Raw genomic sequence first — 64,722 nt, forward strand, 5'->3', positions numbered from 1 at the left:
TACTACATGGGAGCCGAACCGTTGTGCACATGGCATATGGCCCCCAGCATGCAGAATCGTTTATATAAACAAATATATGCAACTTTGATGGAACTGTCATGGCAGGGATGCTCATGCAAACCGGTGTTTACTCGAAAACCCCACGCTCCATGCCAGCTTACAATAAATATACAGATGGCCGTGGCCACATGGGAACATGAGGGTAGTCGCCAGTCAGGATATGCCCCGAAGTCAGGATATGTCCCGGACTCTGGATATGCCCAGGGGTCGAGATATGCCCCGGACTCTGGATATGTCCAGGGGTCGAGATATGCCTCGGACTCGGGATATGCTCCAGGTCCGGAATATGCCCCGGGAAGGGCATTAAACCTAAAAAGCTTAATTATCCCAATCGATATATACATAGATATTATAAATAGGTAACAAATCATCTTATAATTATAATTTTGTAATTGTTTTTTCGTCTAAGCTAATCATCGTACATAAATAGCACAAGTCACACAACATCTGCATTAAGAACAGATATAACAGTCTGATTGAACGGGAAATTGAAGTTAATAGGCATTCCACATGGATTGTGCACTGTCCAGAGTTCTGCATTTTTTTTTAGTATTTTGAGATTTGATTTCCAATAGCACATATATCCAATAGTGATTATTTGATTGAAAGTTAACATTATCACCTAAAATATAGTAATAATTAAACTGCCATTAAAAAGTGTGGATAAGTAGGTACCGCTACAGTAATAATTGGCGAGCAAGTCATTATAATGGGTTTGGTACATTTGAATTAAATGGTAAGTCATTGAATGCGAAAAACGATTCTGAGCGGATGCGTCGTGCCATACTCATTCTAGCATACTTGTATAAATAATCAAATTTAAAAATTAAAAAAAAAATAATAAACATCGAAAATATTTCATGTCTGTAAAATAGAGTAGCTGTCTGATGAACTTTATTTTTGATTAAGGTAGAACAACTTGTTTGGAATCTTCTACTAAAAATTTTAATGTTAGTTATGAAAATTTTTTTTGATGAATTTATAATGGCAGATAAATAATTTACAAAGTTTTGGGATTTCGATGACTTTTGTTAATATTTTAACTTTAATGCATATAAAAATAAACGTGCCTATGTATCATGAACAGTTTTTAACTGTTTTTAAAACACTTTGCTAGGACTCTTGCATTCAATTTTCAAGCTTTTTTAATAGGTGAAAAAAATTTAATGGACACTAATTCAAAAAAAATGTACGAAATTTGAAACATTTTTTAAGGCTATCTCAAAAAGAGTCAACATATTTTGAAAATGTTACCATATATTACAGAAAATGCTAATATAAATATTTGGTGAACATTTCAAGTGTCTGTGGTTATTATTATTATAGTTTTTGAGTTACATAAAAAAAGTACATATTTTCAAAGTTGATAATCAAAGAACCTGGTCTAAGAGGTCATGAACATGAAGGACACGAAAAAAATACACTCCTTTGTAAAATCGCTCAGATTAAAATCTAAAATTATGTTAGTAATTACTAATTATAATACAAGAATAATAAACTCCACTACAAAAACACGGCTTTTCGTATGGTTATTTTAAGTTCAAATTTAGTCGAAACTACATATTAACACAAAGAAAAACGATTTTAGTCATTTTGTTGTAATTCTGTTCCAAAACAGCAACATTTTACATAAGTATATATAATATTTTCCAGAATCACCGATAATTTAAGAGTAATATTTATAATATTAATTCAACTTACCAGTGTATTTATAATAAGTAATAACAGTATAAAATATCCTAGACTGACTTATCTTCTCCGCTCAGAATTGTTTTTCGTAGGTGTACAATGATATCAAATCATTGAATTCCAATTTAATACCATCCGTTACAGCCTTCTAATAGACACCTGATGTACAGCAGAGCGATATCCATCTATCTTTTTTTTTTTTTTTTTAATTTTGTTGGTATTTTTTTCTAAGGTTGGGGTCTAGCAGATCACGGTGTAGCTTTTGGTCTAAAATGAGTCAGTATTTGTTTACTTTTTAACTATATTAAATATACTTTAGGTGCCTAGCGAGGTATAAATACTTAATTATTTTTTTTCGCTCCAAATTTGATTAAAAATAAACCAACCTTAAGTATTTCGGTTTTATCGACAATGTCGTAGGTTTCGTCGAAATATGACACAAAGTGGTACTTGAAAAGTTCGACTTCGTTCAGTACTGTTCTTACTTCCTACAAATATTACGTAATTTTTGTTACGATTTCACATGCTTATAATTGGTAAATTATCTTCTACAAGTATTGCATTACAATCATGAATTTTTTTTTTTACTTTTTTAGAATTATGACATTTTTCGTTTAATGCTTTGTTTTTCGCAGCCAACTTTTTTGCTTTTGAGGCATAAGTTTTATTAGATAATAAATCGTCTATCATCAAAGTCTTGCAAAATAACTTGTAGTATTCTTCTTCCTTTTCTCTTTCTAATCTCTGCAAATTAACTTAACTTATTATTTATTATTTGAATAGTATATTTTATTTATTTATCAAGCAGCTTAAGTTGCAATGTAATTATTGATTTATAATGATTCATGTATACAGTGCAGTGGCGTAGCCAGGATTTTTTTCGGGGGTGGGGGGGCTGATCAGTTTTTTACACAGTGGTGGTTTAGTTTTTGATCGAATACCCTAGACCATTAAAATAATTTTTAAATTTTATTAACATTTCGGAGGGGGCTGCAGCCCCCTCAGCTTCCACCCTGGCTACGCCACTGATACAGTGGATAATGAATAATGATATGATACTTTTGAAAACAGTGTTGTTTTTTTGTGGATATCTTTTTCTTTTATGATTTTCATTTGTTGTTCAATGAACTCAGTTTTGTCATATTGTTCAGCTATTAATAAAAACCAAATATATATAAATCATTTTCTTCTTAGTATCAGGAGGAGGGATACAATGAGGTAATCCAAAGTGGTGGTTTTAAGTTAGAGTTTTAAGTTATCATATAGGTACACACATTTTAATCTAAGTACTTTTTCAAATTTTAGCTCACCCTCCAGTCTTTGAATTTCTTCAAATTGAATATTAATTTTCGATATCATTTGTCTGTTACAGTTAAGCTTATATTCGAATTCGTCTTCGTATTCTTTTATGGTTTTATTAGTATTATTAATTTCACTTAATAATTTTTTTTTAGCCAAATCTAAAAAAAATAATAAATATCAGTTTTCTCCAATTTTTTTTTATAAGTAATGCTTTGGTCAACTTAGTATTTGTATTTTTATGTTTAGTCTATTACGACTAGTTTTTAATTCCATAATTCTTATTTTCTTTTTTTCAATTATTTTTGAAATTGTAAGTGTTTTTTGGTCCAAACTTTTTATTGACTTCATGATCTCGGATGATGACATTTCATCTATAATAATGACAATTTTTTTAAATAATTTTAGAAAAATGAATATTTTATATAATATAATATAACATACAGTGTTATAATAGACGCCCCAAAACTAAAAATCATTTGCTGATATGCTTTTCTTGTTCATAAATTGTCAATATGATACCTAATAATTCACAACATAAAATTCTAAAATGTATAACAAATAACTGAAGAAATAATTATTATTAAAAATTGAAAAACAAATAGTGGTATCAGAAAATGTTTATAGGAAAATGTGACAAAATTGAAGGATGACATATATGAATATAAACATATGCTTAGCAACAAGAAATAATATGACAAGCTTCAGGGTCTCCATGAAATAAGGTTATGTTTATCAACTATGCTAGGAGATATTGACTTCACTATAGGCGGTACACTAACGGCATTAAAAATTCAAACTATTTACAAAACTAAATAAATAATAAACTTATTTTTAAAAGTTTAATAATGAAAAGTCTAACTTTTTACAAAAAACATTACAATTTCCATTAATTTCTATTATTGTTTTTTTTATTACACACTATAGGGGTGTATCAGACCTATAGCACTCTATAAAGTGGTTTAAAAATGAAGCTATAATCACTACCCAAGTACCCAAGTCTCAAGGAACATGTGTGCGAAATAAGGTTCTAATTGGTTCAGTGGTACCAATTCTATAATCATAATCCAAACTTCCATTAATTTATATTTATATATAGAATATATAGATGGGTAAATAAATAAATAGATTTAATATTTTGTATATATTGTATTATTTTAATATAATATACTATTTTCATTTTCGTTAAACAATAAGTATTTTACTTATTAATTTTATTTCATTAATTGGTTTTAATTATTTTAAAGATATTAGTATGCTAATATTAATTTCGCGGCCGAGTTCCGTATTCAATTATTGTAAAGTTCACATATAGAAAAGAAAATATGTTACTATTAGATATTCCAAACAGGTAGATTTACAAAATCAATAAGTGAACAATAGTGGTAAATGTAAAACCGAAAGGTTTACCGATTAATATCAAATTTAGTTTATTTTTCTTTCAAAGAAATATTTTTTTTGTACATTCAACAAAAAAAGGATGGGCAGAAAATTTTACATTGATTATATGTTGTTATCGTTCATCAGTATTAAACATAAAATAAAGTAATAAAGATTGGTAAAATAGTTTACTGAATGAATGTACAATTGTTGAAAATCGTTATCTGTTTTTGCCTTTAAAAGAAAAAGTTACTGTTGTTTATTTTTTTTGTTAGGCTGTACATTCATCGGCACACCTTATATTATATTATTATACGGATCGATTATATTCGTATTATATTATCGTAGTGCCATACTAGGGGTGCCTACCCGTCAAAAAAACTGTCAATTTTCTTTTCATACTCATAATAATATGTATCATGCACTTTTCCAAAACTCGAAAAGAATCACTTTTATAGATAGAATTACTGCAGTTTACACTTAGGGATACTTTATCGGAAATACGTGCAACCTTATATATTAATGAAGACCTATATATAAATCTGACAACATCTCACAGAGTTGGTTTGCTGCGGCCTGTGTGTATATTCGCTATAACAACAAATACATATTATAATATTATTCGTTTTAAATTCAATAGATATCTTTTATCATGTTATGGAGAAGATAACTTGGTTTTACGTATTAAGAATAGTTTCTAGAAGCAAAACATTTATTTATGTAGAAGTGCCTTTTAAATAATTGCAAAAAACGAACAAGAAACAGCGGAGAACCTGGAATATTCTATCACCATTAGTTTACATGTTTAATAAATTTAGTTTTTGTTAAATATTGATATGGACATTAAATATTTTCGTTTTTTTGTTTCTCGGCAAAAAAACTTGAAATAATAACACAAATAGTTTCTTATAAATCATAACTTATTCTTATAGAAATTCAAATCATCAAAAATACAGGCACCATACAATTTTAAAAATATGGTCAAAAATTCATAAGTTTAAAATGCCTACCCGAAGAAGCTTGAAAATGTAATATAACTTTCCTAGTATAAGTTACTTTTATATTAATTTAAAAATATTCAAAATACATGAACGTATTTTTTTTTACAATTTTAGTTTTATTTCAAATGTTACGGATATAATTAAATAAAACATTATGATATTAATTTACAATATTGATTGTTTTATAGTTATTTTTTCGTAGTAGAGATTTGAATTTTCTTATTCCATATACACTACACATACGACATATACTATTATTATTATCTAAACACAAAGTAATTTCAAAAATATTTATATAAGCTATTGACATTATAAACCTTATATAACTTTTATGTTATGTTTTTTGCAAAAATTAGTTCAACCTGTATCGAAGTACAAAACTATACTCCTATTAATAAAATAAAATATAACATAAGCTTTGATGTAGAAATAGATACCGGAAAATGAACCCGTCTTCTTTACCCCTCTGAGGATGGTTTTTTTTGTATTTTACATAAACTTATCATTAAGTACGAATTTAAGTTTAACACATATATCTGATGCAACTACCTATATTTTGACCTGCTCAACGATGAAGTGCACTCAAAACCAATACTACATAACGAATTTCCCGATCTGTGCTCATAATGTTCATTTACATCTTTCCGAAAAATACATAAGCATTGCAGAAATGCACACAATAATCAACTAATTTTTGATCCATTGTTTGACGATTGTAAAAAATTGTTTAACAGTTTATATAGGCACCTACAACGGTTTTATCTGGTATGCTGTTGTCACGTGGCAATATTATTTACGTTTAATGAGTACCTACAATGCATAGTTTTCTTCATATTTTACATCCTATATAAATACTGAGTAGTACAATATTATATAACAGTTAACGCAAACATAGTACACTTATAATATTCTTATCTCCCTCCACGTTTCACACTATAACGTCGAATCTCACCAAATCGTACATCTTGTGCTTATAAACGTAATCACGCTCTGCATACACTACTAAATACAGAAATACACTGACAATCCGTAGTTACGCAAATACACGACGTATGCGTCGACCATCATAACCCGTAGAAAATATTGTATTTAGAATGTATTGCGTATTTTAAGTCTTGACGAAAAATGCACAACACTTAACGTTGTGAATTGTATAAAAATTGTCTTTCCGCAGGTATACGCCGCTGCGGTCAGTAAAAAACTAAAAAACGAATCGCCGTCTCGTGCGCAATAAACGCGTAGGCATTGAGGCTCGACGGACATGTAGCCCGCACTTCCTGAAAGCTGAAACACCATCAGTATTATATTATAATAATATTATCCACCCGCCGTGTGTACAGCCTATAATTTTACGATGCCCAAGAGTCGAACGCTGAATATCTGTATGAGGACCAAGGACGGATCGAGAATCTTTGTACGATTCCATTGCCTTCCACCTGTGACCCCCTTGGATCCGCCCTTGATGGGAACGATAATAAAGTAATTGGTCAAAAACGATATTATGTTATGCAGACTACGCCCATTTTTCTTTTAATATAATACATTTATTCAAATTCTGATTTTTGGAATTTTTATGTATACTCTAATGCCATACTTAAAAATATTAAAATTTTTATACCAGTTAAAGTGGTTTCTGTGGTTAAGCAGATGATTTTTTCTGAAATGTATCTAAATCGAAATTCCAAAGAGAAGCACTTGAGTTATTTAACTTTGTGTAGGTAACTACTATTTACTTAGGTTAATAGTTCCATGATAATGGATTTTGGAGTTTTGGGGTAAGGGTGATTTGAACACTTAAATAATTAATATTAATCTATCAACATTTTGTAAAAATTGTCGGGAGTATAATAATAATTAATACATGGTACATCTGATATCACATCTGTTTTATATTTTTGTAAAACCATTTTAAGGACTATTTTCATTTTAATAGTTGACCCAGAAATAACTCGTTAGAATTCTAATCTATAGAGTATAGATACTTCAACATTTTCAAAAAAAATTATCTTTTTGACAATTGTCAGTAAAAATGTGGAAACAATGAGTTTGTATCATCACAGAATATTTTTAAATTTAAAAATATGGCCAATGAATAGTTGAAATTCCAAAAATTAGAGTTTGTAGAAAACAACAACGCATTATTACGTAAAAGTTAAGTATAGTAAATATTCTCGGAATTTATTTTATAATACATACATATAATTTAATCGTATACTTGTGTTGTTTCATAATTTGTAATTTAACAAATTAATATCTATGCTTGCATATTTACACCATAATATTATTAATTACAAAATAGTTGACTAAACAAACCAAAACAAATGTCGTCTTAAAAAGCTCCGCCCAAAGGCAAGGGAAATGGTTCACCAACTACCCCTAAATAAGGGCTTGTGATTTTTTAAAACTTCAAAGATATGTAGGTGGCTATGGTTGGTACATGACAATATAATAAATTATTATTTAAAAGCCTTTGCTTATATATATTATATAAAAACGACGGTAATTCTATACGTCCGAGATCACCTGCAGCAGAACACCACAAACGACATTTTCTTGTTCAGTCTCCCGATTTCTCAGTCACGGTCAACTGGTCAGTTCTTTTAAACCCTCATTAGTCATTACACATTTCAATTTCGATTCGGTAAACCAGTTTCTTCACGATCCTTCGGAATCCATAAAAGTGCTAGGGAAAATAATTTGGTTTGCATATGTAAAATGTGGACGAATTGAGTTACCTTTAATCAGACTTGAGTAAAATACTTTTAAAATATATTTGGAATAAATACTCTAGTACTTATGTCTTATGGTAAAGACGTACAGTATTCGAAATACTTTAATAGTTTTAAATATAATAAAATTTAAGTTGTTGATACTTGATTTAAAAAGTGTATAATACTGTAAACATTTCCAGAAAAACAAGGAAAGCAATAATTGTAAATAGAAAGTATTTTTTGATACGAATAAAATATTAAAAATATTCTAAAATTCTAAATAGTTGTGCAGAAACGCAAAACATTTTTAAAGTATTCTTAATACTGTATTGCATTCGGAATACTACCGAAGACTGCATTTAAAGTAATTTGTAAATTTATTTATAAGATAAATTCATTGTATACTATTGTACTGTCCTATAATGTATTGAACGAAGTGTGACAAACTAACAAATAGTAACATTCGGGGTACCAAGAGTAACAAGGTAAATATAATTTGTGTGTTTAATAAATATCTGCTAATATGTCATTATTTAATGTACCTATATCTCAATTTATAACCATTATATCAATTATCAACATACCTTCTATTGTATGAATTCCTAACAATCTTTCTAATTGAAGTATGTTAAGTATTTGAACAAGTAAAAAGTATCCAAATTTTAACCAAAATTCTGTTAATTATTATGTCCTTATATGTTAGGTATACGGTATAATGCGCATTCCTAATTTTTCACGGGTTATTAGTTTCCTAATAAGTGTAGCTAATGATCAACACTAATGGAATTTGAAAAAAAAAACTAGTGGCCCATTATTTATCATTCTGCTTCAATAACATCGATGAGTAATAGGAAGTACTTGGAAATAAAATAGGTATGTGGTAGGGTAAAACAAATCTAAAAAAATAATCAATTTTACTATTTATCTGCTTACAGCTTACTCATAAAAATACTCGACTAATTGTATTTTATTGTACTTGATTTTCAAACGAAAAAATTTAATCAAATTGTAATTATAGTACCTTATGATTGTATTATATTCGTGTTCAAAGAAAAAATAAATTACTGTAGAAATCATAATCTAAAAAGTAAAAATATTTTATTATTAAAGTAATAAATTAATATACGAGTTAATAGTATCTAGTAAAATTATAAATGCAATATTTTATATTACTCATATCAATAGGTTTTTTCTTTATGGTTAGAAAATGTTATATATAAGTTATAAACTTAAAATATCTTTGAAACAAATTCCAGGAAACATAATAGGTTTTTATAACGTACTAAATTTGCAGCACTCATCTATATAGCAATTTGGACACGGGTTAGTTTATCTATATTACATTGTAATTATATACAATATTATGTTATATAAAACGGCCAACTAGTCAAGTGTACGACTTATGAATATGCTAATTTTTTTGAAATATTTATAAGATACTGTATGATACAATACACATATTACTTATCAAATATTATCTCGTACCGGATTTGTTAAATACACTTGAAATTTTTATAAGAACTAAAAGTAACGTTTTAAAAATTGTTTTCAGCCGCAGTATAAATATTTTTTTTAAATTTATATACAACGAGTTGTCTTCCTAAAGGTAGTGAAAATATAATCAAATATTATATATTTCAACAATTATTTATATTTTAATAATTTTGCACAAATCGATTAAATTCAAACGCAGTAATTTTAATTAGAGCTGAATAAAATAACAGTTATATGTATAATAACATTTCATGTAGGTATTTACAAAGATATAAATTTGATAGCGATTTACATAGGTAAGATTAATATAAGCGATAGAGATTTTGTAGATCAAAATTAAGTTACATTTTCCACAGAAGTTAATCGTAAAATAAGCAAATAATTTATTATTACTACTTTCATTAATATATCTTTATTTATTTGTGTCTTACAAAAATATTCAAGCATAAAATATTTATGAGTAGAAAATAGAAATCTAAATCTAATTTTCACTAAATTACATACTACGACCTTTTAATAAATATATACACTCACTATAATATTGATACCCGAATCACATAATCTTTGAGAGTTTGATTGTAACCTGCACTATACTATTAAGACATTATTAGGTGTTATTACATAAATTAAATTGGTGTTATTTCTATAAGTCAGTAAGATATTCAAGACAATTTTAATATCAAGTACAGTTAGTTGACTATAATCCACTTTTTTCATAATCCACTAGTTGTATAATTTAACAGTCCGTCATCTTATTAACGTTAGCTAATCACTATGATTAAGTATAATAGTTTCAGTAATTCAAAATAAAAAAACACGCTATTTCAATGAGATCTTTTCCAGTTGTTCTTGTTATTTGTAAGTGTAATATATTATGTATTATAATTTATAGTTCAGAATAACAAAATAATTGAAAATCTAAACACACTCGTGAATAAATTATTATAATTAATATTTAATATTATATCGATTGGTTATTAATTATTATACATTTATAAGGTTGTCAGGAATATATTTATTATTTATCTTTATATGCTTCTATAGAAAAAAAATCATTTACGATTTACCTATATACTTATGCATATTATATTATATGGTATATAGGATTACACCTAATATAAACATGTTGAAATAATTTTTGAATACATAATACCGTCGTTGTCCGTTGAAGTAAATTTAAATACGTATATAATGTTATTAAAATATACCAATTTTAACAACTTCATATTTCATGATATTTGTATAAGTGTATTTCAGTTGGTTTAAAATATTTTACCATACCATACAATAAAATATATTAAATATAATTTTATATTTTGAAATTCTAAACAAAAATCGGGAATCGACAAGATCGTCAGTCTAACAGTGATATACATCTGTAGTGTCGAGTATACATTTATGTATTTCTTGTCAGTAAATAAATCAACATTTTATTCTTTCGAAATCACCATATATTATATCATAAACAAGTCATTGGACATTTTTCAAGTTAGATTTTATAACGTTTTTTCGAATATAAATGTTTAACGTCCATGAATATAATTCAAAGCTGACAAGTAGTATTCAATAAAAGGGATGTATTATAATAAAACTTCAATATTATATAGAAGTCACTACAGATGCATTATATAGGTACAATTTTAGTGGGTCATATTTATGGTTTATTTTTTCTACTGTGTCTCAGAGAAATAGGCCCATCAGCAGTGGACTGAGGAATTTTGAGGGAACATGTATTTGACAAATAAATAATACTCACCCACCCCTTTTTTAGATATATATAATTTTTTTTATTCATTGTCATGTTTACAACTCTATATCTTATTCATATAACATATTTTACTGTTGTGTATTTTTGTTATTATTGTAATTTTTTTTATCGTTTTAGAATGGCATATAACGCAAACTAAATCGTGTCCGACAGATTGAACCAAAACACAGCACTGAACAGCGTCTGAGGTTGCCATTGAAATCCTTGACAGAGACATTTGGCCACAGCTTGACCATATACGTCAAATACGTGTTTAAATCCACCATGCTGCAGAAATCACCCTAAGCAAAACCACCCCGGCTACAAAAACATCTCCTGAATTACCACATGGTTATTTCATCCCCTATACCACGAATACATGGATTACTCCTACAGATAAAATGTGAATGAATAATTGGTCAGGCGTTATTCTTATATAATATATATTACATTAATACGTTTATGTATATTACATTACCTGTTGCACGTAACATAATGCTTAAAGCACTGATGACAATTATTTTTAATTATCGTCGTCATTCATCACCATTGTGGTGTTGCATACACCTATGTGAAGATAATACTTACTAACTGTTTTCCGATAACCACTATCGGGTAAACACACTTATATCATATTAGGTAAACTGTTAGTTATAGTTTGGTATTGGTTTTTATCAGCACGATAGTTTTGTTTTAGAAAACTATTTTAACACTCAGTACGCAGCGTTCTCAATATTCAGCATATTAATTTATATACTACCCGAATTTTGTTTAAAAACTAACATATACATATAAATATATGACTATAAAAAAAATTAAAATAAAATAATTCTGTATTAAAATTTAAAAAGAAGTAGGTAAATAAATAAAAATAATTATAATTTCACTGTCATCTTCAACACACAAAAAAAAAAATGTGTTATTAAGGTTTGATTTACAGATCCAAAGTAAACATTTTTATTAAGTTAACAGTCGACTGTACCTCATAACTTCGTGGGCCATCAGTATCAAATGTTTTTGGAATTAATCCATAAATTACCGATCGCTGCGTGGTGGCACGCCGCACGCGCTATACGTGGGTCGTAGTTTTCGGAGACTGTTTTGCTCGTACATTTATTAATCATTATCCAATGCTCGCGGCCCAAGACGTTGGACATCGTACATATAATATTTTAAATAAATTACTTTATAATTTATAACTTTCGTACAATAGATTTTACCAACGGGCTTTTAATAAAAACTTTATTTCCAATTGAAAACCATTTATATGTTAACATCTTTACATCCTCTACATCCTCCAGCCCATGTAAAGTACATGATCGAGTATTAGTTATTAAGAGTTCGAATATTATGCTAATCTAATGAAGATTCGTATTGACGTATAGGTACACCAGCTAGTCGTGACTAATCAACTAATATTAAATAGTAGGTAGATCTAAATAGAGACTAAATATACATCGGTTATTCGATCATTATTTATGATATTGATATTATATGTCAAAAGCTCGATTACTATTTTTGCATCGGGGGTTTTAATCAGCTGCAGCAGTACTAAAGTATGCTCAAAACATCAAATATGCGAAAATTGTTTTTATATCCATTACAGTAATTCCAAGGGATACTGGGTAGGATTAAACATTTAGGATGAGCTCACTGCTCAGTTATAACCGTATGAGTACGACTTTGAAACATGTTTCGATAGCTATAAAATATAAACATTAGCTGTTAAAGGAAGCTCAGAAGATTTTGTATCAATTAGGTAAAATATATTCTATAAAATAAAAACGAATACAAATGCTGAAAAGGTTTAGGGTCTGGGTCATCATAAGTGGACATGGCACAGTCCGTTCAGCGACGAAGGATGAACATATTTTTAAGCTCTCCACTCCCCAGCAATATTATATGATGTGGTAAACAATTATTTACGCTCTATTATAACTTCATGAAAACAGCGTTAATAAAATAAATACGAAATTATATGAAAATATTCTACAATACTTTTTAACTTTATAACAATTTGCTAATATCACATCACCACGGATATGTAAACGGTTTGATAAACTGCAGTATTATAATACCTAGTCGCGCCCGACGTGGTATTGTAATAAAACGCACTGCAACAATAAATACAAAAAGAAACATATTATATTCATCTGAATAAAATTAAAAACAAAAAACAATAAAAATTAATTTTTCCTATTCACACTCTAGAAAATATATTTATTTAAGCGTAACGATGTGCACAACACGTCTGCTAAAGGCGTGAGCGTGAAGATTGATAAAAATCTATTCATAACGCTCGCGAGTTTCCAATGAACAGTTCGCAAAACTCGAGTGGCACAATAAGTATAGTATTATAATATCGATGCCATTTCGAGGACTGTTTCGAATGTTTTGAGACACACGCAGTAATAAAAACGATTTCAAGTAAGTACATGTTGTAGATAAACTTACCAATTTACCATTAATTAAATTAACCTAAAGAGTGTTTCTACCAAGTACCCGATTGAAAATGATATATTAAGAAACTCGACATGTTGAGTTATATCAAGGATGGCGAATATTTTTTGTATCTGCGTCTATCAAAAAAGTGCAGTGATTTATGATATTTGCCTTTCTCCATTCCACTTTTTAAAACACCCAAATCTCATTGATATTTCCTTGACAGATGAAATTTAAAAACAAAACACAAATATACAAAACAAATCTCATTAGGTAGTAAACAATCATTTCATCAAACTCAGTTTACCAAATTATTTACTTGTAAATACTCACTTGAAAGTTAAAAGGTGTTCACGTGTTCCTAAGTTTACCATCCCTAAAAAATTGTTATAATGACTGTAAATAAATTATAATTTTTAATGTTTTGGAATTTTTTGGTGGGAAAAATTAAAAAGAAATAGACATATTTCATATTTCTGGAAATATAGAAAAATATAAAAAATAAAATTTACCAATATGTGAGTATATTTTTATCTAGCAAATAATTTAAAAAACATCTAAAAATAAAACGCAACAATATTTTTTATCATTTATAATATTTCACATTTTCACAAAAATGTTACGACTTATAAGTATTATTTTATTTACTAGTTTTCAGATCTTTGTTAGCCGTCGATTTTCGTGTTTTGCGAACCAGTCTGTGGTTGATTGGATACTGGACACCAGTAATTCGGTTCATGCTCATCCGATATACTTCGTAATTAATAAAATAGGAAGTCAAAAGCTGTGTTTGAGTGTCTAGTCTTTTGGACAGACTTTATAGGAATGCGAAAAAATTTATTTGCACGAAAAGGGACAGTGGTTGATGACCTGTTGCACCTGCGTGGTATTGAGCCGTCGCTGAATAAACTATTACGTGCGTTATTGTTATGGGCTTATGGCACATTAATCCAGAATTTATAATTTTTATTACGTAAAATGTAATAATTTATAAACAATACCTAACAAGTAACAGTTTTAATTATATTCTAATAGATAGTATGTTGTAAAATTGATAAGAATGGCTCTTTCAGAACAAACCCAGCTTTTTAGGGTGTGCTGCAATTATGCACATTGTAAGCTAATTAAATATAAAATACCTAAAATGAAATTTATATTATTGTTGCAAATATGTATATGATATATTAGATGGATATAACAATCAATTTTAAAAATAATAGATTTTATAACGTAACCGATTTTAGGTTAGTACCTCATAAGTGAGCTCCATAGACATTCGTATACGATTAAAATACGCACACGAAAATTATTAAATTATATTTTACACTATTAGATTTACGAGTGAAAAGAAAATTGTTCTGTGAAAAATACGGTGTTTGACAAAAATTATGGCTTTATAATATGCATATATAAAATATTTACAAACATTTGGACTTTTCTCCCTGAAGCATCTCTCAGAACACAGTTTTAGAAGATAAGACCGTGTCTCGGAAAATGCATGAAAAAAAAGCAGCGGATCGCTCTTTCTATTATGCACCTGATATCATCAATCCACTTTTCCACTACACGTAACTCTCCAACCACCGATCACAAAAATTCTAGCAAGTAAAAAAATGTATTGAAAATAATTAGACAGTCTAAACGACTGTCAATTTATTATTTATTAACTTATAAATATAATTATTTCGGTTCAAATGTTTTTATGAACTATACCTGCAGCTAATAGTAGTTCCGATAATTCATATCCAAAACAAAATGTCTAAGACTTTTAGTGTTATGTACTGGCGCATAATATAATTATATGATATGCGTACATTTGACGTGAACCACCGCCCCCGGAGGCGCCCCTCACGCTGGACTCGGGATTTCGCGCCCCCGGGTCAACTATTTTACTGACCACCGATCCTCCTCCCCCCCCATTCCCACCTCCCCGCATCTTCTGATCGCGAGTGTCGGGCCTACACCGAATACGCCTCGAGTGTAGAATGTCACGTGTTATTCCCACGTGTATATCGTAATAACATAATACGTTATAATGCGACACACGACACGGGACGCGAAAACTCGAGCGAAGCGGATGACGGACGCGCAATCCATACCGAGCTCGTATCGTACCTACATATGCGTATATACATACGCACTTGGACTGGAGAGACTGCGATGCTGGGCTCGGGAGATCGCGGCCGGGAGATTAACGCAGCTCGCCTATACACAAGCACACATACACGCGCACTTATCGGCCGTGATTAAGGGTTGTGTGTGCATGTGTGCGTGTGTGTGTGTGTGTGTGTGTGTGTGTGTGCAGATGGTGTGTGTCCGATTTAATTACGGGGCGGAGGCCATCTGGTGTGGCGGCGGGTAACGAGAAGGGCGAACGATATATAGTTTGTGTGTGTGTGTGTGCGCGTGTGCGTGTGTGCGTGTGTGCGTGCGTATTGTATGTATAATATTATATACGCGAGGCAGCGGCGGGCGATGAGCGACGAGCGCCGATGCAGCGGCGGTGGTGAGTGCGCGCGCGAGAGAAGCGTGGGAAAAGCGGGCAGGTGGTGAGAAGAAGAAGAAGAAAAAAAACCCATCTCTTCTTCCTCCCGTATAGTAGCTGTAGTAATAATAATAATAATAATAATAATAATAATATTATATAGTACGACGACGGGTCTCGGGCGGCCGCCGCCGCCACCGCCGCCAGCTTCCTCTCCACGCTATAAACACGCAGTGATTCGGATTGCGTAAGACGGGAGCCTTCCGACTCGTACATATACGTATACTATATATATATATATATGTATATATGTATTCATATAGTTTACACGCATATAGAAACGCGCACCTGTGCAGCCACCTCCACCACAGCCTACACCACCACTACTAGTATATACTCGGTTATATTATACATGTATGAGAGTGTGTGTGCGTGTATACGCGTGAACTGTGAAGGGTTAGGTGCAACACACATCCACTACACACACACACACACACACACACATACACACATACACACGCACACGCACACATATTTATATATTATTATATGTATACTATAGCTGTCGCTGCACCGTCTCGCACATGTCCGCAGCGCTTATATATTATATGTATCGCATACGCGCGTTCGAAATGAAAAAAAAAAAAAAAATGGTTTTTACTTTTTTGTCGTCGTCATTTGACGCGTACACTGCGCATAATATAACGCGTAATATATAAATGTATATATATTTATGGCGTCGCGGAGACCGTCGGTTTGCGTTAGTGTACGAATTTTGTGTGTGGAAACAAACTTGAGTGTGGAAAAATCTTTTTGGGTATCAACTATACATGTATAATATTATTTTCGTCTGCCGATCTCATTTTTTTCTCTTGCTTTTCTATGCTATACACAAGGCACGTACGACAGAAGAAGGATGAAAATCATTCCGTCGTGTAGCCTAGAAAAGTAATAAGTACTATCTACGATATAGAAAAACGTATCATGTATATTATATAGATCCGGTCGACAACGTTTTTTTTTTATCTCACAAATGCGGCTGGTAAACAAATTAAACATTCTCCCACGCCACCGTATCGGTGCAGGTTTCGCGCACTTGCCGCACAGCCGGCCGAGTAGGGCGACGATTTTCGTTTTCAATAGAAATCGTATCACTGCATTTCCGGCCACCGATCGGAGTGCTATGTATGACATGATATATATTTTCAATGTCGATGATAGGTGTATAATTTATACATATATTATATTTATTCCGATCCCCCGTGACCCAATTTGAAAAGATGTTATATATAATATATATTATAATAACGAGCGCTTGAAACTGCTGCACCGACGGCGTACACGCGTTTTTGTTATGTATTATTATTATTATTATTATCACCATCATTATGATATTCAAAGAGACTACAACGCGCGTACCTATACATATTATAATAATAATATGTACCCATATACACGCCTATATATATAATATAAATGAACTACAGTTGTGTTCGTCTTTCTGTATATTATTACAATGTATAATTATTATTATGCCTATATATAATATTAAATATACATATATTATACGTGGACGGATAGTGAATCGAAAACCGTTAAGAAAAGACCCAAAAGACTCGCACGCACTTTTTTTTTTGTTGTACATTTATATTTCTCGTGCTCCGTCATACAATAAAGACACATTATTATTCGGGTTTTACTTCACTTCTGCTGCTCTTCCTCCTCCTCGTCAAAGTTCTTTTGACAAAAACGTCCGTTTCCGAGTTGCCGCTGCAGCGTCCGTAATACATACACAATAATACTCGCGGTGGTTCGTGACGATGAAAAAATTAACAGAGACGGAATAAATCTAATTACAATACTGTTATTATTTCATTCTCGTTGTTTATATAACCACAATACCTATATATTTATACATTTTTTTTATCGAATGTACCGAACACAACAATTGCACCACCATACTATACATTATAATGGTTTTACGATGACATTTCTGTTTTTTTTTTCAATGTTTGTTATTAACGTGTCTAAGTCTTTTGAAACCCTTTTTTTTCAAACAGGGGTTCCTATTTAGGTATATGCGCACGAAGCCGGAAACGATTAATAACTCGAAAGAACTTGCTAATTATTACGCCATACACACCGCAATATAACACCTGAACAATTATATAGAATTTCTGTTAAACCGTGAATATTAAAGCTTGTTAACAGATTGTTCATATTACTAATTGTCAAGTTAAATACAAATATCCCATTCACATTTTATACTGAATATATTATTTATATTATAGTACATACTATTACAATAGGACAATCTATGTAAAAAAAAATAAGTCCGAATAACATATATGTTAACCTGGTTGACTGGAAGAATAATTATCATTCGAAATAATAGTCATCGGGTGATGTTTAAAAACCAGCGTGAAGATCCTGTAATCATGCCCGAATGACTAGAATTTCAAAACTTAAATCTCATTACCGCCCCAGTTTGGGTGGAGATCTTCCAGTAGATTAGGTATTGATAACCCTCACAGAAGTGTAAGAAGTAAATACGTTTCAATCAAATCAAGTGCATACATACAATATTTTAAATATCAATTATTACAATATGTTAAATATGGAAACTTAATTTAAACCTTAATTTGAAGTTTGATTCTGTCAAAAATGATAAAATAGTAGGATTTCGGAGTTTTCAGAGACGCCCTCCAGAAAAAAAGCCGAATCCTGTAAAAACATAATACATTATTACTTATTAAGGTTTAAGTTAATAATAATTATTAAAAACGAAATAATAAATAATTTATAGTGATTCGTAACCGTGCAGTTATATATATACGTACATAATCGTATCTATACACGCAGCACATTTTAATATAATTCGAGAAGTACGCCTACCTAATTATCATATAAATTCAAAACTCACACTCGAGACAATGATGATTTTCGGACTAAGGCACGATGACGGTAATAATATTATTACTATTATCGTTATACCACGGTTTTGATAAACATCCGGTCTCTGCAAGTGGCCTTCCCGAAACGGCTGCGCATACCCAATAATCTGTGGATGAATTATTTGTATATACTAGCGCGGCCTATACGGTTTATATGTGTATATATATATATATATACATAATACATATGTACATATTATATATTTATATTATACTCTTCGTGCGAATCGTGTCCGATGGTACTATATTATGTTTTGACGACATTGTTAAATTTTAACCGACGGACACAGTGTTCAAGAACTTCTCGTCGGAGCGAAAACAAAACGCTTTTCTTCGGGGCATCTTCTTTTATTCGCCGCGTAGATACACACACACACGTCGTAGGTATAGGTATAGGTACGCACTACGTATAATAATTTTACCCGACACGAACATATTATTATTATATTATTATTATCTCTATCCGCGCCGGCTCGTATTTATATATATTATATTGTCGTGAATATAAGAAATGTCGTTTTGTCTGTCCGCATCATCGTTTCTCGGAAACTAATAAAATCTTTCGCTCGACGACGTAAAAAAGATTCTGCACGCCGAGCAGTGATCTGCCGCGCCGCAGGTACGACTATTATAGTCTATAAACGTACACATTATATTATGTTTATATATATATATATTATATTTATAAGTAGTATATGTATACCCGTAAGGAAATCCTTTCGCACGAATTCTAATCGGACAATAATAATATATATAATAACGATCGCACGGCCATTTGCACATAATATTATATATATATATATATATATATATATGCACACATTACACGCCGTCTATATATATATAATATATATTATATATTATTGTAACGTCTCCTCTGTTATACACTGTACACCTCTGGTATTTCTACTCGTTTAAATGGTCGGGTTGTGCCTGCAAAGTTTTTTTCCATATATACTAACGAGACCTAGGCGAGATAGGCCTGCTGCAGTTGGTATATAGCTCAACCACTGGATAGGTATCTATATGTGGAATACCGGTTACCGCTTGTACTCGTATAATAATTTAATTTACTATTCAACTACACGTATTAAAATATATTTATTTATTGTTTAATTCTTAATACTTACTAATTACATTATATTGTTACAATAATAATATATATAAAAACTTATAATAATCTACGCACCTGTTTTCCATTTGTGTTCATATATGGTGTGTTCTATACTACACACGTGCATCATGGTGCACATAATATAAATTATTATTTAATTATGTTATAGTATGTACCTATATTAATATTATAAAGTTATGTTGCAGGACAGCAAGCTGCACGTGATACGCGCATGACGTAGGTACTATAAATCGTTTTACAATTGAATGAATGTGTAATACAGCTTTGACGCTATCGGTAATAATATTATTGTAATATTTTAATGAAATTGTATAAAGTATTTCGTGCCTAATATACGCGATTGTGACGTATGTAAAAATAATAATTTTTGTATAGGTACCCATAGTGTTTGAATTTCAAATGCAATTGCGCTGTAGGTACTAACTAGGTACCTATAAGTCACCCTTGGAAATGAAATGGTTTCTTCTACGGGCAGGAACCTATATTATATATAAATATTTCGAATATTCTAGAAAAAGTAAGACAATTCCGAAGTTATTATCTTTTTGGGTCGACTACATTGGAATTTATTTCGCACAGGTACATGATATTATAATATGGTAAGTTTTACAATTTTAATCTATAATATTTTCAATTGTATTCTTTGTTATAGCTTTTACAACATTATAATAAATGAACTAGTAGTAGTGAGTAATACAATGTGACATAAATTAATAATAAAATTAAATACTCTAAAGTTTTAATACTTAAAAATTAATAAATGTATCATATGAAATATATTATTTATCTCTACTTGAAAATATGTATGATTATAATAACTGATTATTTCATATAAGAATTATATCATTGATTATTATAGAAAGACGCCCCATAATAATATGTTAGTAACCTATACTAACAACGTTAGTGTTGGAGGGCTTTGTACAGACTATAGTGGTCTACAATCTACATTTAATAAAATCCTCTGAAATGATTCATTCTATGAGTATACTTATTCATTAGATATTCTAGGTACCTACCGACATAAGTTTAAATCATGTTTTCTGATTTACTAGAGATTATTCGTTGCCCAGAAAATACGATATATATCGTAATTATTAACTCGAAAGACCATTTGTTTACGTTGTAGTTATGGGCCCAATTGATTTTATCATAGTAAGTTGACCTATGATATTGAATTGACTTAAGAGAAAAAGGGTGTATTATAATATAATTTCACTCATTGGACTTGGGATGGTATATATGCATTGCAAAAATGCATACTCATAAACCGAAACCATAGTTTGTAAAAAATTAAAAAAACCATGCGTAATATTTAATTTTAATTTTGTAAAGCGCACGATTTCAGCTATTTCTCGTTATCAGTTTTTTGTTTCAAAAATAGGTCTCACTACATTTTATGTCCATCCATTTATTCCTCTTCAGACACGTTCAGATTTTTTTTTATTTACTCGGACCCATAAAAAAAAATTGTAAATTATTGATTTTCATAATCTACCCACTCAGGTACTTTGCTAAATAATTTTATTATTACATCGTTGTTCGTAAAATTGGTGAGATGAGCTCCATTCCAGATACCTAAATAAATTTAATTAGTTTAATTATTTATGTCATTACCATTTTTAAATGATTAGAATTATTTAACAACATTTTTTTTTTTTATTTGGTTCGTTATATTTTGATAGGTTATCATTCAGTTAAATGTTTTATTTTAGGGGTCTGATCCCCCCCCCATTTTGATTTTTTCATATCTCGATATATATACGACAGGAACGTATACAGTTTACACTATATACTATACAGAGAGGTTTGTTTTGTGGGTTTAACCACCTCAAAAAAAAAAAAATGTAATATTTTCAGTTATATATTATAAATAGTTACGGTATTTGTTGTTAATACGTATTAATCAGTTTGGGATGCAATAACGTTGTACACTACCAAACGAATTAAACCAAACAAAGAATTAGGAGCACCTTAGATAGATTGAAACTGTAAAACTTTGGCCAAACTATTGTGTTGCCATACATCCTGGTTTGGCCGGTACTGTACCAGTTTTAAAAATTGAGTTCTATTGTCTCCATAAAGTATTTTAAAATATCCAATAGTTTCGGAGTCAAACGTCAAAAATTTATGTTGACATATTCTCTCTTACTAAATGTATGAAATAATTATATATGATTCAATACGATTTTTATTTCTCAATTTTGGCTCGGCAATTTTTACAGCAAAAGTGAGTATTATAGCAAAACCTGTCTGAATGGACATCTGTGTGTAGAGAATATCTATCTTGAACGGACAATATGATAATGTCCCGGAAAAAATATAGATATTCTAATGTGCATGTATATAACGGACATCTGTCTATAATGAGGACACCTGTCTATAACGGACACTTGTGATGGTCCCGTGACTGTCATATACAGGTTTCCCTATATGTACAAGCATGCATGTCCTGCGTCCTAACCTTGAATTCGTCCTTTATATAGCGGCATAGTGCCATCAATTCACCCATCGGATACATAATATTATAACATATCAAAAGAAGATAAAAAATATTTCAATAACGCTACATATGTCATAGATAGAGCGCCCATAAGTGATCCGATAAAACGAAGATCTTTCATCCTTTGCGATTAGTACATTTCTGTTAAATTTTTCTGCTACGAAAGAAAACAAAATTATATATATTATTAAACTATTAATATTAATATTTTATAATAATAAACAAGTCGATGTTTCTTAATATGATATTGTTAAAAATATTATTCCCCTGTATTTTTGGTCAGCGGACACGTTACATAAAAATAATATTTAATTTTTAAATTAAATTAATGAAAATTTTGTTATTTTAGAATCCGCAAAGCGGAGCTATGAATGTACTGATTTTGCAATGATGTGTGTTTTTCTTTTTTTTCTTACAAAAACATCCAACGGTTCTAACTTTGATATTTGACAATTTGAGTATATAAGATCCATCACTGCATTCGAATTTGGTTTGTAAGCTTTCCATCATAGGCACGTACACAGAAAACAATTTCAAGGAGGGGAGGGGGTTAAAAATCATATCTCATAAATCATAATCAATTTGAATTATAAATTAAAATGTATATAAAAGTATGTAACTAAAAATGGTATGTATTTTTTTTTGAGGATCTTTAACCCCAAAAACCCCTCTGTATACGTTAACGCCATATACACCGAATTATGAACTATTTCCTATAGGCCAACGCGATAATAATGACGGTGCAGGAATATATACAAAATATATTGTGTTTGAGCATATAAAAGTTAAAGTTTTTTGTCTTATGAATTACAAAAAAAAATACGACGCACGTGGACCAACTATTACTGGAATACATCATATTTTTCGGTTGCATGTCACATATATTATATTATATATTATACGCGTCTTTAATGCTATATACTGTATATAAATATAATATTATTCGACAAGACGACAAGACGAGCAATTTTTCGGGCCACAACACCAATATATTAATTTTACGACTTTGAAAATATGTATATACACGCATTTATTTTAATCCGTTCTCCGACTGTACGCGTACGTATATACACAGACGCACACACATATATATACCCGTACATACGACATATATACCTAACAGATGTTTGACAGGAGTAATAAAACTCCGATTTATAAACGGATAACGACGTGCGGAGGAACCCATTTTGGGAGTCGTATCGTGTACACATACACACACATACATGTACATAATATATACATCACACACACACACAGAATTCATTTCGGTTAATGGGCAGATTTTGACGAGGGTTAACATTTTTTTTTTTCTTTCTCGTACGCGCGTTTTATTTTATTTTCCTAATAATAATAAAATAGTAGTAATAATAATAATAATAATAATAATAATAATAATAATAATAATAATAATAATAATAATTAGTATATATCCTACAGGCTACAGCTATAATACCGAATATATATATTATACACACCATGCAGTTGTTAACTCTTACGCTTTTAAGTATCACTTAAACCTTTTTTTCCCGCTCGCTGCAGCATATAATATTATACGTATTATATGGGTGTGTTGTGCTGCTGCAGTGTACCCCACTGCACTGCGGGAAGATTACGTCGAGCGCGCACCTGTTGCTGCTGCTCACGAAAAACAACACATACGCGTAGCAATGTATTATAATAATATGCCAATTATGTATGTACGAACGCATGACCTATATATATATATATATATATATTTATACACAGGAGGATTTTTTAAGCATGCTCGCCCCCATTTTTCCCTTTAATACCCCTGCGCACTTTTATTCAACTTCTTATTTTTAAAATTTTTAAGTATAATATCTAAGACCATATTTTCAAATTAATTACATTATTTTTACAACTCGAGGAATATCTCCTCTGACGATACAAACTTTTATTTCGCAAATGATGTATCTAAATCAAAATTCAAATGAGTAGTTTCTGAGTTGCTAACATTTAAAATGTCTATACTAAGGATATAATAAGCATTAAAAATGGTTTTAGAAAAGTATAAACTATAATATTATGTAATATTATATGTAGTATTTGTTAAATTTGGACAGTTTTTACAAATTATTAATATTGAAAGACCAATAGCATACTTAGTTACTACGACTACTAAAATGTTTAAATCACCTATCTCTAAACTTAACATATTACCGCATATACATATTATCCTTAGTATACAATGTTATGTAACACAAAAACTGCTCGTTCAAATTTTGATTTAGATGCATCAAAATTATCAAAACAAATATCTGCCGAATAATTAAAAAATAAAAAAGGACAGGGATTCTATTTGAAAATCAGAAGTTTGTATTGTCACATTGTACTATCCTTGAATGCCACAAAAAATCTTGAATATTCGAAAATATGGTCTCTCAAGTGTGTTTGAAAATTTCCCCTGCAGTATATTTTATAATGTTGTTATTTCAAATCGCGTCCGATCGATGTCGATAAAATGAGTTACGTGATAGGTCAACGCGATATTATAATATCACACGTACACAGACGTACCTGCGGAACCTATTTTGTATGTATTATATTTTTATAGTACATTAAATAGGATCTTACCGGCAGACGAAAATACGAAATGTTTAAATCAACTGTGCGGGGTGCATTTCAATACATGATATCATATTATTATGTGTACACGAGTACACGTATAATATATATAATGTTATATACGTTATAATACACTCGATATTCTCTCCGGCAAAGGTAACGCGATCCGTCGATTGGTCGTGGGGTTAATAACGAGGTTATTGAGCTGTTTTACGTTTCAAGTGTGTCGAAAATCTCAATTTTCCAAACACCGGTTCGCTCGACGTTTTTTCCTCTCCGCACGAGACGTATCGCGTGTACCGTGCAGGTATATACGTACCTATTTTATAATAAAATAAAATATAATGTATATAATATTCGGTCGTCTCAGTCTTCTCAATCTGCAACGACATTATTATATATGCCATCATCGTACGCGTTCGAGAGCACCTACTTCATGCCATGGCTATAACATACACATACACACATACATATATATATCATTATTATGTTTTCTATAATTGAGTTTGGATAGGTTCGACCGTGAAAGTATATATATATATATATATTATTATCGTTTTTGATATTCGCGCATGTTCTCTGTACCTATACAGTATATATATATATATTATATATACATATAATATACGTAGGTACGCATCCATCCGTCCTTGCTCTCGTAAATATGTAACAATAATAATAATAATAATGATAAAAAAAAAACCTAACACTTGGTTCGGTTCAAGGTGTCGGAATCTTTTTCTTTTCTATTTATTTATTTTTAATGTTCAATTGAGGAGTTTCCCGTCCAAGGTTAATGCGATTTTTCTATATATAATATATATCTATATAATAAAATAATACACGATGATGATTTTTAAGCCGTCGAATCTCGGGCACACCGTAATAAACAGATATACACCTATACATAGGTCTACACGCACACATCTAATACAATATACCACTCGACCTAACTACTATATAATATATATATATAAAAAAAAAAAATAGGAATAATAACAAAATAGTAGTCGTAAGTACCTCACACACAAAATATACACAATAATACAATACACGTAGATGGCTACATTTTATATTATTTAGGCATAGGAGGATGATGAGCGCGAGCTCCTGCTCGATGGGATCACCGTCGGATCTCGAGAGTGTTACCGCGAGACGAACACACACACGCCGTTTAGGATTGCCCACAAAATTGATTAATATAATATATGTACAGTAATACACAATATACGTACACACTCTACATCTACAGTCTACAAATAGCGTATACATACATATCGTGCATTTATGCTTCAAAAACCACCGCGCAGCTCATCTGCTGCAGCGGTATTATAGTTCCGCCGACCGTGTAATTATTATTATTTTCATATTTTTTTTTTCTTTCATTTTTCATTCCTCCCGACTCGGCAATTAGCTCGCCGCCGCCCACTCGGCCACGGTAGTTATCGTCCTGATAATATTCACAAACACGCCGCGCGCACTGTCGTACCTATACATATACATTATACACATATATATATATAATATATATATATAATACGTATAGCGCTCGACGGTGGGTGGGTGGGCAGCAGTGGGTAGGTCGTCTTGCAGTACGCTGCAGGATAATATAAATATTATACACGCGGCTGCAGCAGGTATACCCATATCGCAATATATTATGGTATAAGACAGTGCGCCGCCGCGTGTCGGAGATAAACGCGACGTGTAATAATAATAATAATAATAATAATAATAATACGACCGCGAACGATATTATATTACGATGACGATTGCGCGACGAGCGGAGCGAAAAAAAAAACTCGTAATAATAATTATTATTGTCCGGCCGGAAGACCGCGCGTGTGATGTGTGCGCCGCCACGTCGTCGTTATCAATTTATCGCGAATTACCTAGCTCTCAGATGCATTCGGTGCATCAAAAGTACCTACGCGTTATCATCATTTATTGTAATATAATACAATAGAAATCCTATGTGTTATAATATCATTATAACGCCGCGTTTAGAGGTTTCCTGTACCTGCTCCAGTGTGCTGCGCTTACAATTTTTGCGATATCCACGAGTTAGGTATTTTATTTGAACACATTTTCAAATAATGTAATGTACAACGGCATTGTTAAATGATCCGATGAGGACATTTTAGTTAATTTTACAACAACGACAATATCTACGATAATGGCATATTATAACAATATATTAACAACTATTATACAACTCTATATATTATTATCGTATACCTAGCTATTGCTATATTTTCGTTGTCGTCGTCGGATCAATCAATTTCAAGATTAATCTTGTGTTTTCTAAGGGAAGTTGTAACGCCCTCGATGATGCCAGTGCTGAATCAGAAATTAATCAAGGAAAGGGGCGGGGGTGCAATTAAAATGTATCCATACCAAAAAAAATTTAATTATTTTTATAAGGTTTAATATGCTAAGCTCAAACCGCCCAAGGTATGGTATTTATCTCATTACAACCCTCCCCCTCCTTGAATCCGCGCACATGATTTTCTTTTGCTTACGGAGAAAAGAACATTTTCATAAAAATACATGATTGCCACTGCAGGTTATACGTAATATGTATTATTTTTATAATTACCTATAGAAGAAATATGACATAAACATTTCCACAAATAATATATTTATAAAAAAATACTAACCTTTGGCCCGGGCAGAGACGGCTAGTGTAATGTATAATAATAATATTTATATATTACTATATTATAATCTACGTATAGTATGTAAATAGGACTGTGAGGACATAATATATCAGCCTCAATGGATCCGCTCGCCTGGTTAATCTCTGCCCTGTGCATGCACATGTTATGTTATTCATGTATAATAATTAGTACGTATAATAGTAAATGCAATTAATCAAGACGGTACAGGTTGATATAACGATAGTAATGTATTTATATGTATACATTATATATATAATATATATATATATATAACTAGATATCATGTACATAGTACACGCATTATAAATATTGTATTATGTTTATGACTAATACCACGCCGAAAGATATAGATATAGGTATCAGCTATGCGTGTAAAATATATAATAATATATGATTTACAGCATAATAAATTTGAAACGGTTTCCTACCGGCGTGCACCGCTTATGTATAAACATTAAAATATTAAATTGTATACTTCAAATTTACGCGTCATGACAAATATTTAATATAACGGGCCTTGTCGTAGTATACTGACCGTAATAATAATTATGATCGAAATAGGGGATCTTGCGATGATAAATCCTCGAAGCTCGAAAAAAAGTTTCGTTTGTTTCGGGCCATGCTCTGCATATACTCAGTAAAATAATATTATGTTGTATCGTTAGGTATTTTATTATGTTGTTAAATGTATTACAACAGTATACGATTATATGAACAGCGATTATAAATATCTAGAACACATCATAAAAAAAAAAAAACAGAAAAGCGCCTCGTATTATAATAAGAAAATGTTTTTTTAATGAAATCAAATATAAACTAATTTTTGCATGCATATCTGCAGAAAGTAAGTATTAGCTAAATATCGCTACCAAAGGAAAACCGATCACGTCAGTTTATTAACAGTATATTTACAACAAGTCGACATACATAAAAATAATTATACCCCCCCCCCCCCGTTGAGCTTATTTTATTCAAATTTATTACATTGTGACTTGTGAGAAATACTAGTTATGTTCAGTGTTACGTATCGTTGTAACGATAATAACTTACTCACTACCCAAAAGAATGGTGATATTAAAAAGTATGTTATTTAGCGTGAATAGTATATGTTGGATACATTTTAATAATCCTCCCCTGCTTTCATTAAATAATTTATACATACTATTGATCAAAATATGACAAAAAAATATTATTCTATCAAATTGTGGATGAAGCAAATCGTGAAAATATAACTGACGATTATTATTTTTGATCGTGTATTTAGGACTGTAATACGGGGAGGAGGATGTTTAAACTTCAACGCACATTTCGTACCAAAACTCATGATACTGATGTTTACGCAGCGCTATAGGGTTCTAAAATGTCATGGAATTTATTTCGCAATAATTGGTGTTGTACACAATGACTATACGATAAATGAACAAAATACAATCATCAGCCTATTTTCTAGATGATATCGATAACCAATCTTTCCAAAACCGTCTTATTTCGTGCAATCGTTGCAACGGATGTATTCGTATTTAGGAGCCTACATATTTTATCACAAGCCACCAAATAAATAATAATACCTAATAATAATAAATAGGCGTTCGAAAAGAGGTGTCGATTCGGGGAACGACATAATCCTTCTACACACATACACAAATCACGACGTCCAACAGGTCGTCGGCATCGCCGTCGGTGCGTGTCGGAGTCGAGAGACATTATACGGTGCGTGTGCGCGCGCGTGAGTGTGTGCGTGCCTTGCCCAGCGTGGAAATAATAATAATAATAATAATAACGACATCGAAACTTATACCGCGCGAACTGCGTATACTACACGTCTCGGGGAGACGACAAAGTCATGATATTGCGGTGAGTGTGAGTGCTTGTGCGTGCGGGTGTGTGTGTGTGTGTGTGTGTGTGTGTGTGTGTGTGTGTGTGTGTGTGTGTGTGTGTGTGTGTGAGTGAGCGCTCGGTGACAGCATATTATAATTTCATTTCGGCCACACTCGGGTGTTGGATTTCATTTCTGTACACGTTGTACGGTGGATGGCCCACCGACCGGGCGGATTGGGCTGCACCGATCTGGATGGTACTGTGGTGGGACGGGGTGCACCGGGCGGTAGGTTTGGTAGGCATGACTGGATGAGAGGCGAAGAGAAGGGAGAAATTCTCGCCATACAATATTATTATACATAATAATATATCGGATATATATTTCCACGCGTACATGTCACCGTCGTGGCGGAGGTGCATGCATTTGGAAGGGGCGTAAAACGAGAAGGCGACGAGGATGAGAAGAAAAAATAATAAAACAACAACAACAACAACAACAACAACAACGACGACGACGACGACGACGACCTAATGTTGTATAATCTCGCAAGTAATGGATTTTATACGTAGTAACCGGAGTTCCGTTTCGGTTTAGGCGTGTGGTTGCCGGCGGTCAACGTCGAAGGTGGACCGCCGCACCTGTATATAAAACACACCGCCGCCGTCGCCGCCACCTCATGCTGCCGCGGTGCTGTTGCTTCTGCAGCTCGGTGCTCCTGCTGCCCGCTCCTCCTCCGCCACCGCCGCCGCAGCATCGACGAATGCGCGCGAGGAGCGGCGGCGGGCGAACAGTGCGACCTCGCCGGTAATTAGTGGACCGGGCAGGATGTGGTCGGAGTCTGGACTCGAGGACCAGGTGCGCGCCGTCAACCGACCCGCACCGTTCACCCGCCCTCCCTTCGTAGTCGTCGTCGTCGTCGTCGTCGTCGTCGGCCGCCGCCACCGCCTCATTCACCCGTCACTCGACCCCGCGCGCTCACCATCTTCCCACCGCCCGTGCAGGTCCCGCAAAGCGTACCGCCCCACCGCCGCACCGCGCGTCCGTCCGTCCGGCGGCGGCCCGTTCATTCATAAAAACATCCCTACTACTATACTCCATCCGGATCGGCGGCAGTGCGTGCGTGTCGAAGGCCTCTCCACTCCAAACATACACGCACACACACGTATACACACGTACACACACTCACGAACACGCACGCACACAAACACACATACACGCGGGTTCTAGCGCGCGCGCGCGCCGCTACACGCGCTCGCGAGCGCTTGGGTTTCTTGAATGGGGAAAACGCGCGCGGCAACTGCAGCAGCAGCGGCAGACGACGACGACTACGACACACACACAGACACACCGACCGCGATCGTCAACGGTCACACACGCGCTTTGGTGTCACACACACGAGTCAGTCGCTCCGCGTCGTCGATCTTTTCTACGCACTCGTATACCTAAAAAAATATTATAATATAGGTATATTATAATATTTTTTTTATAATTTATTATACGCGATATCGTTTCGTAAATATTTTCTCGTGACGTAGTCCGTCTTGTGCGTTATCGCCGTTTTTAATAACATACGAAATACATAATAAATCTGTGTTTTTTTTTTGGTGCGTTTTTTTTTCGCGCTTTTTAAACATTATTATCTTATTATTGACATCTGTTGTCGCGTTCGAAATATGCAAAAGATTTGATTGAAAAAAAAAATCCATATATACACCGCATACGTATATAAAATATACGGAACACGCGCGCACGACAAGTGTTCTTCGCCGACGGAAGTTTCCCGGTCGTTTGAGTTCGCGTGAAAAACTTTTTTGGTGGCCGGTGATGCGTGATGGTCGGACCGCGCGCGGTAACGGTGATGTTTTACGTGGCGGCTGCGTTGACGTTGGCTGCGGCTGCAGTGGCGGCGGCGGCGGCGACGGCAGAGGCGTCGGAGTCCGTGATGATGGAGTTGACGACTAACAACGTCAACAACAACAACAACAACAACAACAACAACATCGACCACAATAACGACAACAACAACGGCAGCGGCGAGAGCGGCAGCGACGACCGGCGACTGCAGACGACCGTGCAACCAGCTTTGGTTGACCAACAACCGCCGCAGCAACAGCCACAGCCCAGGAGGTTCAGACACGAGGCGTCCGCAGTCAGGGTCCTCTACCAGACAGGGGTGAATATTTTTGAATTTTTTTCACGCTTTTTACCTACCATACTCATAAACGGAAATCTATTTTAAATCACACGACGATATTGCCGTTAAATCCGTACGACCGTATACTGTTCAAATATTGTAAGTCGTATCTGGCACTTGTATGTCATGATGATAATAATATTTTAAGCACCACTGGTGCGGCCGCAGTAGCTCGCCATATTATAACGATCGTGCAGTGTGTGTGCGAGTGCTAAGACCCGCGGGCCCCAGTCGCGGCCAACTAGGCGCCTTTATAACTTTGTCGCGGACAGGCGCCACCATACATATATGTATATATATATATATAGTTTATATACGCGCACAAACAGCCTCAGAGCTGCAGAGATTGTATAGACCGATACGTATACGTCATGTGTGTGTGTGTGTGTGTGTGTGTATGTTTTTTCTTTCTATTATTATTATTATTATTATTATTATTATTATTATTATTATTATTATTATTGTGCGTATCTACCTATGTACATATATATTTATATATAACATATACACGATGTAAACCAGATTGGTGGTAGGCAGTTTGAATAGGAAGCTGGTTTGACCGGATCTTGTGTGTGTGTGTGTGTGTGTGTGTGTGTGTGTGTGTGTGTTTGAGTGCGTGTGCGAAGAGTGTCTTAGAGTACCTATATATGCGTACGTGTTTGTGTGTATAAGATATAATATATATATAACATATTAATATAATATATATTATTAATATTATCATCGTCGTCGTCGTCGTCGTAGTCTCGGCGAGGGTTCCCCTTGGGACCTCCTCGGATAACGAATGCAAATTTCGTCGGAATATTATTATTTTACGTTTCCCGGCGGCGGCGTGCGTGAGCGAGCGAAGTTGACCGGCGGCTTGACGCGCGCGTACCGTTCGTTATTCTCATATTATTATAAATACGGGTCTTATATATACCACCTCCGCCCGGGGTTCCGGCTCCGATCTATATAATACGATAAATTATTATTAATATTATTATTAATGCATTATAGGTTGTCGCAAAATAATAAAAACAATTTATTTAGCAAAAACGAAATAGCGTTCATACTAATTTAAATAGTAATAAAAAACAATATTTTTTTGCTACCCCCTTCTAAGCATATTATTGAGGTTTTTAAGTCCGTGAAATAATTAATAAAAATATACTAATGTGTTAATATTCTAATTAGAACACATCATACTTAACTGTATTTACAACTTCTTCAGTGCATATATACTGATATATTAGGACAATCTAATGTTTTTTTGGAAATGATTTAAATAAATACAGATTAGGATTATTAATTTTATGCATTCTACATTTATTATTTGAATAGCAATCACTTTAGACACTGCGTGTAAATACATATTTCATATTTACATTAAAATGCGTATACCCGATGGTTATTATGTAATACACTCATAATATATAATATATTTGTATGTGCCGACTGTCGAAGAACATGAATGCGCGTATATATATACAATATATATTAAATATATATGACGTGTGCAGGAGACGCTATGTAAACGTATACGAATTAAGCGGCCGTTGGCCTACACGTAATAATATAATACCTTTTTAGAATTTACCCCCCAACGATCCGTCGTCGACGGGTCTTAGGGTATTGCTCTCGAAGCTCCGACACGCGAGTATAGGTTATAATATTATAACACACGTATAGGTGCATTAAATTATTGTAATATATATATATATATTACTGTCATGAATAGGATAGAAGGACATATAGAACGTATATAGGTGTCGATAATTTTAATGATTTCAAAAATGAGTACACTAACTGTTACCCCATTAATATCGTATTACTGATATTGTTATGGATCGATTACGAGGAGGGTATAAAGAATATTATAATATTTCACTTAATCGACGAACCAAAATTACATGTGTATGCTGTGCGAGTCTATAGAGCAACCTGTTGGTCAATCGCTCAGATCGGTTTGACCCGTTACAATATATTATATTATAATATTATGATTAATAGACGAAAACTTTGTTTCAAAGTCGTCAACACACTTCAGCCAGAAGGAAGCGTTGGATATAAATTATGATAATACTATGCGGCGATGGGTGAGCGTGGGTGCGCGTAGACGTGTGTTCGTTGAGCGACTTCCGATGTACGATTTAGGTACACTTATATGTCTAAACCGTAATCATTTAATAGCAGTATTATACGGCTTTATAGGTACCTTGCAATAGCACGTAACCTCAAACTGCTGCAGCGATCAATTATGAAAATCGTTTTTAAAACAATCGTTCCATAATATACGCGTCATTTATAAGCAGCGATGTAGTATTTGACCGTTGCACTATTATACGCATCATCGTCGCCCCGTCGTTATATTATTTGGTCGTGACTCGTGATCGCAGCCTCGTCGTTAGACATTAATGAATGATGATGGCGTAGTGAGATGGAATTTTTTTAAATATTTTTTAATTCGTAAACGTAATTAAATTACCGTTAATAAGGCGCCGGGCGTCTCATATCGTCCCTTGTTCGCAATCTCGTCGTTACAAAATTACTGCAGACATGATGGCCAGTACAATGTATGGTCTGTAATACAGTTTATATTCTAAAATCAGCATCAATCATCGTTAAGATAATATATGATTTGTGAAAAATAATAATTTTATTTTTTCCCCGCACTGCGGTAACCTTTTTTTATATTTAAACTTATACTGTATAAATCACTTTGATACATACATTTTGAATTATTCAAAGCGCGAACGCGTTTTTATAAAATAATCAAACTTTAGATATATGTTTCTTGTACTCTATAATATAGACGACGACCCTATTATACTGTTTTTCAGTGGTCGTTCAGCCTGCTGTCACTTAATATATAAATCCATCTGAACTATAAAGACTGAGTTTACGGGTATTTAATTTCTCATTTTAAATTATAATAAATACATAAAAATTGTAAAATATCTTAACATAACTCCGAAAAGTTAATGTATTAAAATTAATGTAAATGTGATTTCTCGTCCATATATAAATAGTTTCCGATTGGGTAATACTGACTTTTTATTAAAATAATCATCTCGAGACATATAACAACAATCTTTATATCATAATAAATAATAACTGTTATGTGTATCGTATATAGCGTTCGGCACAGTATGAATAATATCGGTACATTTTTTATGAACACAGTAAAAATAAAACTACATCGCATCCTTAGATTTAACTTCTTGCCTATAATATATTACGAGATAGAAGAAGAACTAATAAGGATATTATACTCTAACTCTAGTACAACTAAAACAACATACCTTAACTATTAAATTATACATTATGATTGATATTTATTTCTACAACATGCACTTGGAGTTCTTGTATAAACTCATTTACCATGTTTATTTTGTGTAATTTATTTTCCTAGACACATGTTGTGTACACATTATGATGTTTAGAAAACACTATATGATTAAGTTGTGTAGACGTTAATGATTAGAGAGCACTTAAAGAGCATTCTTGTACTCTAATCTAATACAATTATCAAATGAGCATTTCAGTAGAATGAAAATATATTATACATACGAATATTTCGATACGAAAAGCCAAATGCGTATTCTCTGTGGGCAAACATCCACACCCATTTAAGTATTGTCTATTGATGACTTTTAAACGACGAGTATTAGAAAAAAAGAAACACTTATATAATTAATATAATTTTCATTTCAGACGATTTTAAAATAATAAGCGGTCTTAATAATTTATATCATATGTGTATATGCCTATACGAATAATAATTGTTTAACGCATTTTAAATTGGATAGGTACTATACCCAGGTTACTGCATGCATACCAGTTTTACGTATCCACGTACCCGCCGTACCCATATGGTTTGGGATATATTATTATATGTATATCGTATGTATACATCATCTGCAGTTATAAATTTCTAACAGAATCGCAATCGGAATTCGAACATAAACTTTCACATCTACATATACAATACATAAATTCGCCACTCGGCGGTTAACTATATTATACTATTATTATATAGTATGTACACGTCTGAACTCTGAAAAGACATTAGCGTGGAATTTCCTTGAAAAACTTTGCAAATATGTACTTATATAATACACGCATAATATTATGTATATGTGTAGTGTGACATGCTGCTGCGCGCGTGGGCCGATCAAATCAATATTGTGCGACCGAAAGCCGTTAAACTCGTTGCCGGTCACTATATATAATATTTTAAATCTATAATATACCTAATAAAATGGTAATATTATTATAATGATACGCACACAAACACTTTGGCACGTGTAATAGATTTCAATTTCCACCCCATCGTCAAACTTTTCCATCACTCCTCAACGGCTGCAGGTTGTTGTGCAACACTCGCTTATGACGATAGTAATTTAATAACAATAATAATAATTGTCGTACTACCGCCGCCGTCGTAACCACCTGTGCGTGTGCGGCGTTATAAATAAATTGTAATACTGTCGATGTGCGGCATTTATTATTTCGCCGTGTCATCGACCAGACGAAATTTTACACCTATATGGCGACAATTACAGTCGACATGTATAATAATAATAATAATATTACATGTATATTATTTTACATGTATACCATAACGTCCGAGTTTCACAATGTTTCAGTTATTACCTGTGTATAATATACTACCTATACATATATATGTGTGTGTAGGATATACGGCCGTAGTGTATTATATATCTAGTTTAAACTTCCTGGTGGTGTGAATTCGACAGGTAATTTTTTTTTTTTTGTTCCGATTTCGTCGGCTCGTATATAATATATACATATGTCCGCGCACTTCCTGTCCGAGTGGTAAACGCATTTTCTCTCGGGTCTCTTATAACGCGTATAATATACGTACAGGTATAATACTAGTATATTAATAATATTATTATATTATACTCTATTATGCATTCGGTACGCGACACGAACCACCCGCCGCCACCGCAACGGCTACTGTGCGCCGCAATGATTATCATTATTCCGAGGGACGACCACGACGGGGATGCGGGGCGGGCGCCGTATCATCGCGTTTGTCCTGTAATAATGCGGTGCGCGTACAGAGCTACTGGTTTTCGTCCGAGGGGGTGTAAAAAACCGAAAAAAAATAAACACAGAACAAAAGCATCGGAGGACGCGCGCGCACACACACACTCACACAAAAAAAAAAAAATGTATAAAAAATAATAATAATAAATTCTTTGTAATATCATTACGTAGAGAACACGGAAATTACGTCTATACCCGCGAGATTGGTGCCACGGTGGGTTTTTTTTCGCATCGACTCGGTGCGATCACTGTTTATTGGATATCGTATTTACTTTTATATAAGTACAAAGCTGAGAGCTCCTGCACAGTATAATAATATCGTACGTACCTACAGCTCCGTCGTATGGCAGTGAGTACACTGCAGGTAGGTATACCTACACCTATACTCCGAGACGACGTACTACGATAATAATATTATACATTGCTTCGTAAACGATATGTATAGTGTTATACGTATGTATAGTTTCCCATTTTATCGGGAGAAAGAAAAACCCCGTTCCGGTTAATTTACCGGCCAAATCTGGTAGAACGGAAGCAGACGAAAAAATATCGTTAAATAATAATAATAATAACAATAATATAAAAAAAAAATAATAATAATAATAATAATAAAAAAAAGAAAACGAAAAATGTAATAAGTTTTTTTTCCCCGTTGTTCATCCGATGGGCGCACACACATTTCGTCCAGCGCTGCGGCGTCGTCGTCGTCGTCGTAAGGAATGCGGTTCTAGGATAGGCGTGCGCGATAAGGAACATCCGGTCCTGCGGATAGGGTCAATGGGTTTTTTGTGTATAAGGACGAGCCTCGGTCGTGTTGTACACATTTATTTATTATAATATATAATATATTATATATATATATATATATATGTGCATTATATTATGTGTGTTTGTATATTATGTATACGCATGCGTGTGTGCGTGTGTGTGTCGGTGTCTGTGTGTGTGCAGTTGGCGACTGCGTTTTTGATCCGCGCTTCCGGTACGGGGGGATCAATTACACAAAAGGATAAATGTCCTTTTCGGCGGAAAGGTCAGCCGAACAAATATAATAGTATTATACTATTATATATATACATACCTATAATATATTTATGGCGCGCATGTCGTACATTATACATACTATACTTACGTCCTATACATCACGATACCGCACCCACGCCCCTGGGGATTCTTATAGCGTCGTATGTGTATACATGCATGTCCGCTACTAATACGATCGTCCTCCGTGTCTATATCCTTCTATAACTCGGAATTTTGACGTCCGAACCATCGTTTTTCCCATTTGTCATGTGCGATTATCAGAACCAATTGCTCGCTTTTGTTGGTGACTTTTTTCATCGCTCGTTTAACAACAAAAAAAAAAAAAAAAACGTTTTTATGCCGTATAATGCAAACGAGTTCCTTTTATGCTGTACCAGCTATATCATATATTATTATGAATGCAACCTAATATTTATATAAATATAATTTACAAAGCTTTCGATCGTGAACGATGTGGAGTTGAAACTCGGCTATATCATGCTTATATATATTACGCGCAGGATTAGATTATTACGAGAGGTAATAATATTATACGTATTGCTACTAATTACATTTAAACACACATTTTCCAAGCCGTGAATATGCGTGGTATAAGAAGGTTTTCGTTTTTTCTCGAAGAAGATTAGAAGATTTTTTCGAAAGTCCATATATTATAGTGTGTGTATAAGCTGAAATAAAATGACAATCGTTTAAAATGTCAATAATATTATGAAATACATATAAACATAAAACGTTAGCATAATAATATATGCATAAGTATGCCATATACATATGCATACGGACTACAGACGAGCTACGAAAAGAAATTATTCAATTATGCGCTGTTGTTTAAAGTTTTATTTTATATTATACGGTCGGGTTGAATTTTTCACATTACATTTATGCTAATAACATTTTCGAACGTTAAATTAAACAAATATTGAAAACGTTTCCACGAAAAGTAAATGAAAGAAGTATTTTATTTTTGCTATAATATACCTACTATTTAGATGTTTGAGATATTTCTCCTCTCGTCAAATACAAGTTCTCTATTTTGAACTGGTTTTGTTCATCTAGCAATTCGAAATAAATACCAACGTGTACATATACCTCATAACCACAAGCTACGAAATACAATATAATCAAACAAAATGTCCAACCTTACATTCCATCAGTCGTGTGTATGCGGTTAACTTTGGATTGTGTTTTTTTTTCAGACTCATCACTATAATAATTAAGGTATATATTATGTAGGTATATATTTTTTTTTCATTAACATTTTTTGAATACTATGTAGTATATGTATACCGCATACGTATATAGTATAATGTATACTGCAGTGTGACTATACGGTACCGTTCCGACGTTTTATAGTGCCCAGCCAATACGATCGCTTCTGTGTAATGATTTTTAATGTTCTTCCAGAGGTAAATCAACAGGCGCGCGAATCTGGAGTAATATATAATACATGCTATATATCATATACATATATAATACACACATAGCATAAAAATACGTATATAATATATATATATATGTATGTATACGTATATGGATAATAATATAATGCTCAAGCGCGTCCGGATCACAATAATAATAATAATAATAATAAAAAGTATATATATTTTTATTATCACTGTATATAGCAGTCTTAAGAAGACGAATAATAAACGAAGAATAATATAATAGTTAATTTCAAATACTTTTTCTTTTTTTATTTGGCCGACGGTCGTATATACATATAGGTATAAAATATATACCTATATATAGAGGGAGTGATATTGATTTACGAGTAGATTTGAATAACAACGTGTCTGTGCCCCCTCACCTCGGGGGGGCAAGACTATATATATACATATATGACGGAGGATCGTGTGATTATCTTCTCGCACAAAAGGAACACGCCAGACCATCGGAATGTAACATGTTCGATAATACTGTTGTTTTTCCCTCCTTTTTCATTCCTTGGCACCCTAAAACAAAGCGAATTATATATACACGCGCACACAAACGCACGCGCTCGCACACTCACAAACTCAGATATTTTATATATAAAATATATATAGTATACATGATAGTATGATACATATATACATATATAAATATACATACATACACACAAATATATTATAAAATATAATATACTCATCGTAGTCATAAACATTCACCAACGGTCTTTTGTTGCGGGTTATAATAATTATATACATAGTGGGCCCTTCTCCTCTTTGTGATGTCCTCAACATGTCTGTGTAACGAATAAGAATAAATAAAAACCCATTATGTGTCTATTCATCACGGGCGTGTCCTTGAGCAAGGGCATTTGACGATTTTTCTCCGAACCGAGAGAAATGCCGTATAATTTGAAGGCGCGTATGTTGAAGGCACTAACTATAGTCAGCCATAGGTACTGCGGGCGACGCACTGTCTGCTGCTGCTGACTAGGCATTGGGGCGTTATCAATACTGCAACAGTTGCGACAGTGATAGGGTGAAAAAATTACCGGCGTTTTACACGTTCTCAACTACTAGGACATAAAATAAATAATAATGTCGTTGCGCATGTACCGTGTAGAATTTATTCCAACTCTCGCTGGTTAAAGTGATGTACGATTATTTGGCTGAAAATCTCACTTGTGTGTGACGAGGCAAGGGGAGTTTCATACAAAAACTAATTGATTATCATAATTTATGGTATGATTACAATTTCAATACAATAATCAGTACTATAGGTAGTACAACATAGCAATCAATCCGTAATATAATACAGACCAATAATAATAAACAATAAGACATCGTGCGTGACATAAATGGCTAATGAAAAAAAAAAATATTGTCCTTCGTTCTACATAATCGTCTAATTGATTTTGATTGATAAAACTACTACGTTCTTCGTAGCTGGCGCGTCCAATCTTATGCGGACTCGTTGAGCTGCAAGGACAGTATTACCCCCAACGGCCCAACCCCCTCACCACAATATGTAAATTAGCCATATTAATCAGCTTTTGGTTAAACAATTTAATTTAATTAATTTCTTGCATCGAACTTGGATTCCCCAACTCATCAAGTCATAGTATTGTCTTGTTTTGTTATCTAAGCATTATGATTTATTTTTATTTGTATTTTATCATTGTATTTATGCCTTCTATATATATATTATATATATTATAATTATAAATAATGAGCGATGTGACACGTAAATTAAAGTATATATCAATTAAATAAAAAACATTTTAAGTATCATTGGCTTGGCCCACTCTGCCACAACAGCTTGCGCACGCCTATATGATGACACGTACCTGTTAATGTAGGACCGCGTCACCTCTCCAACCATACGAACCTGCACTGTTGCGGCCAGCGAATTGTATGGATCCACATACAAAATGTATATAGTATAATATGTAGATTCTAGAGGTTTCACATAATAGGGTACTGAAGTCTGGAATAGTTGCATACAATAGTGATGAAGGAAAAACCGTTCGGTTTATAGTAAATAGTTACAATGAATTACGCAAAGACGTATATTCGTATTTAACTGTAATTAATTCTTTTATTTACATATTTATAGTCTCACTCTCTCTAAAAAAAAAAATGTAAGCTATGAAAGTTCTTCGAAATTATCGATGTTATGTACATTGAACAGTGTTATTGTAATATATTTTTAAAGTGGTATAATATAGATGTGCGTCATACCTATGTGTAAAATATATTAATAATAAAGATTGATGATTGTAAAATAATAAACATAATAATATATTGTGTGTGATACACAAGTGACAAGTGTACCTATAAATACATACAATTGACAGATAACGTTTCTAATAATATGTAAGGTGATACGCAAAGTATGCACACCGTTTTTTTTTTACAATTCAAGCCTCAAGGAACAAAGAGTGTTCTGTGTCAATACAAACTTTTTTACAAATTAAAACCACCTATTTTTACTGTAAATTTATGAGCAGGATTTTTTTGAAAATCCTAATGAATATAAATTGAAAATAGAACAAATATAGTTTTTGAATTATTAAACTTAAAATAATAACTATGATGTATCTAGAAAACCATATGGGGCCTATGGCTAAATATATATATATACATATATGAATTGAAAATTTTAGCAAATAATAACAAATTATTAAAATGTATGGTTTGTAGAAAACGTCTAGTATATTAAGTAAAGGTACCTACTATATTAAAATATGCATCTTGTATATTAGATTTAAGACTATTATAAGGACCAATGATATTATCCCTAACACATAAAGTTTAATAACTCAAAACCAATTTTCTGCGTATGAATGTATAACTAAGTTATTCTTATCGAATCAAAAATAAATGTATCTTCCGTAAATAATAAAAAAATCTTAGTATATATTATAGTATATATATTTTAAAATCGTATGACTAGAGAAGATGAGCATATTTAAAGAATCAACCAGTGTTATACGAATGTATAATAATACATTTGTATAAATACGTGTACATAATGTATGTGATAAGACTCAAAGTATAAGATCGTGATGTGGTCAGATACTCAAATAGTCAAACTTATGATCCGTTATCATATGAATATATGATTAATAAATTACAATAAATATACAAGTCGGACATATATACACGTTTTCGAGGAAACGGCTAAATAAAACATCGTAAAATCGACTTACAATTTTAACATTATGTGCATATTATATACAACAATATTTTTAATATTATGTGTATTATTATACAATTTATAATGATTTATTATTTATACACATATATAGGTCAAAACGAGCACAAGCAAATAATTTGATGTTTATATTAACGAATATCGAATGAAAAGAAGTAAATACAAATTATATAGAATATACGCGCAATGGTCGGCCGTGGTTTACATAGCATATACGAAGTCGATCCGGTTCTGATAAATATATAGAATATATAGATGTATGTATAATATGTATATTATGATATACAATGCACGTGGCTAAAAAAATCTTTGCCGAGACAGGAAAAAACTATCATCGCTTCCTATATTACATTCAAACTCGCTTATTTTAGATTCTGAGCGCAGAGCTAAGAAATTTATGTATTGATTTAAAATCGATGTGGGTTTTTTTTAGATTATGATAGGAGCGAGGACTGTATAAATAGTTTTACAATACACTGTAATATGAATTTGTCTTTCTATTTTTATGTGTTGGACTGTTTGGAGCATAAATGGTGTATAGTTACGTGTTGAACATTGAGATTTGAGAGTGATGGTATCAAGGGAAGAACATTATCGCTAATGGTACTTTTGGGGTTCAAAGATAGGAAATGCATACAGTAATTATTATCTTTTTATGTACTTGGGAAAAGTACCACTTTTTGATCAAAATAACGATTTTGAAGTAGTTCAGAAAAGAATAACCTGAGAGTCTTGAAATGTTCATAAAACCTTTATACAGACATATTCTAGATCTAAATGTCCTGTTATTATTTAAATTATTTGTATACGATCAAAGTTTTTTTGCTCTTTCTAAACTATTTGTAAAGACTTAAAACGTCAAACTTGTATGTTAATTATTCACTGAATATCCCGAACGAGATTATACTATATTAAACATTATTAAGAAGTATAACTACTGGTTCCTGCCTTAGCTATCAATAACTATGCAGTTAAGAGCTATACCTACTATATTAATGTAACAAACAATTAATTTAGAAAATTAACAAATAAGTAAAATCATAACAACACAATTTATTAAATCACTAAAATCAATAAATTAAAAATTAAAAGAAAGCTCATGATAAAATCACAATATATTATGTGTATCAAAAAACGAAAATATGATTATAATGTGAATATGGAATATTATGTAAAACTGATCTGGTTCGTGTATGTATTATGTAAGTGCTTCATCTAAACTGTAAACGGGTGTGATTAACTATCAAATATCTGTGTAATATATTGATATGTACCTCCTAATAATAGTATGTCAAATATCCGCGAGTATCGCAATAATACAATCGCTTCATATAAAGAAAGGCGCATGACGGGTAGAACTGAAGTTGACGGACGAGACACCGACTAAAATAACAGTCTAGGTGTGGGCCAACACCAATTAATATTTTCGGATGGTCACATTAGGAATTTGCTTAGTTTTTGGGTTTATCAGAATGAAAATCGTGTAAGTAGGACAAGTAGGTACCTACGTCGTGTTGGTTCAAATAAATCAAAGACAAAATCAAAAGAATAATACAGAATATTAGCAAAAACCTCGACGTCGTAAAAATGTATTCAAAAAAATTAATATGTATTGAGCGAGATAATAAAGCTCGTTCACTGTCTTTAATTTGGCGAGTGGCGACCACCGGCCGAGGTCTTAAACAGCTGCACGGCGCGTATTACATATATTTGAACGTGTGCAAGGGCGGTGGTCGATAAAAAAAAATTTGAGAAATGTTTCGTTTCGACTGTTGAAAGGGGTAAAAGAGGGCGCGGACAAATATATAGTCTATTATACATATTATAATATATTATTTTATCGTACAGGCTAGGGTAGACGCATTGAGGTGCGGCCGACAATGAATTGCTTTCGCTCGTCGCGGCGCGGCCGGTCTTCGTCGCCGTCTTCGGCATTAGACGCGTCTTGAATTGCGGCGCACGCACAGCGCGAGGTGGACGGCGCGCCGAGCGTGGCGAAACGCGTTCCCGGAGACGGCGACGACGCATGTACAGTGTACACAGACATCATCATGTATATATATATATATATATATATATGTGATTTTTAGGCATATAAGGCATATACATTATGTATCTAAATACATGATATAGACGACGTATATACATGTAGTTACACACTTATCCACATATATAAATATATATATATATATATATATATTTATATACCTAGATATCCTATGTACATTTAGACGTCGTATATACACGCAGGCACATACCTATGTACATAGACGTCGTATATATATATATATATATATATATATATATGTGTGTGTAGGCACGCCGTTTTTCTCAGTTCACGACCGGCGCCAAGCGCGGTTATCCGACGTTATTATTATTATTACGCGGACGTGCCCCGCACGGCTCGGCGTCAGTGCAGGCGACGGCGAGTGAGTGCAGGCGACTGCGATATATGTGTGCAGTGGCGACGGACCTCGATTACGCGGCGGCGCGGCGACCGGCGGCGACCGTGCATGTATATACATTATTTTATACATATATCTTTATGTGCGATCGAGTGGCGCCCAAATCGCGTCTGAAACCTGTCATTTCCCGTACACGGGGGCGTATATTCCGGTCGCCGTCTCCGCGACGACGACAGCCCTTCATATCATGTACCTATGTACGTGTGCGGTATATACCTGTAATATGATTGTATATATAGACAAACGCGCTGGTCCGATGATAATGTTATGTACGGGAAAAAAAAAAAACGAAATTGTACCGATTTATTATGTAGGTATGCGCTCCGCGCATTACTAAACGTCGGATACGTCAACATTTTTTTACACGAAAATATTTCACAGCATTCCTTTTTTTTTTCGCGTTGCATTCCCTACGCGAGCGGTCGTCCGCGGCGTCGACGTTCTCTCTCGCCGTTAGAAAACTCGTCGGAGTCTCCGTCGCCTATGTATAATATATATATATATATATATCCACCTACCTACCTGTGCCGCGCGCCCGCTGCAGTGGTACCTGCAGTGCATCGTACACTCAATGCATAGGTATATAATATAGGTACACGGTATGGTCGTTGCAATATAGGCGTTTCGAAATCTCGTCGACGCTCATCTGCGAAAAGCTTCACGAACCGCACGACCCGCCCGAGACTGCAGAATCGTATCTGGCCGAGGGCTGCACACCCCTTCGTCGTACGCCAAACGTATTCCGCAGACTTTAGTTCGGTCTAAATATGACATATAGGTTGGCAGGTACCTCGGCTATTTCACACGCATAATAATATGATATACGACGATGAGCGCCGCCACTATATATTATAATATTTAGGTCGGTACCTACACATAAAATAGCGGCGAGACACGTCTGTAGTGTGTTGCTTGTATTTATATATATGTATATTATGTGCGCATACGTAGGTGATACACGTCGACTTTGAAAAAAAAAGGACTCGTCGAAAAACTAGGTTACCACGGTGTGCATAATAGGTACAATGTATATATTATAATAATAATAAAATATATATACACTTGCCGCGATCTGAGCCGGGGCGCGATCATAACACATATAGGTGCACGCGCAAGTAACCCCGACGGACAGCTGCAGCGCGCCTATATAGCCGGCGGATAAGGACAATTGCGGCGTACATTCAGTGGCAGCCGACCCTATATACATACATATACATATTATTCTTACACATATATCATATTCATGCTTGTATGTTTGTGTTTGTGTGTGTGTGTGTGTGTGCGCGTGTGTGTAGCCACTGCGCATATATTATTTATTATATACTAAATATTATACATGTATATAGATGGGTATATATGTATATAGTTATATAAATATATATATTCGGCGAGTTCCTCTTCTTCCTCCGCGCCATTGTCGTCGTCGTCCCGTTGAATGGCGCGCGGTAGTTGTTTTTATTCCGATTGTTTACCGCGAAAAAAGCGGAGAAAAATTCTCCCACGATCGTCGTCGCGCATTCAACGGCCGGCGGGTGGCCCCACGTGTTGTGGTTGGGGGTGGTGCGCACTTCCTCGTATCGTTGTCGTGTATGCAAATAATAATAATAATAGTTTTCTTTACGGCGAATACACGTGCACAATATTGTATTATTATTCTGCAGCACAACATCCGCGGCCAGCTACCCCGTGATCATTTCATCAAAATAATTTAATATCATATGTGATATTATTATTTATTATGCATAATATTATATCGATATCGATCGAGATCACTGTGCGAGGTTACAAATGCGACTTGACCTTAAAACAAATATTAGCCCGTCGTACACACACTGCAACGCATACATTTCGCGATGTTAATAATATTATACGCTGATATCCCGACCGATTCGTATTACATGTATGATTATATTTATCCGCGCGAGAGTAAACGCGAACACTAAACCGGTGCACGCGTATGTATGTGTGTGTGCGTGTGTGTGCGTGTGTATATACGAGTATATTATATATGAGTTGTCAATCGCGGCGACGGGCAACAGGTGATTGATGGGTCGCCGCGTCGTCGTCGTCGTCATCTAGTCGCGAGCGCGCACGCGGCCAGAGGAAACAGGTGAGGCGGTGTGTCCGACCGTGACGTCGCGTTTCCGGTTATAATTTTTTTGGCGCGCATCGAACGCCGCACACACGCGCGCGCGCTCACGGAATACAACAATAATAATAATAATGTGTACCGCGGCGGCTGTGTGTATATAATGGACGGAACGTACTCGGCCGAGTCGTGCAAGCCGGGAGAGCAGAAGAAAACCAGTTCCGAGCGCGCGCACGGAAACCCTTCGCCGCCCCGCGCGAAGACGGAACCGGTCGCACGGCATGAATCCCGGGTGGCGGCGGCGGCGCGCGCTCGTCCGACCGTTCGTTCCGTGAATGGAATGTCACGTGCGATCCGCTGCGCGCGCGCGCGCGCGCTCTTCCAGCTTCTCCGACGTCGCCGCGTGTGGACCGAGCGTTGGCGATCTCTCTCGTTCGTCCGAGACGACGGCGGTTTCCCCTACCGAAACGCGTCCTCCCTCTGGCAGCGACCCACCCCGGCCCGCCCGCGCAGAGTCAATCCAAAACAGAATAAAAATAATAATAAAAAAAAAAAAAAAACAAGAATGAAAATACATAAAAACCGTGTACCCGCCCCGCCCGTCCCACCCGACGGCTGGAAACCGCTCCGCTCCCCTAACCCATTCACTGCAACCACACCCCTCCAACCCTCACACAAATCGCCGTGCCCATTCACTGACGCTCACAGACCGATCTTTTTACGCCGCGCCGTCGTCGCATCAATGAAAATCGACTGCGACCGGCGGCGGCGGCGGCGGCGACGATTCAATAAAAAAAAAAACGCTCTAGCGCGTGCGCGTTTTTTTACTTCTTCCTGTCGCGCGGCCGTCGTTACAGTACATTGTTGCGTATCGCATATATTCTATATATATAAAATATGTATTGAATCATATTATTATATATATATATTATATGAGTGTATATACCCATTTCGGTATTTTTTTACCTCATCGTCTTTGACATTTTTCAACGTTTCTCCGAGTTTTCTGTCGTAACCGCCATCTGGTCAATTATTATATATAAGCCACTGACATTACTCGTGTATATTATGCGTGTGTGTGTGTATGAAGTTATTTTTATTATTATTTTTTAGATCGTTTTTTTTTCAAATTTTATCAACTAGATGGACGGTTTCAAACACGATAATGATAGTTTTTTTTACGTCTCAAATATACTATTACTTACATATTATAGCCTTCTGTTCCGTGCTAATGTTGTTTTTAACTCTTTGTTTTGACTTCCGAGATAGAGTATAAAACATATAAAAAGTTTCTACAAATAGGAATATAATATTTTGTAGTATCTAAGTACAGTTTTTGATAATACCTTTAATTATACAGCTGTGGAGTCTTAAGACGATTTATTACTGCAGCCCACAACTATTTATTTGGTATAAATCTGGATTTAAATCCAAAATTTCAATATTCTGAAATTATTTCACAGTGCACTTGCTGCAATGATTTAAAATTAAAATATTTCAAAATTATAGTAATACATATGCATGTAAAACCCGAATAAACTAACACAATTATTTTTATGTTCATTCGCAGACAATACAGTCTAAAAATAAAATTATTATAGTTTGGCTTTAGCTATTAATGTACAAATGTTGCATTGGTGCAGCCTAATGAAAACGAAGTATAGACATAATAATTATTCATTCGATATCCATATTAACGTAATGTTATAAGTATCACATAACATCACATAAAATATAAAATAATATGTTAAGACTAAGCATATACCTACCTCTATATAATTATAATATAATATCCTGTAATCTGTATTATTATATCATCATTCATCATCAATTATTATAAATTTTATTTGAATGAAACCGGGAAAACATAATGCATCGCATACGGTCGTTTTACCTAACCAAAATGTCCCGACTCTGTAATAAATTATTATGTACTACGAGTTGCACAACAATATAAACTTATATTATTATGTCCAGTGGATTTCCTGTAGCAGCAGATGTTGTGGACTCGGAAAGACGCGCGATGCGTATTCACAAATTTTATAATATATTATTATAAATTACAATGTTCAGTGTCAGTGTCGCAGTTATGATGAGAGGGGTGGTGGGAGTCCGAAGGGGATGTTACTTGGTCTCACACTCTTCCAGAAACTTTATTCACAATGAATAAAGGGTTCGTAAGATTATTTTATGCATACGTAGACTATAGAAATAATGTGTATTTCAGTATTTGACAACGGACATGTTGAACAATGCCCAATAAGAAACTTTTGAAAATGTGGCCTATGTCTGTTTTAATTATTCATTAAAATCACTAAATTATGTAATAAAATATGATATTTTTTTTATTTATGAAAAATCTCTTAACTCCGAAAAAAAATGGTATCCACTACACTAAAACAGGTGATTTAATACAAATACACAATACCTACATATGACATCGTGTCATGTGTACCTACGTTATACAATTGAGATTATGTTCGTTTGTTAATATGTATTATACTATGTACATGGAGAAGCCATTAGACAATAATATCAGAATAATGTGCAAATGCACAAATGTAAAAATGTTACGCGTTATCATAAGACGCGTGTGTACGGCAGTCAGTCGTGGGTACAAGGCCAGGGGGAGGGGAAAACGCCCTTGCTCTTGAGCCGTTTTTTTTTAATGTAACTAATTCTAATGTTCTATAAACGTTTATAGCATAAACTTCATACTGTTGTAATCTAATTCAGCCGTATTTGCCGGAAACATAATTTCACATAATACAAATCTCTCATAATTAATATAATATAATAATATATTGCCCATTGATAGCAATATGTGTATCGTATAAATATTTTTAAAAACCCACTCCTCTCCACGAACAACCCTTGAATCAACTTCTAGATTCGCTACTATACAGCTTATATATGCTACGTATAGTCTACTATACGCGGTAAATTATTTTTATAAAAACATGTATAAATCGCAATGATGTATAATTTTATATTATGTGCACAATGCACAAATATTTTAACACGATAATATAGGCACCTAGATATACACGAGCGTCGCGTAGTCTCGCGCGATGCACGTGCGTACATAAATATGATAAAAAAATTATAATAATATATATTATATAACATTATAACGTGTATATTGTGTGTATGTGTGTGTTTTTGCGCAACGGATTTGTTTGCGTCTTGCGCCGCAGATGTATCGAATATTTGAGTCGATGCCAACAGGACCGGAGCGATCAATTTTTTTTTTCAAGGGGGCGGACTAGGTAAAAAATCGTGCCAAATCAATTTTTAATCACCAAATAACGACGCAAGCGCATATATAAATATTTACATGTATAATATCATAGCAATATAATAATAAAATAATATATATTATCATGTCACCATCACTGTGTGCAAATAACGCCGCGTGGGACGACGGAAATTTCGATGTCGAAAAAAAAACGTTACTAAAAATTAATAGTGTACATTTCGCAGCTTCGCACGGAAATGTGCATGTGCAACAATAACAAAACGCAATGACGTAATACGTTTCGACGCCAAATACGACGTCATATTATTGTAATATTATTATTACTGTCAATATTTTTTATTTTCATTTAATTGCGACGGAACCGGAATAAGTATGATATACGTGACCTCTCCGCGGTGGAGTTCATATTATTATTATTGGTACACGTGCAGACAACTTTAAAACAAGGCGGCTCTCGGTTTCCAGTTAAATATATTACTTACTATATGGTTTGACGTGAATCGGTCAGTATTACATTATCTGCACTGCAATTAATTTCCGTTCGTGTAAACTATGGCTATAGACGGAATAGGAAGTAAGATTTTTTTTCTTTCGAACAATCCAAATCCGTAAAAATATGATTTTCAGGCGAAGAGAAAGCCAAATTAAAATTCTTCTGATATATATTATATTATTATACATATAGATAAAGACTTAAGGTAATCGCCCGGAATTTATCGTATACACGCGTTAAGACGTATTTTATTATTGTGATAACGTGAGTAAAAAATAGTAATAACACTTCGAATAACAAACTTTACCTACGTGTCGAATAGTGTAATACCATTATTATAATATTACTGTTTGGTGGTAAAAAACGAGTTCGCGGCCCGGATGTCCGATCGAATAACGTGCAATTTTCAAATCCGGCACGCGTCACCTCCGTTTTTGACGACAAACGCATATAATAATAATAATAATTTGAGTGTGTGTAATGTACCTACATTGTTTATACCATGCGTTATGCGTATATTGTAATAATATTTTAATCATTAAAAACTGAAATGAGTACGTGAGGTTTTCTATCTGTATTATCATCTTAACACGGAGCGTTCGCCGTATAAGTACATAACATCGTATAAACTACAACGCAAAAATAGCGCGAGAAAACAACAAAAATAGATACAATCCTTTTACTACGAAATTAATATTATTTATGTTCCTTTTGAATAGAACCAAATAAAAAGAATATGATAACAAACGACTTGTTTACCCAAATATGCGCATATATTACACATGTACAAGACAGACATAATACACATTATATAACACACGGCGATTGACATAATATTTTATTAATTTTTATTCATGAGAGCATATTATATTATATACCATAACGTATCGTTTTGATCGTGTGAACTATTTATTTCGGCTCACCCTAAAAATATAATATAATAACTAAGAAATGCAATATTATATTATATTATATTTTTTTTTTTTTTATTGAACTTAAGCCCGGCGACTAAGGCCATTTAGCTGTTGTATAGGGGGTTATGAACTGTGGTAGGGGTAAGGTTGGTACGGTAGGTTGTTTTTACGGTTGTTACGGTAGGTAGCAAACAAGTGTATGTGGGGCAAGGTTTTTAACTGCTACGAACCCGGGTGGTCACCCATCCGGGAGCTAGTAGCTGTGGCCGTTACTCACTCTCAGTAGCATTCCGCGACTGGTAGCAGGCAACGCGCCACGCCAAGCCACATTATATCATATTGTAATGATGGAAATAGGCAAGTGCTATTGTCTATATATTATGCTATACGTATAATGTCACATTCAGCCATTACCCGTTCACCAGATATTTACTAAATAAACGCCCATAATATTTGAATGAAATCTAGATTTTGGTTATCTCCACCCCTGCATCCCTTCGATTTACTTTACTTTACTGCAGAAACTATCAACGGGGCCTATATATTCTGTACGAACACACACTACACACACAATGTAGACATGTAGTATATGTGGAGAAACAACCAAAAGTCGATGACGGTATATTATGTATATTTCACATGGATATAATATGAGTTTTTTTAAGTTAAAATTTTTATTCCGATTATTATTATATACTGTCCTGTACGTGCAATACAATATTGGGGTGGAGTTTCGCATGCTGTATAATCTTGTAACTTTGCACGGTGAGTGATGACTACGTCCGTTAACCTTTTTTACAACGTTATTCAATATAAACGAGCTTACTGTATGTCACACGAATCTTTGGCAAGAGACGATACCTTTTGCAGACCTCAGAACATTGCCATCAAATGTAAAGCATTGAGTACAGATTACATTATACTTATTATGTTATTAATGTTATTATACATACTATATAATATTGCATTAACTCCGTGTGGGGTATGAGACTAGGTTTGAGACTTCAAGACTTAAAGGACACAATAATATGCACATATTATACGCGATATAGACCTGCAGTGGCAAGACTATTTCACAAAATTATGATTTAATTAAATATTTTATATTCATATGTATTTTTTAATGTACCTTCGAAATATGACTGTAACGTTTTTATTATTGTCTGACACGGCCAGTGACATTTTTTAACTTTTGAATATGGGCCAAAAAGAGCCCGAAAACGTTGCCGACAGCTAATATAGGCGTACCCACTTACAATGGCATTTATCGTTTGTCGTTATCGTTTTGTTATTTCGGTAATGAATACTGAAATATACAGAACCCTAAAATAATATAATATATAGGTATTTATAAATACGGTCTTAAGACATTATAATAGATATGTTTTAGACGTTTAAATTGTTTTAGTAACTTTACTCGTGGACACTTTTATCAGTTTTTTAATTAAAAAAAAATACCAGACATAATTTATTTAAAAATGTATCGTATTCTTTTGATTTCATGTAAAATAAGTGCTATTTATCTAAAAAAAATAATTGTCTGACTCATCTACTTCAACTTGATTTTACGCCATTACAGATTACTGACTAACGTAACCAGTGAAAGACAGCGAGATAACAAACATCGGCGTGGCGTCTTCTACTTAATCCAAACGACTTATAACACACGAATGTCACTAGTTTTTCGATAACTTGTTTTTCGTATAGTACCTACCGAAAAGACAAATTTCTTCCACAACGGAGCCTCCGTTTTTGTTTGTCGATCGGTTTTTTCAAATAATATAATTATAATAATATATTCAGATACATAATATTATATCGGGCCCGTCCCTTCTGTTCGGTCACGAAGCGGACTGCATTTTTTATGAATTAAATGGGTTATAATATACTTCAAAACTGTATTTTTACTCCATTTGGGCACTGTTTGTTTTATCTTATCGGCAGTATGAAAACCGATGGTAATTTGGAGTTTGTACCTATGAAATCTATAAAAGCCAACACTGACGATTCCTATAGCAGTATAACCATCCGCCTTTTGTGACTATCAGTTACGAATACTTTATAAAAATATCATAGGCCCAATAATAATGTTATAGTATACATGACATATTAACGAAGGTCACAATAAAAATAATATTATATCACACAGATGCAGCCACGTTGATGCGTGTCGCAGCTTTTGGTAAACATTTTTTTTTTATGAAAAACTCGACACTCATTAGTATTATCACCCTGCACGTACATGAAATATTATCACAAACAATGGGTCGTTTTAAAGTATGTAATGTACGACAATCGTATTTCTGTGCTCACGTCTAGACATGTTGTAATACATGGGGTAGTGTACCTATAACCGACTCGCACGCAAATTGGTACCAAAGTTTATAGAAAAATATAAAGAACTACGACGTGGTTGTATATGATTTTCTGATAATCGTGACGACATTGAAAACAATGACCTACTTTAAACAACAAAAAATGCATTAAGTCACCTTATTTTCATATCTCGTATAAAAAATACATTCTAAATAAATTGTTCGCATTATAGACAGTTGCACTATTATCCTTATTATTCAAGTTATTAGTACTAATCAAATCATTTCAACAAAAATATAATTATACACTGTATATTATGAGTATGTCTCATGTCTGTATAATATACTGACTACAGTTGTAACTTGTAATGCGCAGCAAATTATTATGACTCAATATTATAGAAAAAAAGGTTTGATGTGTAAATGAACCATTTGTGATAAATAACAAACAGATTGCATTAACATCAATTATTACTGTATAAGCGATATTATAACACGTGACGGTAAATTCTAAATAGTGTAATAAATTAATCATCTTGTTTGACGTTTAATATCGCGGGCGACTAAGATTTGATTTAACATTTTCTTTTATATCTGATCTGAGTTTGTTTGTAATGAACTATACTATATGAATAATACTATTTAATATACTATAGCACGTGGTATCTGCATTTTTAAAATAAACATTGATTTTGGTTTTGATCGAATCATTTATAAAAAAATAATAATAATTAAAGTCTAATACTTAACTTCGCTGACATAACTACTGACTGGTCGTTGTAGATAATTGCACTATATGCACTTCATGCACATAAGCCATAGGTATAACAGGTTACAATTAATTATGATATTGTTGGAGAGGTCGAAATCACCAATAAAGTAACCATATCAACTAGTATATTCACCGAGCGGAATTAAATCGCTCACATCGTAATACTACACAATCAATTATTACACCTTATGCGCCTACTACTTAAGTATATTATTATTGTTCTAATAGTCCATTTAATAATTTCTATTTATTTCGGAGCCAACGCCGTGTTATAATTTATAATAATATTATATGGACACACACACATAATAGTAATAAAATAAAGGTATTGATTTGTACACCTGTATCTATCTATAGATACCTTGATGCAGTTTCATAAGACATTTCTCCAAACCAAGTGGGTGCGTCCCTACGCTCTCGAGTATCTTAATAATATTGTTACGATACTGGTTTACTAATTTTATTTGCATCGTTGTATTATCATAATATTATCATCATCGTCGTCGCGTAGTTGTCGTTATTAATTTGTACACAATATCCCCAACATATTACATAGGTACGCGTTTCGTAATTTGACGAGCGAGTAATAATCGCATCTGTGTTTTTATTATTTCAGAGCTCGGAGGAAGAGTTGCCTGTGTGCGAAAAGTGGGCGGTGTGCAGCAAGGTGGACATGTATCAATGGCCGTGGGTGGAGAGGCAGTGCAGGTGTCCACCGGGCGTGCCGCCGTGCTCGCAAATGCTGTCGCCGGCTGACGGGCACACCATCACGGACAAAACGAGACAGTTCAAGGTAAAAAAAAAAAAAAATAAAAATAAAGAGACACAAAATACGAAAATCCGCGGCGGCTAAGGCCTTTACGCGCGCACTCGCTTATATCAGCTCGAAAGCGCGCCTTGTGCGCCGCCGATATCGCACAATAAATAATATTATTGTTGTATCATATATAATATATTATTATTATATAGTTTATACTATGTCTGTGCCCGCAGTATTGTAATAACGAATATAAGACCCGTCAGAATCATTCCGTTTGATCGATCGTTTCGATTTCGATAAGATTTCAATAATAAAAAAAAAAATAATAATAAATGTATACACGTCCCCACCTGTTTTCGTTATCAGCACAATGCAGACTGCTGTTAATGATTTGTGAGCTTAAATCCACGAGCATGTGAACCCGCGACGGCGAATAATATATTATAATGTGTGCATCAATCTACATAATATGATCATTCGCCCAAGGCATCGTCACCCCTCCTTTTATCCTATTATAATGCATATTTTTTCAAATTCTGATTTTGGAGTTTCAAACTACCAATAGGTATACTTAAAATTTAAAGACTATATTTTTATATTCATAGATTTTCGTATAAATGTGTGAGTATCCGGTGGCCCTTTAAACTTTTTGTCTCTAACTACCCATTTTACTGTAAATTGCTAAGAACGTGATTTTTTTGAAAAATGTTGATGAATCAAAATTTGCATTTAAAATCGTAGTTTCTGTGTTACGTATTACTTTGGACTGTAAGGAGTAAGGGAAAATTATCTTTAATAGTGGTTTTACTTTTACATCAAATATTAGATAGATGAAAAACCTATTCAGTCTAGTTTTTATCATAGACATATTTTAGAAACTATGAAATGTAATTAATAGCTATAATTTTTCAGATAACCATATAGTTTCATAGTCCATTAGCTCTCACGTCTTTAATCACATATCGTGGACTATTTTCCTCAGCACTTAAAGTTTAATAACTCAGATATCGATTTATATACTATATTTAACATTTAAAACAAAATATTCTGCTTAATAATATACAGTAAAAGGGTTAAGTAAAATTATATAATATAATATTGCCTACGGGCCATAATGCATATTGTTAATAAGGCTAGAATTTTATTTTTCTTTACGGATATTTTATATTTGATTTATACGCCTATACATTACATCACGATCGGCATATCCCATAATATATGACGTACTGCTTATATACTATAAAACGACATTAATAATGTTTAAATTGCCATTATATAGCTATGCGAGCCCATCAAGATGTTGCCCAAATGTCGTTACTTCCGCGACATGGCGTGGACACTGCGCAGCGAGGGCAACGGTACGCTGCAGACGGTTCACTGTCACTGACCCAAGGGTTCGGTCGCCTACCTGCTGAAGCGGCAAACGTACCAGACCGAGTCCAAACAGATCGGCTACCAGTACTCGTTCGCATGCTCCCCGCAGAGCGTAAGTACCATTGAATACTGTAATTGCGTGTTAAGATCGTCCGGTTAGGAATAGATTTTTAGGGTGTGTGTTCAAGAACCACTGCAGTAGACTCCATATCTAGAACACGTGAATTAACCCTCCCGAACAGATTTCGGTGGTCGAATAATCATATTTTAGTTGACTATCGATCAAATGTTTACCGTCCATCTCCATGTTTTGTGTATGATATAATATATAGGTTTACCCACACCGCACATAATGTAGGTAATAGTCATTTCATGGTAATTGTGCATAATACTTAAACATTGTAAATATTTCGTACTAGAATTATGCCGGATCGCATAAAAAATCACAAGACATTTAATAATGAATAATTGGCTGCTAATGATCCCTCGTGCTTGATTTAGTGGCCTACAGTTGGTCCACTAAAGCAGTGCTTCTCGACTTTTTTCTACGATGGCGCCCTAATATGTACAAGTGGCGACACACTTACAACAAATTATTAATGGATTTTTGAAAAAGTAACAACCATAGATTTATTTAAATATTAATATTTGTATAATTTATGTTTTGGGAATGAGACAATTGTTTTTCTTATCTATGGTTTTTAACATCACGTCATAACGCCGTTATAATGTCTAATTACCTATATAAATTATCAACACTTTAAGCACGTACCTGCAGTATAAATATATTTAAAAAAAATTAGTGACAAACGTCACGGTGATACGAAACACGCTGGTGTACCTTGATACACCAGCTGGCAACCACTGATGATTAAGATAACCATTCTTTTTAAGCGACACTGCCAAAAACCAAATATCCTAAATCCGACCGACAGTATGATGTTGAGTTAGGCGTACGAGCTATAAAGCCGATCGTGCCTAATTTTAAGGTAAAATGAGACATTAAATTCGTTTAGCACACACGTGCGCTTCTATGTTTATTAAAGTTTTTTAACCGATTCACCTTCTGTGGCCCCAGAATAGTTGTGTTTCGCAGTGCAAAGCGTACTGGTACTTGCCGGAAAAGCTATATTTACCCTTCGCGCGGATACTCCAAATTAAAACATAATATTTCAATGGTGTAGCTATATAATAGCACGCCTTCCGAGCATTACAAAAGACTTTTTTGTCGAAGGGAAAAATGATGTCGTTGTTTCATCGAGTGGCCGCTGGTATACTTGAACGGGGACTTTATACTATTAATTATTATTATTATTTTATAAGAGCGTTACCGATACGAGCCCGCGTGAACCACGCTGATGAATATATCGTTTGTTCTACAGTGTATTCTGTCTATAAACTACAAAACAACAACGATAATAATAATTGGATGGCGTCGAATTAACTCTCGCAAAGGATCCGGGACCATTGAATAGACGTCGTGGAGTTATATAGAATTATATAGGTAGTCATTAACAAAATTGGCGACTAGGGGACGACGATGATGATGTGAAATAATAATTAAACTCCGTATTATATTTTCAAAATATTCGTATAGTAAATATCATTAATTATTTGTCAGAGGGCGGCACTTGCATAAACGCTTATAAATTTAATATTTATCTGCTGTGTATAAATCATATAGTTATCTGCACACTGCAGTTTATATTTTAATAAATATACCTACTCCAAGCTGACGCTCATCGCATCAGGAACAATATTTTACATGAACATTTTCGTACGTGCCCAATATCAATATTATTTTTTCTAAACGCCTAGGAGTATAGTATAATAAAATTAGTGACGTTTTTACTCTCCCAGCCGGAGTGCAATGACAATGAACTCACCTAAAACTAAAAAAAAAAAAATTAAATGATTATTAAGGCTACTGAAACACTTATCAATATAGATGATATTATGTATTGATATAATAGTGACGCAACAGATAATACTTATTGGGTATAGCCTACTGAGGCACTGAATAATATGTTAGTATTTCAATTAGGTAATACCTACGAGCTACAGCTAATATAGATTCGCAACCTACCTAATTACATAGTTGTCGGCTTTTTAAGTATATTTATTATTATTTTATAAAACCGATATAGTCAAGAAGGCGTCTTCGGTGAGCAGGGCTCAAGACTAGGGGGAATTTAACTATTCTTCTGGAGAAATCGGTCTAAGCACTCTTGGTTACTGACTTAGCAATTCGACAGGATAAAAATGTACTTGTGCAGATAGACCTGAAAAATGAATGAAATTGTTTTAGTTAATAAATAATAATAATAGTAATCGTTTATTCAAATTAATAAAAAAAATGCCCAATAATATACAGTTATTAAATTTAAGTTGTTACAATACATTATGACGTGCACTAACACTAAACCCTTGCAAACGTTTTGGATAATATTTCTTTTTCTCCTTTGTGTCACACTACGTGTTGTTATAATCTGGAATTGTCTTTTCGTTTTGCAGAGGCTCCGGTGCCAGCGCAAAGAACCTTGCCGGCTGTTCACGGTGCGCAAGCGACAGGAGATGGTGGACGAGGTCAACACTAACACCCTGTGTCAGTGCCCTCCGGAACACGCGTGTCCGTCTCATCACACGGACGCTGGAGTGATACAGAGTAAGAACTACTCGGAAGAGAACATCCGGACGTACAGCGGATATTGTATGCAACCATCGACCAACTAAACCACCCAAAAACCCTCGCTCAGACCCCCCGCCCTCAAACGGCCCGGCCACGTGGACAGTATAACCGACGACAAGGGGATCGTTTTTTTTAAAATTATTTTGATTCATTCCTCAATATTTTTGTCTTTAAGACAATATTATTATAAATTATGATATATATGTATAGTGTATACATATTATCTATTATTCTGAAAATATTTTTTTTTCCGGCGGACAAAACGAAATTACACGGAATATCACTCGATTTTAACTAAGTACTCGATTTCCGAAGGTTATTTATATATATTTCTCTTTGTTTTGTTGTAATTAATCAAAAAATAAGAGCATTTTTTCCTACAGAAATTACAAATTATTTATATTTTATTCAACTAAATTATTTTTATACCAAAATCATTAAGATAAATATTAATATTAATAATACATGTTTTATCGTGTAAATATTTTACTACGTCGATAATGGTTTATTATTATTATTCTTTTTTTTTATATGATGTTCTTGTTATTTAAATGTTTAGAATGTTTTTCTTTTAGACTTTATTAGGACTATTATTACTATTATTATTATTTTTTTTTTTTTAATGAAAAACATCATTATTTTTACCTTTATTGTAATCTTGTGTAAATAATTATTATCATTTTATAATTTGAGTGAGTTGTACAATACATTTATTTCTTGTGAAATTTTAAAGACGTTGATTATCAAAAAAAAAAAATAAATATTTTTATTAAAACTTACAAGTACATATCGAGTTTATTAATGTTTGTACACTGTTAAATGCAATCATATTCAATTAATCGTAGATATTGTTCAGATTTTTTTCAACAACAGAAAACACACATAACAATTTATTATGCTGTGTATCATTTAAAATATTGTGTTATTAGTTATTAAGACTATGTACCTATATCTATTATGTCACAGTTGAATTTATTAAATGAAAATGTACACGGGTGTTGTCGTTTACAACCTAAACTATAAATACAGACTATTTATATTGAAAAAACAACAGTTTTATTTTTTCTTAATATTAGTGGCTTTAAAATATGTATTAAGTTTTTTTTAAACCCAAAATCATTGATCGATAATATAATGGGTATGAAATAGAATAAACTACAGTAAAAAATCAGTAATAAATGAGAATCTACCAAAATTGTGCATTAGAGGTGGTTCAAATTTACCAGCTTAATCAACTGTGGAAATATAAACCTTGTTCGTGGACTTTACTCTAGCGAATAGGTATTATCAGTAGCTTTTAACTAACTTATGCACAATAAATAGTTAATATTTATCCGAACATTATGGTACCATTTCATACCAAGTTAGGTAGTTCTGTTTTAATATTTAACGTGTTTGAATTCCAATATAATAAATAGTAAATAAATGATAAAAATAAATAAATAATATGAGTTGTATTTATCGAATCCAAGGAACTTAGGATGTCTTAGAAACCGGAACGTTAAGGATATCGGAGACGGCTCGTTTTTAAAGTTCAAAACTTGGTTCACTGAAAGTCACTGATAATATAAGTCAGATTTCAATATTATTATTTTTCTAAAAAGAATGATCAAAGTCCGCGGATTATATCTAAGCGAGGCGATATTGTTTTTTATGTAACGTATATTTTATCGTTGAAATAGTTTGACAAATTTTAATATTATTTTTTCCGTACAGCCTTTTTGACGATCACATAATTACACATTTTCTGAATTTTCGCTCCTCAATGAAAAGTGTGTCTATTCCGTTTTTCTTTTCGTGTAGCCGTGTCGGCTCCAATACGTTTAAGCCAATCGTGTTTAGTTGGCAATTTTGCATGCAAGCCATAGTGTTGCATATATTGCGCCGTGTGTTCTTATGGTTTATTTATTAACTGTACCTAACCAGTCACATTATGAGACGCAGCAATTAATAATTATACCTTAGAAAAAGTTATAACGCGGAATAATACAATTAAGGCTCAGTAACGAATTAATAGTAAAACCTATTCAAAATCAAATAATTACAAAACCCGTAAAACTTAGAGGGTTTCAAAAGAATCACAAGTGGAAGCTTTTACATGATATTTTCTTCATCATACTATTACATTATACAATAAATTACAATATTATACTACGATTAACGACTTAACTCACTTTCTATAAAGCTAAGTAAGTCGACTTTTGGAATGGTTACTAATTCTAGAACTTACCTTAAAGCACAGTTGCTGGGCCCTGCTAAACATTGGATAGTGACAAGTGAACAGTGTTTGATGATCGATTGGAGTATCAATAATTCCTAAGCCGAATAATCATGAATGTTGTATGCATAATCGTTTAAACTTGTTGTATGATTGAAAGAACNAAATGCAATAATAATTAATATAATTTTCAAAAATCTGAAATGCAAAATCCCCAAAACATTTTTTAATAGAATTGTTCTATCAAAAATAAAAATCGAAATAGCATATTTAATTGCAAAATGAATTAAAAAGAAATTGAAAAAATTAATTTAAAAATAATAATTATAATAAACAATGGCACAAATAAATTCTATAAGAATATTAGAAAATATGAAAGTCTCTGAGCTTAAGTCAATAGCAAAAGAGGCTAAACTTAAGGGTTATAGTAAACTTAAAAAAAATGATCTTATATCAAGAATTAGGAGAGGTCATACAATTCATGATTTAACAATTTCTGAGCTTAAGTCAATAGCTAGAAATTTTGATATAAAACAAATTTACAAACTTAAGGGGCCTCATGAATGTGCGTTTTTTGGTCAAAAACCATTGTTTCTAATTCCAACGTTACATGTAGACAATTTACACAAATTTCATTCTGAAAAAATATTCAGATTCTCTGTAACATGCACAAGGGAACGAACGAGCCACATTTTTAATTTTTATAATTAAAATTGCAATACATTTCGTTCAAATGTTCAAAAATGTGCGAAATTTCAAACTTAAATATTTAAACAACTAGATACAATTATAAAAAAGTGCCTCGGTCGATCCCTCGTACATGTTGTGGAAAATTAGAATATTTTGTCAGATTAAAAATCGAGGTATTCGTTGTGCCGTATTGTTGGAATTAGAGTTGCCAGTTTGAGTGAAAAATTAACATTTTTTTCGCTATCACAAAATAGGATATGACATGTGCCTGCGAGTGCGGGCGAGTTCCCTCCGTACCCGCTGACCGCCACCACAATGTAACAGACCATAATTACCGTCGCGTCGCGTTCCTAGAAAAGATCAGATAATAAAGCACTTATACTTTTAATTTGGAATAGTAATTATTAGTAATAGTAAATACATATATTTAGAGTTCAGTATTATATTATTATACATTTCTTGGATACCTAGGTGGCTAGGTACTGTATAGGTAGGTAGGTAGGTATAATTTTTTTCTAAATTATTGCCATCTGCGATCGAATGTTAGCATTATTTGACAGTCGACAACCATCTAGTCAAGTTCGATTTATTATTTTACAATGAGTCCAAAATATGCACCGAAAACAAAAATTCCACTGTCAAAAAGAAAAAAACACAAAGGATTTATAAATTCAATTAGAAACTCACACACCGTGAAACAACGAAATGTAGATAAAACTCCGTAAGTGTTTTTATTTTATAAATTTATTTAGATGTTGCATTATAATATTATAATATTATAAATGTTGATTATTTATTTTTGGATTGTATAGAAAAAACGGTAATAATGATCAAAACTCGAATACAAGTTTACAACCACCAGTGATTTCTGAAATGCAAAATGATAGCCCAACTCAATTGTTTGCCGATGTAGAAAATACAAAATTGAATATTAGCACTTCACCCATTAAAAACAATGATCCCAAAATACAAATTTTATTTGGACGTAGAATTGTCGACATAGGTTATATTTTTAAACAAATAGTAGATGCTGATCACCACAAACCTTTCGAATGTTCCTTTAAAGACATGGTATGTGTGAATGAAAAACAGGATGGACTCATATCAAGCTTTAAATTTATTTGTTTGTTGTGTAAAACTCAAAAAGTAATAAATTCAGAAAAAAAAATAGATCAAGAAGTAATGAATCTAAATACAGCGATTGTAGCCGGAAATATGAATGTTGGAGCGGGATTTAGCCAGTTAGAGACTATTACATGTGCAGTCGAGATACCTCCTATGTCACAATATATATATGATAGACATCATAGTATTGTTTGTTTGGGATATGAAAAGGCTGCAGCTAATGCAATGGAAGAGGCTGCTAAAGAAGAAGCAGGATTAGCAATATTGGCAGGAAATATTGATAGTGACGGAACTCCACTCGTTACAGTTGTCGCAGATGGAAGTTGGTGTAAACGATCATACAGAACAATGTACAACTCATTATCTGGCACGGTGAGTACCTAACTAATATTAGTAATGTAATGTGTAAATTAAATAAGACAAAAAGCGGGTAAGTGGATGTCGCTCTGCTGTACAATAGGGGGTGGGGTGGACCTCGGTCATTGAGTAGGTCACTATAATGTGTTTGTTAAATTTGAATGCAATGATAGGTATCATATTGTATATGAAAAACGATTCTGAACGGAGATGATTTGTCAGTCTAGGTCTCTAGGATATATTAAATTTAAATATTGTTATTATTTTAGTTTATTT

General features: G+C 33.3%; 1 protein-coding gene across 1 annotated transcript; it reads left to right on the forward strand.

The window, feature by feature from the left end:
- Nucleotides 1-31,204: 31,204 nt before the first annotated feature.
- LOC111041211 (protein giant-lens) lies at nucleotides 31,205-60,212 on the forward strand. Its single transcript, XM_022325422.1, is given in 4 exon segments — nucleotides 31,205-32,159; nucleotides 55,850-56,026; nucleotides 57,273-57,479; nucleotides 59,882-60,212. Coding segments are annotated over 4 exon segments (945 nt in total). The 5' UTR covers nucleotides 31,205-31,817; the 3' UTR covers nucleotides 60,101-60,212.
- Nucleotides 60,213-64,722: the final 4,510 nt, after the last annotated feature.

The sequence above is a fragment of the Myzus persicae genome, unplaced genomic scaffold (genome assembly GCF_001856785.1).
Source record: "Myzus persicae strain clone G006 unplaced genomic scaffold, MPER_G0061.0, whole genome shotgun sequence".
NCBI classification, from domain to species: Eukaryota; Metazoa; Arthropoda; class Insecta; order Hemiptera; family Aphididae; genus Myzus; species Myzus persicae.